General features: G+C 38.0%; 4 protein-coding genes across 13 annotated transcripts; 3 read left to right on the plus strand and 1 right to left on the minus strand.

Annotated features, from left to right (window-relative positions):
• Positions 1-1,687: 1,687 nt before the first annotated feature.
• On the plus strand, positions 1,688-7,484 carry LOC104241773 (uncharacterized). 5 transcript variants are annotated; one of them, XR_011406163.1, is made up of 10 exons: positions 1,688-1,890; positions 2,022-2,150; positions 2,339-2,378; positions 4,489-4,564; positions 4,648-4,848; positions 4,955-5,167; positions 5,289-5,708; positions 5,804-6,036; positions 6,156-6,474; positions 7,150-7,484. XR_011406163.1 is itself a non-coding variant. In XM_009796711.2 (7 exons), the coding sequence occupies exons 1-7, from the start codon at positions 1,848-1,850 to the stop codon at positions 5,664-5,666; spliced, it is 1,080 nt and encodes a 359-aa protein (XP_009795013.1). In that variant the 5' UTR covers positions 1,688-1,847; the 3' UTR covers positions 5,667-5,817. The 5 variants fall into 5 exon arrangements, 1 of the variants encoding a protein (XP_009795013.1); XR_714814.2 differs by having other exon boundaries at positions 5,804-5,858; positions 5,961-6,474; XR_714816.2 differs by having other exon boundaries at positions 5,804-5,858; positions 5,971-6,474.
• A 12,010-nt stretch (positions 7,485-19,494) lies between these two features.
• On the plus strand, positions 19,495-25,403 carry LOC104213913 (pentatricopeptide repeat-containing protein At5g62370-like). Of its 6 annotated transcripts, none has more exons than XM_070170980.1 (5): positions 19,495-22,686; positions 22,810-23,024; positions 23,115-23,424; positions 24,203-24,874; positions 25,179-25,403. In XM_070170980.1, exon 1 carries the CDS (start codon positions 20,995-20,997, stop codon positions 21,940-21,942), a length of 948 nt encoding a protein of 315 aa, XP_070027081.1. In that variant the 5' UTR covers positions 19,495-20,994; the 3' UTR covers positions 21,943-22,686; positions 22,810-23,024; positions 23,115-23,424; positions 24,203-24,874; positions 25,179-25,403. The 6 variants fall into 6 exon arrangements, with proteins under 6 accessions (XP_070027081.1, XP_070027084.1, XP_009761771.2 ...); XM_070170983.1 differs by lacking the exon at positions 25,179-25,403 and having other exon boundaries at positions 19,495-22,714; positions 22,810-22,855; positions 22,957-23,024; positions 24,203-25,170; XM_009763469.2 differs by lacking the exon at positions 25,179-25,403 and having other exon boundaries at positions 24,203-24,464; positions 24,546-25,170.
• Positions 19,609-20,976, plus strand: LOC138887919 (pentatricopeptide repeat-containing protein At5g62370-like). The gene is made up of 4 exons (XM_070169712.1): positions 19,609-20,217; positions 20,358-20,486; positions 20,584-20,634; positions 20,719-20,976. Exons 1-4 carry the CDS (start codon positions 19,609-19,611, stop codon positions 20,974-20,976), a joined length of 1,047 nt encoding a protein of 348 aa, XP_070025813.1.
• A 43,209-nt stretch (positions 25,404-68,612) lies between the features above and the next one.
• LOC138887920 (uncharacterized) lies at positions 68,613-69,497 on the minus strand. Its single transcript, XM_070169713.1, has 2 exons — positions 68,949-69,497; positions 68,613-68,894 (listed from the first exon to the last, which is right to left on the minus strand). The coding sequence occupies exons 1-2, from the start codon at positions 69,495-69,497 to the stop codon at positions 68,613-68,615; spliced, it is 831 nt and encodes a 276-aa protein (XP_070025814.1).
• Between the last annotated feature and the right edge of the window lie 2,440 nt (positions 69,498-71,937).

Raw genomic sequence — 71,937 nt, forward strand, 5'->3', positions numbered from 1 at the left:
CAACAACTTCAATTGTGGAAAATGGCACCTTCACTCAACCAAACATTGATTCAAGCACAAAACAATCAACTAATTTGTTGGAGGTCCAAAAAAAAATCTAATGATCCTAGAAGAGGTGGTGCAAATGCAGGGTTTAAGAGACTAAAGGCAGCAGGATACGGTCTGCTATTTGGTTCAAGTGGCACTGTAATACATAGGATAAATATTTCCACTTAATCACTGATAGAGTGGCACACAATCCTTCTGCACTCATCAGTTCTACCCCTACCAACATTGAGCTTAGGTTCAAACCCCATGTACTAAAGTGTAAGGGTCAAGCTGCAGTTACACAAAGGCAGCTGCAAGAACAAAGTTACAGAAGGGCAAACTCTGCTATAACCACTCCAGCCACACCAAAGACACAATCCACACTGCTATAACCACTCAAGCCACACCAAAGACACAATCCACACCAAGCAACTAAGCCACAACATGCATTAATTGAAGTGATCAACTGATATTTTGAAGACTTAATGATGGATGTTTTTGTTAACTGTCTATGGTAGACAATATTTTGTAAAGCTACTTCATTATGGATGTTTTTGTTAACTGCTTGTCTGCCTATAATGGACAATGATATTAGTAGTGGAAGTACTGTTGCAGTAATGGTGAATTATAATTTTTTGACTTGAATGTTCCGTTTGTCAATATATTTCATGAATTTTTTTTACATCAACACAAAATATGTAGCCTAAACCCAGGAAATGACAGAATAAACTATCAATCCTAAACACATAATATAAGAGCTAACATTAGAACAACTACAACCGCAATCAGCAACACTGAACTTTGACCTTTCTTGTCTTCTCTGACAATGGCATCGATCACTCTTTTTAATAAGACTCGCAAGAAGAGTCTTGTAGTGTTCTTACTCAATCGAAGGATCAACCCATCGGAAAAAGCCACAACCTTCACCAATCTCATATCTTCGACAACCTAGGAACCTTCTTCCAGGACTGGTGGGTGTTCGTGACATTCTAAGATCTGTAGCAACTCCACAGTAATACAAAGGTTCCTTCTTCGTTGCTGAAGGAGAAGACACGAGAGTATCTATTATTTCTTGCCGGAAAATAAGAAAAAGATAGACCTTGAAAAGAAAAGGAGATGACAGAAATGGATGGGCAATGAATAATCCTAGGAAAGAAATTCAATTTTTGATTTTTGAAGTTAATACGAGAAAGAAGAAGACATCAGATTTGGATAGAAATGAGCTTCTATCATGTTCAACAATGGAGAATGAGGTAGAAAGAAGAAGATGGCTGTTAAAATAGGCCACAATATTACCATTAGGCTTTTTTCAACTACCCTCACGCCCCTTACATGCGTGTGAATCATGCACTAAAGCCAAATATGACACATAGGATCAACATCCTGTCATAAGCTATATTATTCCGATTCGAACAAGTGTAAGTGTTTACTTGGCAAATTGATAAGTTTGGGGATCGAAATGACAAAGTGACACACGTATAGGTGTCATTTAGGCTATTGTGCCATTAAAGATTGAAAATGAAGTAAAATAAGAGAGGAAAAATGTTCATAGTTTAACATTCGAGGGGGGAGTATAACGTTTTACATTAAGATGGAGGACTAATTTTGTAAACAAAAAACACAAGCAGACCCACAATATTGGCCCCTCCAAGGGAGAAGCAACCTTTGTACTCTGTTGGCTCGAAGTTGTCATCAAAGCTTCGACGAAACCCTAATTTATAGCACCCACCCTATAAACGAAGAGAATTCACATCCAATTTATGTAAAAGTTCTTCAATTGATTCCATTTATCCCTGATATTTGCAGTTATTTTTCCAGCCATGGACGCTCAGAGAGCTTTGTTGGATGAACTAATGGGCTCAGGTGTGCTATATTCAACTAGTTGTTCCTATTTTATGCTTAATATTTTTTTATTTGCTATAAAAATTATAGTTTTTGCTATGTTTATACAGACGAGTACCAATTTTGATATTTTGTCGTTTTTGATTTTGTAGCTCGGAATTTAACTGAAGACGAGAGGAGAGGGTTCAAGGAAGTTAAATGGGACGACAGAGAAGTTTGTGCATTCTATATGGTTCGATTTTGCCCCCACGATCTCTTCGTGAATACTAAGAGCGATTTAGGTCAGTTCCAAAATCTTACTCTCCTCGATTTGATTGATGAATGCTAGTAACTGTTTTTGGATTTTTGCCAAAAGAATTGTTTCTTTTAATCATGAATATGATATCTGGGATAACTTTACTATCTGCGTTTTAGCTAGTGAATGGCGTCTTGAAACTACTCCTGATTGTTTTTGACTTGTTTTATATAGGAGCATGCACGAAAATTCACGACGCAAAGTTGAAGGAAAGGTAAGATTGAATCTTTCTTTGGTTCTCTGGGACTGACAATTTTTTTTTGGGGGCTGAAACTCTGAGATATATTTCACGCCTTCATGCAGAAAATAATGAAACTCTGAGATATATTTCACGCCTTCATGCAGAAAATAAGTTAGCTTTCCTTGGCACTTCCTTCAGCAACCAAATTTAAAAAAGAACTGATATACTGTTATCTGCCAACGCAACTTATGAGGTTTCTACCTCTAGTATTTCTATGCCAAGCACATGATGAATAGTTATTCGTAATAATCTTAACATAATAATTTGGGTCAAACAAGTTCATCAAGACACTAGGAATGACAAAAAGGTTGCTCCTTCTACCCCAATCTATATGGTACTATTATTTTTTGAAGAGTCAAATGGTCTTGGTTGATGCTAGTGAAACCCTGCTAGAATTCATAGTCTCTTTTGTATAGACACACTGTGTTATTTTTATTTTTTTGGTTATTTTCTGGGATGTAACCACAGCACTCTCTTAGCGCTGTTTTTTTATATCTATAATACCTTACCATTTCAAAAATAAAAATAAAATGGTCTTGGTTAACTACATCCTCTTTTCAAACATTTCAAATATCTTTTATCATAAAGGTTTGTGATTTTGATTACTTCTTATGTAGTTTCCAACTTTCCATATTTCAAAGAGAATTAGAGTGATTTCTGAATTCACAAATAAAATAAAGATTGTTCTACTCTAGTACCCCAAAACTTGTCATTGTTTTTAGGACGAAAAGAGTAGCTCTCTTAAACCTATTATCTTAACATGATGGAGGAAGAAAGAGAAGTTGAAAGCTTGAACTTCAATTGGTGGGTACTCCTAGCACCCTCGAACTTTTTGAAGATGAATTGGTTTCCAAATGTGTGATCAAACTTCTTGTGAATATGATGGTATATACTTTCTTGATTCAAAATAAATATATTAGAAGTTATGCTGATACTTTCTTTATAAGGATTGCAAGTTGTCGAAGGTCGGAGCTTAACTTGAATTAACCTGCAAATTATGTAAAGCAAACAAGATTTCAATCTTGTGGTAATTAACATAAGCAAGATTCAACTTCTTGTATCCCCTAGTTTCAGCTAAGTTCTTTCCATGGTAAGATCATATTATCAAAAGTTTTGAATTAACATTTCAGCAACCACAGTCGTTCAGTTATGTTGGAGTTATGGTAGTTGCATGACAGTAGCCATACTTGAGCTGGAAAGGGTGAAAAGGAATCCTTTAAAATATTTTCTTTGATTAGTAACCGAGAGCAGCAGTTGGAATTCTGTACATGTGTTGAAAAGCTTCCCCATAAAGCTTAAACACTTCCATGCTCATAAGTCAGTACACCTGAAAAGGTGTTTTAAAGCTGTAAAATCACGCAGAATGGTACCATGAAAAAGGTTAAAAAATGAATGTAAAACTGTGATAGGTTTATAGGAATTCTGTATGACTATTAATGAACAGCATCCTTTTGGTTCCAATGTCTTTATCTTTAAAAGGTAATTTTGTTTAGGTTCTAATGTAGTGTCAAGCTCAATGACTTCCATATTTGTTGCTCTGTATCGGCCAATCAGCGAATCCAATATTTTAGTTTATACTACAGCTTTTGTTCCAATGTCTTTTTATTTAAAAGGTAATTTTGTTTAGGTTCTAATGTAGTGTCAAGCTCAAGGCCTTCCATATTTGTTGCTCTGTATCAAGGCCACTCAGCGAATCCAATATTTTAGTTTATACTACAGCTTTGGTATTGATACATGTGCATGTTGACTGCGGAATTGTAGTGAAGTATGACCTTGACTTTTTTCTTTGATAGAAGTCAAGTTGGTAGATTTTGATCGCTCTCCTTTATGAGGAAGTACCAGCCTATACCTACTATGGTTAGGTTGTACTTCATAACAATTTCATCTCTTAAATCATTTACTGGTGTATTAGTCATTTCTGTTCGAATGAAGACCTTCTAGTGCTGAAGCTTGACTGGTTTTACCTACCTCTCCAGAAGTCGCTTATCTCACAGTTTTGTGCATGCAAGAAGATTGTGAATTAAGCGTTCTCATTTATGCACTACTATTTCATTGTTCTGAAAGTTCTTGTTTTCTTCTTCAGTTTTGAGAACTCTCCAAGACATGATTCTTATGTTCCCAAGTTTGAAGCAGAACTAGCCCATTACTGTGAGAAGTTGGTAGGTTTTTGACTGATGAGTTTCCGAGTTCTTTTCAACTTATTCTCTGAATAATATCCGATATACTTAATTTGTTATCATAGGTGATGGACTTGGATAGGAAAGTTAAGCGTGGTCGGGAACGCCTTGCTCAGGAGGTTGAAACTCCCGCACCTCCTCCAATATCAGCAGAAAAATCTGAGCAATTATCTGTTTTGGAGGAGAAGATTAAAATCTTGCTAGAACAGGTGGAGTCTCTTGGTGAAGCTGGGAAAGTTGATGAAGCTGAAGCTCTCATGAGAAAGGTTTGGCTGATATTCCTCTGCTACTAATTCATTCTTGTTTTGAATTTTGCAATATCATGATGGTAGAGTTTCATGTCAGTATCCGAACTTCTTGACATTCATGTAGGTGGAAATGCTAAACGTTGAAAAGACAGCCTTGACTCAGCAATCCCAGCATAACAGTGCACTAATGATTGCACAAGAGAAAAAGATGGCTTTGTGTGAGACATGTGGTTCCTTTCTTGTAGCAAATGATGCTGCAGAGAGGACTCAGTCTCATGTCACTGGCAAGCAGCATGTTGGCTATGGGATGGTTCGAGATTTCTTGTCCGAGTACAAGGTACTTCTCACTAGATTTTCATTTTCTCTTTTCCTCACGAAACCACATAGTGCAACTTATATGTTTTCTGCCTTTTGTTGCAAAAGATATTCTATGTAATGGACTGTAATATTGCTTCCAGGATGCTAAAGAGAAGGCAAGGGAAGAGGAAAGATTAGCCAGGGAGAAAGAAGCAGAAGAAAGGAAAAAGCTGAGGGAGAAAGAATATGACAGCAGACGACGAAGAAGTGACTCATCTGACAGGGACAAGTATAAAGATCGAGACAATGACAGGGAAGGGGATCGCTACCGTGGAAGAGATCGTGATCGTGACAGGTCCATTGACAGAAATGGCAGAGGAAGCCGTGATTTCGAAAGGGCGTCAGGTTGGAAACATGGGAATTCCAGAAATGGGAGAAACAGAAGCAGGGAGAGATACCGGGAACGTGATAGAAGCAGGTCACACTCTCCTATTAGACATGGTTCCAAGAGGTCCAGGAGTCCAGTTCGCAAGTATTAGAAGATTATAAACGTAGATGTCTGAACTTTGAAATTTGAAGAGGTAGACATTTTTATAACTCACCAATCTCATGAATGTATGCTTTTGAATCGTAAGTGCCATTGTCATCATGTGTGAAGCTGTTTTTGTTCTCACAGCTCTTTTGAGACTATATCATCTCCCTATCATCAATATAATTAGAGAAGGGTCGAGGTAGGTATAACTTCATTGCCGTAACTCTTTAATGATCTATTTTGGTTTAACGTATTCAGAGGTTTTGATCCCTGCTCATCTGGGGTCACCAATTCTATGAAGTTAAAAACAGATTCATTAGTTATGCATGGATACTGCTGCTAGAGGGAGATCCTTGCATGGTTATTCCTTAAATGAGGTAACAACTTTTATTAGTTGCGGATTGCCGAATGACTTGTTGGCCATCGTTGGTTTGGTTCCTTTATCTTTTGGTCATTCAGATGATAAAACAGAAGTTCTTTTCATTTGGTTATTCAGATGGCTCAGAGCAATTTAGTGCTAATTGTTATTGCATATTTGGCGTCATTGAGGTCATGAATATGAAAGACTCCATGTAACTTGTCTATCAAGTATCCTCAAGCTCAGATAGGTAACCTCTATCCTGACATACTTACCATCCCTCTACCTTCTTGTGTGGAGCTAAATTCATGCAGGCAGCATTTTGGACATAAGGCGGCTAATGAGTCTAATGCGCACTCGACAACTGATCATTGAATAGATAATATAGTTGAGAATATTAAACAAGTGCTTATTGTCCACTTGGATTAGTGCGTGCAGGCTTTGGCATCATGTATAGGTATCTATCACTTTCTTAAGACTTTTCCTCTTAAAGTATACACTATAGATTCCCTTCTGCAATTTATTCATTGCAAGAGGGTGCGAATTTTCAGCTCTGCCAAAGTTCTAGATTCTGCGGGGGAAATTATGGCAAATATAGCTATACTAGGTGGGCTAAGGCCCGTGCTCCCAGTATTATGATTGTAATGGTGGCCAGGCATTGAATAGCATTTTGCAAGCTCTCTCTTTAGGGGAGCAAAAGTTAAAAAATCCGACTTCCACTGTAATGAAGAACAGATGATATAGTATCCATAATGACTTTTCAGTATCTCCATTGGAGTCCTTCAACAAGAATTACTCAAATCTAGCATGAAGTTGAGCATCATGTTCCTCCACTCTGTAGAGAAAATGTATTAGCGAAATTTCTTGGAGTTTTGGCTAGAAAGCATTTTGTTGAAGGATTTCAGAGAAAAAATTGACTCGAAAATCTTCCCATGCAAATCCTAAGGTTTATTGTATTATTTTGTTCATTTTTATCTTGATTGTCAAAAAAGTTATTGACCAACAACTTTTTTATCATTAACATATAGTCATTACGGCTAGTAATTGAATTAATCACTGAATTTGTCAAACGTAATCTTGTAATGTTCTTGGTACTTTATTTACATGGTCTAAAGATTGCATTATCCTGCAGCAGACATAGAATCCCCTGAATGCTCCATCCACATGGGCAAAAGTTCCATCATTTTCACTCACAAGGATCGAAGTATGCATAGAAAGAAGGGGTGGGTGTTCGGGCAATTCGGATTGGATATGAAAATTTTGGTTTGGATTCTTGGTTTTCGGATTGAAGATGACAATCCAAATAAGCTCGGATTGGATTGGATTTTTTAAGTTCGATTTTTAGATTAATTGGTTTGGATATTTTGAATTTTTGGTTTTGAGCTTATAAGTGGAGATGTTTCTTCCTTTTACAAAAATGAATATCCAAATGAAGTACTAATGTTAAATTGCATGAAAAGTTCCTCATTCTCAGCGCATTCATCTAATTTAAGTAATAAAATTATTATCAAGAAAATACAACAGACATTAATACGACTGATAAAAAGTAGCAATAGTAAAATCATGTCCAAATAGATAGTATTCTTATAGTAACTTAGTAGTTAATATTGAATATGAGATAATATCTAATGGGTAGGGTATTGAATGTATTACTATTGGCATTTGGATAATGGACAAAATATAAAGTATAAAAATTTTGAATTTTCGGATATCCAAAAATCTAAAGTACCAAATCCAATTCCCAATTCGAAATTAAAAAATTTTAACAATTAAATTCAAAATCCAAAGAAATTAGATTTCGGGTTTGTCCAAACTATGTCCATCCCTAGCAGTAAAAGCCTGTTTGACCAAAGCTTCTTGGAGGCTAAAAAATATTTTTTTGGGTTAAAAAAGTACTTTTAAAAAAAATTGAGGTGTTTGGCCAAAACAGAAAAGTAGTTTTGAGTAGCACCAGGGGCGGCTCAAGCATATACGAGGCCTAAAGTCAAAGTTTAATATGAGGCTTAAATTTTTAAAAAAGAAAATTAAAAGATATGTTTTTATTCGAAGTCTATTCTTCTAACTTTTTGAAATATAAAGTTGTTTATAGTTTTTTTTATAATCGATTTTCTCTAATAATTGTTGCTCGATAGATAATATAACCAACTTATTTAGTCTTTCTTAAGATATTGTTGATCTTAGATAAGATTTTACAAAGCAATAGAAGTATAGAACTATTGGAAGCTTAAAAGTATTGTTGAACACTTAACTAGTGAAATTTTGGAGAAAAAAGGTGAATAATGAAATCTTGGAGAAAGAAGGTGAGTAAGAATATCAAAGAAAAGGACAAAAAATATGTAGGATTTTATGAAATATGAAGAGATTGGAGAAAAAAAAAATTAACTCGGACAAATTAAGAGATAGCAAATTTTAATGGAGTAAAAAGTGGAAATCTGAAGATTGGGAAAACTATTCATATACCAATTTTTAAGTAAGTCAAATTATTACTTTATTTATATATCTAAAAGGTTTTCTTTCTTTTATTAAAAGCTCTACTTTTGTGTTAAAAGTACTAAATATTACTTTTTAAATACTTATGAACCTATTATTTTTAAAAAGTATCCCCCCCCTCCCCCTCAAACTTGGGCCCTAAGGCACAAGCCTTACTAATCATAAGGTTGGAGCCGGCTCTGAGCAGTAATGGAAGTAGTTTTTCTACTTTTGAAGAAGAAGCTGCAAATTCTAACTTCTTCCAAAAAGTAAAAGTAGAAAATTAATTTATTCAAGACAAATTTATCCTTACTACGACCATACCTTTTTATAATAGCATCCTTATATAACAGTCATTCACAATAAAAATCAAGTTTTCCTCAGAATTGTTTTTCTAGTTCATATTTTATCCCTCAATAATAGTTTTTTTTACCTATAACAGCAACAACCATATTTATAGCAAAACACTCTTCATAAAATTACCTCTTTATAAAATCCATGTAGAATCTCTAAGATTACTAATAATAATTCTGAAAATCTACACACAATCTTTTCTATTGAATAAAGTTTCCATATTGCATAATATATATGATTTGAAGATCTGCAGATGATTTCCTTCAAGGGAAAACTATCAGATACTCTTTTGCTGAAAGTTTGGACACAAATCTTGCCAATTCAAAAGTTATATTGCTAATAAGATAATGAAATCTATGAAAGAAACTACAATTATAAAGTTCTTCTATCAATCTTGGAAGAATTTATTTTTATAGTAGCTTTAAAATATGTACTTTAGAGTTTAAAGCTTTATACGTGTAATTATGAATTTATTAATAATGTGTTGGTTTTTTTAATATTTAATTAGTGAAATATGCATATCTTTGAGATTTTTAATTTGAATAATTTTTTATCTTTTATGTATAATAATAATAAAAAATAGATATTGATTTTTGGATAATTTTTTCTATTTAACAACAAAAAAATATTTAAATGTCAAATGCTGTTATAGGTGTATAATTATAAGAATACAAAATACTAGAACAAACGATACTGTTATAGAAAGGTTTGATCGTATAAATTTATATTTCTCAAATTATCTCTCATTAATTTAATCTTTCCTTTTTTTTTATCTACAATCCCTTTATTCTCCTTTTCATTTTCACCGTATTTTATTCCTTCGCCTATTCCTCTTTGGAATAGTATCTATTATAAATAGGTCTCTTCTTTGTATGCAAGATATTAGATATTATTATTGTGTTGGATAATTATATTTTATATGATTAAATCTTTAATATTTATATTTATTTTAATTAAATAATAAATTTAAAATTTATTTCTCTATTTTAAATAATACTAATTCTAAAGCAAATTTTTATTGTCTTTTTTTTCTTCATAATTTGACACTCAAAAGTGCTTTTTGAAAATATTAGCCAATAAAATTTATTTTTCAAATATTGCAAAAATCACTTTTCAATGAATTGACCAAATATAAATTATTACTATTCAAAAGTATTTTTTTCAAAAAACACTTTTCAAATAAATAATTTTGACAGCCTTGCCAAACAGGCTCTAAATGTTTGAACGGAGAACGTTGAGGGCAGTGGATAATTTTCAAAGATTGTTCATTGCTTTTCCTTACACTGGTGAACTTACCGTGCATGCGGTTATAAAGGATCACTTTAAATTTATGGAATGATCTTTTACTAATATTCAAATGTTTAACAAAATTTAAAAATTACGTCATGAAGAGCTAACTTAAAACTTTCTAGTTCTTTCATATTATGTATTGTTTAAATGGATGAAGATAAGAAGAATAGTTTATTTATTTTTTAATTCGCATAAAGGATTCATAGTTTACTTTGTTGGTTGTTTGGTACAAGTGCAAAGGATGTAAAAGAAGCATGATTTTTCATCTTTATCTAATTTAAAAGTGATATAGAGAATTTAAGTGAATATATATATATATCCCAAAAAATGGTTTTCAAAGTCAAAGCAATAATTTTATATGACGGGCCACAAGCAACCGATTCAATCCGGAAGATATAAAATTTTGTTAATACAATGTGATAGAGAAGTGAAAAATAAATTCAATGACAGATAATATAATAAAAATAAAGCAGAGAAGAAAGAATTCTTATTGAATGATCCTTGATAGGATAATGAGCCGAACAGAGCTTGAAGGGCCGAATTATGGCTAACTTGGGAGCAAGATGCTATGAATTACAATGTATAGAATTGTAGAGAAGAAAATTAGATTTCCCTGATGGTGGTAAAAGTATGTCTATTTATAGGGCTAAATCTAAGTAACTAGTCTCCTTGAATTTTGGGTCCATTATGAGCACTTACTCAATCCATCCATTACTTTTGGAAGACTTGTAACAGCTGTGTAAATGCTGAAATTCCGTAACTGATGAGTTAATTCCATAACTGATGAGTTAATTCCATAACTGATGAGTTAATTCCGTAATTAATGAGTCAATCTCGTGCCTGTTGAGTCAATCCTGTGCCTGTCGAGTCAATCCCGTGCCTGTTGAGTCAATCTCGTAATTGATTGCCTTGTTCTGACCGTTACAATCATTTATTGTATTTATTAATAATTGATTTGTAACTGATGGTATAATGATGGTAAATCCCAAATAATCCGGGATTAATTTATTCCTTCATCATTTGTAATTATGAGATATTCTCCCGCGCCTGATCTGGGCTATTTCATGATGATCAGTTCCGGGGCTAACAGGCACGGTATGAGTATGTTCGGTCCCAGGGGTGTTTCACATATTATCTTTACGTGTCATTCTTCACTTTTCTTCAAACTTTACTGACACATGTCGCCATTTAATAGACCCACATGGCGAGTCTCATTTTTACTAATACAGATAGTCCCCCCACTTTCCGATTACTCACTATGATGTGACCAGGAAGTGGAAGATTTTATTCTTTTCATACTTGCCTCTGCCTCATTAAAAACCTTGCCAGAAAAACCCAATAGGGACAAAAACCGGACGAAGGAAAAAAGAGTGCAAAACTTAGATATTCGGATGATAACTCCGTCGCTTATGTTCCTTTCGTCAATAATCGGTTGGTTTACCCCTGTCTTGTTTCGGGGTTTGAAGACAAATCTTTGCCTTATGTTTGCAAAGTTTTATATATATATTTCGGCTTTATTTTCTGCCTATTTTAATGTTTGGGTTTTTGTTTCACCCTTTAACTTTGCATTAAAAATGCTTCAATGCTCCGTGACTTTTTTGAATAAGCACGAATTATAAAAGAGGGCCCTTTTATGAACGACACTTAATGAAGAAGACGTCTCAACTTCATAATGGTGTAAATATACAAAAGAGAGATAGGAATTTTCACATGTTTTTCTTTAACAATGTTTTGAAGAAAGTTTTTACATTTAACTTTCATAACAATTCACATGTGTTTGTGTATCGTCTATAACTCATTTTGCAACTATTTTTTCTTTTAATAGGTTCGATATAAGCTTGCACTCGTAACTGTTTTTCTTTTGCAACATTTTTTTTTGAATTAGTACAAGGAGATAACTATTTTTGTTTACAACAGTTTTAAATATAAGGATATGAAATTTTACCCATAACTATTTTTATTGATAACAGTTTTCAAATGATACAAGGGTAATGCTTTTTCATCCGTAATTGTTTTCAGTTACAACAGTTTTTGAGTAAGTACAAAGATGTGCATTTTTACCCGTAACTAATATTCTGCCTTTAACCTTTTTTGAAACATTCGTTTATATTTACAAATATGTTTTCAAAGGTTTTCAAGTCAGGCTTGTGTTTTTGGCTCGTGACTTTGCTCTTAACTTTCGATTTGTTGGGTAGACCTTAGGCTTGACGTGAATTTTGATTTTTCTAGTCTTCTTTGCCTTCCATATATATAGTCCCCAAGTGTTAGAGCTTTGAAGTATGAAATCTCGAGCATTTGATTATTCCTTCCACGTGGTCCATTTCCTGAAAAGGAAAAACATACGGGACTCGAAGGTATATATTTAGATGATGACTGCTTAACCCTTTTTTTTTACCAAAAGGGTTGTAACCTAGACCGGGATTAATACAGTGTTCCTCGTGTCTTTCAGGTCTAATATCATCATTTGGTATTTTAGAGAATTTATCCGAGTACTAATTTTTTTTGGCACTTTAGAAAATTATTTGAGTGCTCATACTTAGTCTTTTAGACTTAAAATATATATTTGGATGCATCGTTACATGTGCGATGTCTTAATGTTGCACCTTTGGGTGTGTAACTTTTATATAAAAGAGGGCTCTTTTATATACTTTAAACGCTATGAAGAGGACGTCTCCTTTTCATTCAGGTGTAAAATAAGATCGATTGATTCGAGTAGACTTTTAGTTTGAGGGAATATTAATCCCGGTAGAGAGTATTGACCCCATTAAAATTTATGGGAGTATTGACCCCGGTAAGACATTGAGTTTGAGGGAGTATTGATCCCAAATAAATATATATCTTAGTAGATTTGTCCTGAAGAGACATTTAATCTGATTGGATTTTGAATCTAAATTGGAGTATATGAACATACTTCCAAGTAGAGAGGGACACATGTCCGAAATAATATTTGAGATTTACGGAATAATCGATCCGAGTCATAATACAATTAGCCATTAAGAAAGGCTTAGATATTTAGCTTGAATGGTCGTTGTTGGACCGAATATAAATCGCGTGTTTGTTCAAAGTGAACTTTATTCTGGTGGCTTATTTGCATACATATCTTGACTTAGATGTAACACTCTCGTTTTTTATCGTGGGATTCTTGACTCTGACATGGAGTTCTTGATCCTTTTTGTGTATGTGTAGTATATGTATTTTTGAAGAACTCATTCAACACTGTTTGAAGTGTTTATGCTTGATATGAGTAATACAACTAACTGAGTTGAGCCGGTAAATAATGTCAGGTCAAATTGACTAATCTTCAAGTATGAGTAATCTCCCTAGTGTTTGAGTTTTGAGGTATGAGAACTCAAACACTGGGATCATAATTTGATAATCCGCGGTCTAATAGTCCCCGGTATGATAGTTAATTTCGATATTGATGGACTTTCAGATGGTCCAGTTCCAACATAGGGACGGTACCGAAGCTCTTTTTATCAAATATTTTGTACTCTGGCCGGGAACTACGGAGGTTCCAAAATGTTGTCGAGGACCATGCCATATCTTGATTTGAGCTATTCATATTGACTTTAATGAGTTTTTGATTTGAAGCCTTATTACCGGAGTAATTTTCACTGCTTTCTTTATAAATTTCTCGCATCATATATTTTGTTTGTTTGGTCCATGTGGCATATTAGCTTTTGGAGCCTTGAATATTCTCAAATATAATTCTCCTCCAACAAGGCAGGTAGTACGGGATGGGACACACTCAGAGTTATCGAGAGAATGCTTATCTTTGGGTAAAGTCCCATTCTGCAAGTAATATAAATGAATTTATTATGCCAATTCCAAATTAAATTAGTCAGGCTTACATCATTTTCATTCTAATTGATGATAGATCAGGAATCGCCTAAATAAGAGATGGCTCGATCCCGAGACTGTTTGATTCAGAAACGATATTTCTCAATAAGTACCCGAAGTTGCTTTCTAAGTCAGTGATATCAGCAGTAGATCTGAGACTAACACATCCGGCTCGATTTTCTGGGCTGCATAGTTTTCTTGGATTTGATCAATCGTTAAATCAATATTTTTGCTCCGAGTCCCCAAGCTAATTTTAGCCTTGTAGCATATGCTTCATACTCGGCTTTGTTCTTAGTAATAAAATAACTTTTATGAATTATTTAACTACTTTCCCTGATAGGCATTAAGCATTGCCCCTAACTCGGGAGGTTTAGTACTTGTGGACCTAATTGTGTAGAAAGTCCAGATCCCGAGAACTATCCCAGAAATAACATGTTCGGGTAATATGTTCGAGCTAAGATTAATCATGAAATCTGCTAAATTTGTGATTTTATAGTCATACGTGGCTGATAAACAATATCATATTCACATAGTTCGACTACTCATTTAGCTAGCCTTCCTGACAGTTCATGTTTATGCAAAATATTGCGTAATGAAAATATAGTGGCTAAGGGAATTGAATGACATTGAAATAAAGCCTTAGATTTAGGGCAACTACAATTAATGCCAACTTATCAAAATGTAGATATGTAGTTTCCGTATCTAAGAGCATTTTATAATAGATAGGAGAATGTGTACCTTTATCTTCTTGAATTAAAATTACATTTACCGAGACATCCGAGATAATTTGGTGTACCGACAATCATCTTTCTCCTCGGAATTTTGAAAGTAATGATGCGTTGTTGTTAGATAGCAAGTTCGAATGATTCGACTTTTCGAACTAAACCGATCTTTTGAAGATCTGTAACTTTATCTTTTATGATTTGACTCTAGTTTCTTCTTTTGCTTGGCCGGATTATACTACGTGTCAATATTGAGCATATAAACCTTTTCCTCCTGTGGTACACCTGCTATGTTAGCGTGGAGGCAAGCAAAGCAATTTTTGTTAGCATGTAAAAGTTTAATCACCTTACCTTTAAATTCGGTGTCGAGTCTCGACCAACGTAAACATTCCTATTTGGGAAGTCAATGATAATTTCTAGTTTTTCAGCATTTGACCACGTGGCTTCTGATGCCTTCAGTTCAATGATTGCTTCCAAAAATATTTGTATAATTGTCCAAGGTTATTAATGTACCTTCCTTCCTCGTGTCTATTCCATCCCGCAGCTATCTCTTCTTTTTCAGTTGTTAGGTGTGGTATTTTTGTAAGCAATCTCGTGGATGTTTTACCCATGTTCTTCCTAATCTTTATTCTTCTCCTGTAAAATTTTACAATTTAGCAAGGTAATTCCTTTCATGTTCGGGTAGAGCCGGATCTTTTCCAGCCTGTGATGAAAATCTCGTATCTCTTTGCTCGGACCTATTTTTTAGATTTTTGCATTTAGATTCGGATCACCCAAGAATCACATCCACTGGATCTTCGAACCTGTTTTTGACTTTCAATTGAATGAACGTGTCTTCCTCTATTCGAAGCTTTGTATTATATCGAATGTAAATTTTACTCCTCAGTTCCGGGAAGGTCCGACGTTATTCTTCTGACTCCTTCAATCATATCCTGAATCACCTCGGTTTGGTTTTCGAACCTGTTTTTGGACACTTATTAGTGTCGATTCAACTTACCATGTCTTCTTCAGTTTAAATTCCGGTGCTGTGACGGTTATGGATATCATTCTCGCAGGATAGATAGGAATTTTCGGAGGTGTTCTATCCGCTCGTTCTGTTCCTTGATCTGTTTCTGTAAGGTTAGAACTAAATTTTGCAAATTAAAATTACCTGGTGTATCTGAACCTCCTGTTCCGGAAGTGTTTCGTACAAATCCGTTATAATCAGTTATGGTACAGATAGTTGCGGTACCAGTATATCGATGTACATTCTCTATTTTTCTCTGCTTGTTACTTACATATCATTATCATGTCTATTCTTCCCTTTTTATTTTGCATGGTACGCCATCTCCAACTTAGTTGTCCTCAACTGTGTTGATTGGTAAATTTCGGTCATAATGAAGGTTTAAACTGAAAACAAGCGACTATTAACAAAATTGTTACTATCTTTGGATGAATAGCAAATTTGCTTGAATTCCCGGTAACAGAACCAAACTGTTTAACCCAAAAAATGGTTTTCAAGGTCAAAGCAATAATTTTATATGACGGGCCACAAGCAACCGATTCAATCCGAAAGATATAAAATTTTGTTAATACAACGTGATAGAGAAGTGGAAAATAAATTCAATGATAGATAATATAATAAAAATAAAGCAGAGAAGAAAAAATCCTTATTGAATGATCCTTGATAGGATAATGAGCCAAACAGAGCTTGAAGGGCCGAATTATGGCTAACTTGGGAGCAAGATGCTATGAATTACAATGTATATAATTGTAGAGAAGAAAATTAGATTTCCGTGATGGTGGTAAAAGTATGTCTATTTATAGAGCTAAATCTAAGTAACTAGTCTCCTTGAATTTTGGGTCCATTATGAGTATTTACTTAATCTATCCATTACTTTTGGAAGACTTGTAACATCTGTGTAAATGCTGAAATTCCGTAACTGATGAGTTAGTTCTTTAATTAATGAGTCAATCTCGTGCCTGTTGAGTCAATCTCGTAATTGATTGCCTTGTTCTGACCGTTACAATCATTTATTGCATTTATTAATAATTGATTTGTAATTGATGGTGTAATGATGGTAAATCCCATATAATCCTGGATTAATTTATTCCTTCCTCATTTGTAATTATGAGATATTCTCCCGCGCCTGATCTGGGCTATTTCATGGTGATCAGTTCCGGGGCTAACATGCACGATATGAGTATGTTCGGTCCCGAAGATGTTTCACATATCATCTTTCCATGTCATTCTTCACTTTTCTTCAAACTTTACTGACACATATCGCCATTTAATAGACCCACATGGCGAGTCTAATTTTTACTATAATATATATATATATATATTTCTCTTCTACTTTTCTTGTCTTTAGCTTCCCAATGGAAAATAATCCTTTAATTAGGTATCCTCCTCCTCCTCCTCCTCCTTCTTCTTCTTCTTTTTCACCTCAGCAAAAGATGATTTCAATTTATATATTTTTTTATGGTCTTAAATATTATTTTAAGCAAATTTCGATTTTTGTTATATCTCTTAATTTTAAGGTCTTGATTTTTGGGATTAGATTAATTCTTTATTAGCACATTAATTAATAGCAATTAAAATTTGTTCGCAAAGAATAGCTTTTAAGTAAATTCTTGATATTTCACTTGTCTATTCGAAACAATTTATTCATACTCTCATAAAAAGTCTTTCATCCCTTCAAGTGATAAGAGCAAGGAGAAAAAAATGTCAGCTTTACTGTGAAGTTATTTTGTTGACCAAAGGAACCAAAATGTTTTTAATAAATAAATAAAAAAGAACATTCTAAAGAAAGAAAGCCCATTGTTGTTTGGGTAAAAACTAAACAAATCAAAAACACATTATTTTTAAAAATTCTTAGAAATTTCACCAACAAAATATTTTCAAAAAGCTGTCGAAGTACTAATAAAAGTAATTGTGTCAAAATGGTATTTGAGAAAGATGTTAGTTTCAGATAATTCTTCATCCTTGTTCTTAGAATTTTCAAACATTTTCAAAAATCTTTTCAAACAGTAATGTATGAAACAAATATTATCGTGTATTTTTGATACTCATGTTAGTTTCCAAACACTGAGTATCTAGTTTCTTGCTCCTTGTTCTAATGTTACTTTTGGTGCTTCATTTTCTTCTCATTTTCCTGTCTTCCTTTTCCTTTTTTCTTTGTTTCCTTTCTTCTAGCTTTTCCTCACCCATCACTTACTCAACAAAAACTAAAAATCATTACTCTAAATATAGTAAAGATCCCTTTTCCTCCAAGAATCGGACCAACATTTTAAAAAATTCCTTATCTCATAAATCCATCTATACCTATCACATTTTTTTTGCCACCTTCTTCCCTAGAAGACACATAGAAGAAACAAAACAAAAGAAAAAAAGTAGAATATTAAACAATAGAGAGTAAAATATAATTCTCCACTTCAGTTCGATCAAAATTTTAAGTGAGCTTTCTTCTTGAACTCACTCATGATATTCTTGTTTTTAAGAAGCCATTTTTTTTATTTATTGTCCCCTCAAATAATCACTGAAGGTTCCTGCACAATGAGATAATTACAATATATATAGTAGTATTTTATTACACATACTTTTAGTAATTACTAACATTAAAAATTATTAATATTTCTCTAATTGTATATCCAATTATTTAAGTGTGTATATATATTTTCACTATAGGCAAGTTAATAATAATTTAATTCTATATATATATTTTACAAAAGTTAACTTCATTGAAGTGATAGTATGAATGTAAAATATTTTTTACTTCTGGAACATTAAGTTAAAACCTCAAATTTCAAGCGAAAATTTAAAAATTATTTCTCAAAGAACATCAACAAATAAACTACACATAATGATTGATAGATTTAACGAAAACAAAGAAATAAAGGCAACTTTATCACACTCAACATGAACTTTTTTATCCGACAAAATAATATTAAAATAAGAAAAGATTCATTTTTAGGGAATATAGTGCTTTCCAGTAAAACCATATCATACTTCAATATCCATGTTAACAGAAACTTAATCAATGCAAGTTTAAGGGAGGCTATATTATAGTATTAGAAATAAATGAGACTAACAATGGGTTAATGGTTAGAAAAACCTGTGTTGTTGCAGGGATATTTGAAGGTATAATGGCAACCTCTTCAAACATGAGCCGATGCAGTTTTTTGAGAGAATTGGAGAAATTGATTGCTTTCTTAATCCTTAGGGACGTTACATGCGTTTGGAAGCATACCAATTACCATAAATATTTTTTTAATAGTCACCTAAGATGTGACTTTTGGCGAATGATTAATCCGTTTTATTATTAGTATGTTACCCTCCAGCTAATGAATAAGTTTTAACACTACATTTATTTATGTAAAGATGAAGAGAGAAAAAGAAAGTGATAGAAAGAAAAAGTAAGAAAAAAAAGCATAAAAGGAGAAAAAATATCAATAGGCTCTTTGGCCATAGAGATGTACTATTTCCCCCCTCATATTTTTATATATATATATTCAACAATATCACCTAATATATCAGAATACTTTGGCTCTTTTCTTATAAATTCTAATTATTTCTTTTTTTTTTTTTGGTTCTTTTGTTTTTGTTTCTAGCATTGCATGTATAAATCGTGTCAATTGTTACAACATTTTAATTAAAAATTAAGATTTTCAAAATCAAATACATATCATAAAAACTACTATTTGTTTGAATTATAAAATACAATTAAAGGGTATAAAACAAGTCAGCAATAGTAATAATCTTATTCAATTTGAATAAATTTCTAAACTTCCAAAGCTGAGGTACAAATGTATATTAACAGAAATTAAATCGTTTGTTTTATGACGTTACCCGTATTATTAACCTAAAAAATGCGGAACCCGCCGTCTCTTTCCTCCCCACGTCGCCGGCGGTCTTTTCTCCGTTCCTGACCAACGCCATGAGCAAGCATAGACTTGGACTACACCATTGGCTGTGCTTCTCCTATCTCTCTAGAACAACAAAGAGACCTTTTACTGCTTGCCATTTACCTACTGAAGCAATATCATGTGCTGTTCCCATATCCTCCCCAATTAATAATCACAAGACCTTGTGTTTTTCACTTGCAAAGCAGTTAATACTTCGCGGATTATTTGTTTCAGCTCAGAAAGTGATTCAGAGAATCATCAAGCAATCCTCATCAGTCTCTGAAGCTATCTCAGCCGTTGAATTCTCCATTTCTCGCGGTATCGAGCCTGATGCAACTAGCTACAGTTTTCTCATTCGACAACTCGTGGCATCTGGTGAAACCCAAATGGCTGAGGATATTTATGTATACTGCATTTTGAAGAGAGGTATTGAACCGAAAGACCAGTCTTTATTGAATTCAATGGCCATTTGTTATTGTCATTTGGGTAAATTAGAGGAAGCAAAATTGCTTTTTGATAAACTATTGGATATGAAATTGAGGCCTTGTAGTAGCACGTGTAATGCGCTTATTGAGGGATTTTGTGGCCAACATAGCATCTTGGATTGGTTTGATGTTTTTGTAGTGGCTGTTGATGCTGGAGTATCACTAAGTTTTAGTTGTTACAATAGGTTAGTGGATGGCTTGTGTCGTCGGGGGTTCTTATGTTTAATGTAATGTGTGAGAGAGGGGTGTCACCCAATGTTCATTTGTTTAAGACATTGGTTCTTTCGTTGTGTAAGAGGGGTCGAGTTGAGGAAACTGAGTTGAGCATGGATATGGAGTCTTATGGTTTTGTTCTAGATAAAGTCATGTACACAACTCTCATTAACGGGTATTCGAAGAACAAGAAAATGAAAATGGCTATGAGGGTGTTTCTTAGAATGCTTAAGTTGGGATGTGCACCGGATAAGTATACTTACAACACGCTGATGCACAGTTTTTTTTAACTTGGGCATGTTGGACAAGGGTTGGGTGCTACATCAGCAGATGGCTGAATTTGGATTAGAACCTGATGCAGTAAGTTACCAAATCATGATTGGCAAGTATTGCAAGGATCATAAAGTTGATTGTGAGTTGATTCTGTTAAATAACATGATTCAGTGCAACGTTGCTCCCAGTGTGCACTCTTATACTGCTTTAATTGTTGCGCTTTATAAAGAGAATCGGTTAACAGAAGTAGATGTCTTGTACAATAAGATGTTGGATAATGGATTGGTTCCTGACCATGTTTTGTTTTTTACCTTGGTCAAGAATCATCCAAGAGGGTCAGAGATTACTCTAGCATGCACCTTTTTGCGTGCAATTGCCAAGAATGATTGTGGTAGTGACCTTTCTAACACCCCTAGCCCTACCAGTTGAAAAGTTACTACAGATATCATGTCTGATATTGATCATCTCTTGGGAGAAATTGTGGCAAGAAACTTACCTCTGGCCAATGTTGCTTTCAATATATACATGATTGCTTTATGTTTAGGAGGAAAACTTGATTCTGCTCTTCTTTGCATGGACAAGATGGCAAGCCTTTCTCTTCAGCCTTCACTGTCAGCTTATAACTCTATGGTCAAGTGCCTTTACCAAAACGGACTGCTTGAGGATGCCAAATCCTTTGTTGAAGTTATGCAAGATCAAGGTCAAGTTCCAAATCAAGCAACATTCTTGATTATGGTGAATGAATACTGCAAACAGGGTGACATACAATCAGCATTTGAAGTTCTGGACCAAATGGAAGAGAGTGGATTGAAGCCTAGTGTTGCGATATATGACTCTATCATTGGGTGTTTGGGTAGACAAAAGAGAATAGATGAGGCCCTTGAAGTTTTCCGGAGAATGCTCGAGGCTAGAATTTATCCTGATGAAACTATGTTTGTGACAATGATTAATGCTCTATCAATAAATGGACGAGCTATTCAGGCCCATGAGCTCTTCGACAAAATGTTGGAAGATGGAGTTCAACCAAGCCACTATGCTTATACTGCTCTTATACATGGGTTAGTTAAGAAAACCATGATTGAAAAGGGTTGTGTATACCTTGATCGAATGATAGAAGAGGGTTTCATGCCAAATACTGTTCTTTATACTTCTCCAATAAAACAATTTTTAAGGAAAAGAGAGTTTGAGTTTGCATTTAAGTTGGTTGATTTGATGGAAAGAAGTGAGATTGAGCGAGACCTGGTAACCTATATTAATTTGGTCAGTGGCGTATCTAGAAATATTAGGTCACTTCATGGGAAGTGGCTTGTTCCGCAGAAACAGTTTGAAAATCCAAGGAAATGTTGTTTCGTCTACTTCATCAGAGTGCTATGTTTTCTAGGGAAAAATGTTTGAAAATCTCAATTAGCTCTCAGGAACAAATTAAATTTCTTGCACTTAGGCTGATAAACAAAGTGAAGAACACTCCCCTATTTTGTACTTGTATAATGGCATACTTTCAGGGTTTTGCTGGGCAGAGAAGATGCAGGATGCATATAAGCACCTGGATATGATGCAAAGTGAGGGCGTCCAACCGAATCAAGTTACTTTTACTATTCTAATTGATGGGCATTTCCGAAGTGGCGAAATTGATCTTGCTGTTAGTCTCTTCAACAGAATGAATGCACAGAGTTGTTCTCCTGATAAAATTGTGTATAACACTTTAATAAGAGGTCTATGCAAGCATGAAAGGCTCATTGATGCTCTTTCGATCTCATACACAATGCTTAAAAAAGGATTTGCCCCTTCTAAGGCATCATATGAGAAGCTTCTCACTTCTCTTTGTGCTAATAACTGGAGTGTTCATGCACTGAAGATATGTGAAGATATGCTAGCCCATAAATATGTCCCTTGTGGCCATAATCTTAAATTGTTAATTTGTATGCTAGATGAAGAAAATAAGTCGCATGAAGCTCGTCTTATGAATGATTTGCTCCTTAACAAAAGAAGATTTATGATGTACACAAGCTAGAGGTTGGTTATGAAATCTCTCTGATATTGCTCGGCTTCATCCCCTTACTGGTCCGTGTGCATGAGCAGGATATGGACTTTTCTGTGGAGCTATACCTTGTAGCTTGAGTACCCTCAGAACTCCCTATGGTAAACTGTTTTAAGCCACTGGCTATGTGTATGTCTTAACTCTTATTTTTGTTTGATGTTTCTAAGTAGTCTGGTATTCTCTGGATTCTAACGTTGAGTCATTGATGACTTGGTGGTTCTCAGGTGTGCATAATCCTATTTGAAATGCATTCGTAGCAGAACTCGGGAGGTAATCTACCTGATAATGCTCCATAGCCAGCCACTCTACTAAGAGAATTGCATACCATGCCTTATTTAAATTCTTGGTACCTTCTTGTTCCAACTCAAAAGGAACTGTGCAGTTGTTCTTGGCATGGCCCATTTCATTCCTAACTGATTAAAGAAAAACTGGCGGACTTGTAAGTAACAGAACAGTGCATAAACAAGTACTTGTTGGTTTTACATTCTACAAGTGATCTGATGAATAAATGTGTGCCCCTTCTTTGTAGATTATCTTGAGTCAGAGAAGCTTCTTAGATACCAGCCCCACAAAACACAAACTTTGACTGATGCATTAGCTTACCATATCTGCTTCCACGGTTCAAAGTAGTCTGATTGGTATCTTTGAGAGGTATTGTATATCAAGATTTAACAGTGAAGGAGCCATTTCCTTGACCTTTCCAGATGAGCTTATCATCACTGCTGATGGAACCTTTGGAATGCGGAAAGCTGAAAAAATCAGAGATATTTCCCATCTCCCAATCAGTGAAGGTCCTCCTGAAGTTTATGTTCCAATTGTTTTCTCTGCTTTGTGCCAAGGTGAGAGTAGTATTCCGTGACAGATTGTAAAGTGAGGGGGATTGGTCTTTAAGAGGGGAGTAGTATTACCAATTACATCCTCTGTACATAAGTTTGACTTCAGTCCTTGGTAGTCGGTTGTGCTGTCTCAATACCAGTTCCCTTCTAGGCTGCCCCAATCCCTTCCTATGATTATTCACATCCTTGCTTCTATCCTGTACCTTCCACAAAATAGTTAAACCTGATCATCAAAAAAGTTGTCTTTGGATGTTCTGAGCAAAAGTCAAACTTTGTCTAAACATGGAGGAAAATTTTGTTTCGTACTGACTTTTTGGTCTTGTACTCATTCATTGTCAACAACTCTCCATATTAGAGGTCTACCTTTTATGCTATATAGGTGAGAAAGCCTTTCTAGTTCACTTTCTTTTCCTTCAATGTCGTTTCAACTTATCTAGTATGAAATTTTCTCCTGATATGCCCTGTATTGATGGAAATACCTCTTCTCTTTTGCCTCCAGCAGAGAGGATTGACTGCTTGTCAGCCTGTTTCTTTAAAGTTATCTTGTTTTTTTTTTTCCAGTCAGTGTCTTATTGGTTCCGAAAGAAGTGCTCTGGCAATTTTTAGTACAAATTCTCTACCGTTATTGACTATAACTACCAGAATATAGAGTTTTTGCATAAAAGTCTGCTTCAGAAGCCACTTCCATATAGAGCCTAGTTACAAATCATAATTCTGCGGATGCAATTTAGTTTATTATGTGTAAGTCCAACGTCTTCCTTATACATTCTTTTGTGTGTAGCTATTATGCAGGTATGAGCACAAGTCAGTGCTCCGATTCTTGGAGACTTTCGAAAACTATAGGGTGGAACGCTGCTTGCATTTATGCCGGGAGTATGGAATTGTAGATACAGCTTCTTTGTTGTTAGAAAGGGTTGGTGACATTGGAAGTGCCCTTTTGCTTGCTATATCTTCGCTTGCTGAAAAATTTATCCTGCTATTGAAAGTGAACACTGTGATGCAGCTCCCCAGGATTTCAAAGCTATTTTTTAAGCAAGAAAGAGGTTTTAGTTTCTTCTAATATTCTTCTTCTATAATGACGTTTGTCTTGTTGGTGTTCCTTCAACATCTTATTTTTATGGAAGGTCACTGACATGCTAGATATTTTGCGCACTTATATTGGACTGTGCCAGAGGTACAGCCACCCCTTTGGACACCAATGAAGCAGAGAGTCAGTGGTTTCAATTTCCTTCCTTTTTGATAGTAACTGTAGAAACGAAATCAAGTTCTTCAGTTCAACTGAAATCGGTAGAAGGGGGTGTGTACACTTATGAATGGTCTTGAAGAAGCAGCTTTGTTGTTGTGAAAAGACTTGGCGATGCAATCCTGTGCATGATGCTTGTCTCACACAAAACGATCTGCAGAGAGAGGTGTATCAATTTGTAGCAGATGTTTCATGTGCAATAATGACGAGGCAAGTAGCGCATATATCTTTTGCATTTTTTATTTTGTAGTTTAGCTTCTTTATTAGTGTAAATCTTGCTTTCCTTAACTGCGTTTGTTGGCAAAATGTGCAATTTCTAATTGCCAAAAAAGTGTAATTTCTGCACCGCAGTTCCCTACTTAAAAATCAAAATATGCCAATTGACGAGAGAACATCGCGGTTCAAATTGTTGGGCCTGTGCTAAGCACGGCTGGCTCATCTAGTTTTAAATTATTTCTGGCTAATGTTGACATTAGTGAAACTATTGACTATGGTTCATTATTGAACATTGCAGCGTTTCATTTTTTTATACAAGGATAGAAGTGGGACAAGCAGAATGTCTTAAAAATTGGGATTTGGCCCGTGCTCGCTGCTACTGTTTACCTTTCATTTTGGAATTCAAAACAACTAATAATTCCTCATTGGCATCTGGTGTTTGAATTTTCAATTTCACTAGCAGTTCCTCATTCGAGAAAAACCCAAATTTGTGGAAATCCTGAAGAAATACCCTTTAAATCAATTCGAGAGTATTATGGACTACCTAATTAATGTTTATGTAAGAAGATTTAACACGTTAAGTTGAGGTATGTAATTGACTTTCAAACTATTATTGTCAATCTGGTCCAACTCAACGAAATCATTAGTGATATGCAAGGAAGTCAGATTGAGAGATCTTGCAATACTCAAAGTCCATGTGTATTCACAACAAACATACTGCAAATTTAAGCTGACAAAGTTGATTTCTATTAATTTCATAATCTTTATCTGAATTGAAGTCAAATTCTGAATAAGATCCCATTGTACTAAACGAAGGAGGCTTCTTTTAGACGAATCCATCATTTTTTCCAATGAATTGTCATCTTTCCATTCTAATATGCAACAATTAATAAAATAAATAATTATTTATTCATAAAGGTTAGTATTATATATTTCAGCACGACGAAGAGCTAAGCGCCAAGGTCTTTAGTGCTTTTATATTATACTAGTTTCTCACCACGTGCGTTGCACGTATATTCCGTTGCACATGTATTCCCAAGTTATTTAGTACAAGACAACAATCAATGGCTCATATACTAACATTAAAAAAGGATTAAATATTTTACCTTTTTTTTGTAATTTTTTCAATACTTTCTTGTCTATTCTGTTGTTTTGCTTTATTTTGATTTGCACATATAGTAACTTTTATCTTCCCGTTATTGTGCCTTTCTTCCCTAAAATGCACACTTCATTTGGGTCTTGTACTATCTATCACTTTAATAAATTAGAAAATAAACTTCAAGCTAAATGGTTTGTCATGACAGACCTTTAAAAAGTATTGACCAGCGGAAGCAATGTAAGTAATGTTTCCCACAACATCAGGAGGAAAAGTAAGAGAGTAATCAGGAAAATGTTCAGTCATAAAGGAAATGTGGCACGGCGGACAATGGAGAATGACTTAGCAGAAGAATTTTACAAATATTGTTAAATTGGAATTCTATTGTCCTCATAGCATAAAATCTCCACCATTTAGGAAATTTATCTCAAGTGTAACATGAATACGACAACAAGCAGAGTCAGAGTCACTATGATCGATGAATATACATTTTTTTATGAAGGAGCATGTTTGATAAAGTAAATATTTTATTAACGTAACAAAAGACTATATAGTCGGATTATACAAGGTACCTAATCTCTTTTTCTAATTCCTAGAGTATATCCTTATCCGGGTTGGGACAGACACACCCCGAAGGATATAGACATCACCTGATCTTTGTGCAATTGGCTGCACTGGCCTCTACACTATTCAATGTTGAAACGTATTGTTGAAATATTAGCACACTACTGACATTTAGTAATCCCTAAGCTATTTTAGCATCTAGCTAGAAGTTTTTTTTGGAATTACAAAGACTTATTAGCATTTTTAGGAGATCCAACAGTGACTACAATCCAAGTTCTGAGTAAATTGAATATATAGGAGTGACAAGTAAAAAGTAAAACGTCCATGGAAAAAGGCAATCCTAAAAGGTACGATGCGATCGATCACCTTGAGCATAAGGCGCAAGTAAACAACTACTTTAGGAACATATGGAGGAAAATCCAAAGGGATTAGTTAATACATGCATCCGGACACCACCATCGGATTCATTACACATTATTTTTCCTTCTCTTCAATAATAGAGTAAATTTAACATATGGTCATATAAGTATGACTTTTTTATCAAAATTATATAACTTTGTTTTCTCACACGAAAATTATAAAACTTTTTTTTACCAAAGTTATATAACTTTGTTTTCTCACATAAAAATCATAAAACTTTCACTAACTCTCGCAAAATCATTATCTAGATTTTTTTATTTTTTATATTCAGTCTAGTAAGTAATAACCCAATTTAAATTTTATATATATATATATATATATATATATATAGAGAGAGAGACATGTAACATACATATTTATATATTTTTTGGCTAGCGAATGAAATTAATTTCAGCCAACCGATCAATTTTATATTTTTTCCTTAAAAAAGGAATGACCCAGTCCAACCTAACCCAGTACCCATACATATAAATTAAAATAATCCTAAAAGTGAACCTCTTTCCCCATAAAAAAACTTAGCTTGGAATGCATGAGATTCTCACAAAAATAATAATAAATATAATTAGAGAGCGCTAAAAACGAAAATAATATCAATTTGAATGGAAATCTTGAAAATAAAAATAAAAATAGAAGTATAGTGTTTTGGAAGATTCACTTTTAATATTAGTTTAATTTATATATGTGGCTATTGGATCGGGTGGATCAGGTCCGATTGGCTCATCCCTATTTTAATTAGATTATTATTTATAGATTGAAAATAAAAAATCGTGGAGTAAGAAAATACTACTAAAAAATTATATTTTTCGGCTATTATGTTTTTTGTGAGAGTTAGTAAAAATTTTATGATTTTTGTACGTGAAAAGTTGAAAACATAGTTATATGACTTTGATGAAAAAAAAGTAATAGTTATGTGACCATTTGTGAAATTTAATCTTCAACAGTATCGTTGCCCGGAAAATCTTCCAAAAGGGCATGCAACACATGTATATGTTTTATTGCGGTACACAATAATTTGCATACACAAAGGGTGTGTTTGGTATGAAGGAAAATATTTTCTAATTTTCTCATGTTTGGTTGGCTTAAATGTTTTGGAAAATATTTTCCTCATCAACTCATTTTCCTCCAATTGGAGGAAAATATTTTCCCTTTCAAGAGAAGAGAAAATATTTTCTAAAACTCCTTCTCAAGATAAGAAGTAGAAACTGTTATAAATATATTATATTATGGATGTTCATTTAGTACTCCGTTGTAAATAAGCTTCCTGAAGACGTTTATCCATATGTGACTCCGCCGTAAATATATTTATCTATTTAATACTCTATTGGAAATAAGCCTCCTGAAGAAGCTTATCACTTCAGTACCTGGTTATGGATAAATATTACCCCTGGTAGAAGATTATCCATATCGGGTACAATGAGCTTATCCTTTCAGTACTTCGTTATGAATAAATATTACCCCCAGTACAAGATTATCTATATCTGGTACAATGAGCTTATCCTTTTAGTACTCCGTTATGGATAAACATTACTCTCAGTAAAAGATTATCCATATCTGGTATAGTAGCAGCTTACATAGCAACTTGTAGTAGTAGCTTACACATGTAACGACCCGACCGGTCGCTTTGAGCTTTTGCACTTCGCTCGCCAGTTATCGGGTATGACTTGTCCCGTGTGATGTATTATGACTTATGTAAATCGTTGGTTTTGGTTTTCAAGAAAATCGGAATGAATTTGGAAGAACAGTTCTCAGTTGTAGCTTGAAGTGGAAGGGTTTGACCAAGATTTGACTTGCTTGTATATGATCTCGAATCGGAATTTTTATGATTTGGCTAGCTTCTTTGGGTAATTTAGGACTTAGGAGCATGATCGGTATGTATTTTGGAAGTCCGTGGAAGTTTTAGGCTTGAATTGGCGAAATTGAGATTTCAGCGTTTTCCGTTTGATAGGTGAGATTTTGATATAGAGGTCAGAATGAAATTTTGAGAGTTGCAGTAGTTTCATTGTGTCATTTGGGATGTGTGTGTAAAACTTCAGGTCATTCGGACGTGGTTTGGTTAGGTTTTTGATCAAAAGCGTATTTCGGAAGATTTTGAAAACTTAGGCTTGAATCTGATGTGTTTTGAGTGATTTGATGTTGTTTGAGGTGGTTTGATGATTGGAACAAGTTTAAATAAGGTTTTAGGATGTGTTGGTGCCTTTGGTTGAGGTCTCAGGGTCCTCGGGTGAGTTTCGGATGGTCAATCGGACCATTTTGTGCCATAAAAGAAGGCAGAAAGTTGCAGGTTCAGTGTTGCAAGAATATTGTTCTCCGTGATCGCGTAGAGTGACTCGCGATCGCATAGAAGGAATCGAGGAGGGCGTCCAGTGGATCTTCACCTTCGCGATTGGAGGCTCGCGATCGCATAGCATGGGAGAATTGTTCATCGCGAACGCGTGAGGGAAGTCGCGTTCGCATAGGGTCAATTGGACCTTGGTTTTGGCAGGTCGTTTGTGCATTGCGAACGCGGGGTTATGTCCGCGATCACGTAAGGTTATTTCATCTGGTCATCATGTTCGCGTGGTCCTTGTCGCGTTCACGTAGTGTAATTTTGGTAAGTTTAAGATTTGTTCTTCGCGATCGCGAGGGGAGTGCCGTGATCGCGATGAAGGAAATGCAGGGTTGGGCAGAATGTTTTTAAATCATCTTGTTCGCGAATGTGGGTCTATTTTCACCCATATCTGCTCATTTTGAGTGATATTTGAAGGAGATTGTCACACCTCCTTTTTCCGATCCCGCGAGGGTACAAGGAGTTTTTTTTCCAATTAAAGGACAATCGAAACGGGATTTATTTATTTATTTCAGAGTCGCCACTTGGGAGATTTAGGGTGTCCCAAGTCACCAATTTAATCCCGAATCGAGGAAAAGAATGACTCCATATTACAGTCTGCGTACCAGAAATCCGGATAAGGAATTCTGTTAACCCGGGAGAAGGTGTTAGGCATTCCCGAGTTCCGTGGTTCTAGCACGGTCGCTCAACTGTTATATTCGGCTTGATTATCTGATTTTATACAAATATGAACTTATGTGCAAATTTTATCTTTTTACCGCTTTCATAATTGTTATTATTATTTTTACAAGAATGTGAACATCGTTTAAAAACATGTCTTTGGATTGCGTCACATAAAATGCACCCGCGATCCGGAACGTATTTTTATTCAATGTTTTAGGATTTGGATTTGGGTCGCATAAATGCGCACCCATGTTTAAGAATGTATTATTATTAAATCGTGCCTAAAGCGATTAGCATATTATTATTTATGGGTAAGACTGTGGAATTCACTAAACAGTCCATCCCGAATTCTAAATACTCAATTAAATATTTATTGAGGGCCCCGCAATTAGTGCATTTTATTGGGCGAGGCTCATCTCATTTTATTTTTAAAAGGACAGTCCTAAAATGCCTACATTTTTTATTGAAATTTGTCTCTACAAAATAAAGGAGAAATATCTTAATTTATTTACATGTTATTACCTAGTTACATTATACTAGGCATGTTCTCAGTTTGTCAAATTAAAAAAAAAACATAGCAATTCTAATTTTAATCCTAGACCATTTATATGCTGAAATTAACCAATATTATTTAACTAAATAAATTTCTACCAACTTCCTACTAGATGGCCTATTCGTTTGATTTTTTATTCAACGGAATTACTACACCATTTATTTATTTTTAGGCAATAGATGTAGATAGTTCATTTGTTAAGCTATCGTCGAATGTTCCACTATATGTATTAAATATCTACATGATTCTGATTTTTTGCAAACTACATAATTTATACATACAAATAAAATTCAGAATATAATTAAATATAATTCAAAATTTCAACTCTTCATTTTTTCGTATTCATGCTTCATATTTCGGATTACAATAACCAGCGTGTCAGTTGTGTACCTGATATTGGAAGCAAAAGAAAATGAAGATGAGAATCAGCAGCAGCAGTAAAATCAGTACAACACAGCAACAATAGCCCAGCAACAGTAACAACCCAGTAACAGACCGGTGGAGTAGTAATCCAAAAAAAAACAAAAGCTTCCAGCTTTTATGAAACAACAATTAATTCTGATTTCAAATAACAAAAGAAAACAGAATATTTTTTTTAGTTTTTTTTTATATTTGAAAGCTTAAATATTTTTCGGAATTTTCTATCTCTTAAATGTTCAGCCCTTTTCTCTCTCTTATTTTCGGATTTGTTTCTCTCTCCCGTTTTTTTCCTGTCTGTGTATTTCTCTTGTCCCCCTCCTTGTGTTTCTGATTTCAAGACTTCTTATAACTCATCCCATAAATCTTTCCATTAATTAAAATCAACCCATTTTCTCTACCCAACCCATTATCTTCCCACTCATTCCCATTACATTAAATAAACATATCACACCACCCCATTTCATTTTGTCCCCCATGCTTCATTTAAAATAATGCAAGATTCCCCTTTAAATTAAATCTTGTCCCCCTTTTATATTAAATAATTATATCACAACCCACCCCATTTCATTTTGTCCCCCATGCTTCAAATAAACAATTAAAAAATGTACAATTCCTAAACTACCCCTTCCGACCTTACTGAAATTACCAAACTACCCCTGAACGTATTACAAATTTACCAAACTACCCATCAGCTATAACACATCAATTAATCAAACTTAACCAAAATATAGACAATATGATCAATTTCTAACAATGTTCAAACAACAATATGAACACGGATGAACATCATAACAACAATATCACATGAACATGATTTTAACAACATTTCAACAACAAATCACATGAACACAAATTGAACAACCAAGAACAACTAAAATTTGATTGAACAATATTTTTGGCAACAACAAACCTATTTTTCGGATTTAAACAACAACAACAATCAAACAAGTATATTTAGATTCCTAAATTCAATAATATTGAACTTAAAATCAACTCTAACAACATTACAACAAACAATTCTTATATTAAACTTTAAACAAGATTATGAGAACAATTCAAGAAATAATCATAAATGGTAAACAAGAAATCAAACTATACAAAATTCGGATTCAAGATCATCCAAACATGAACATGAATGAATCTATTTTAACACAACAAACATGACGGATTCAAACGATTAAATCAATATATTTCCTTCAACACAACTAATTTTTTTTTAGACAAATAACAAGATTTGTTGTTAGAAACAATTATGAACTTAAACTTGAACTTAACAATATTAACAATTTCTAAAAATACATAAACACATGAAACAAATTGAAGAAATAATCAATTAAATTTCAATTTGAATCTAACAAACATCAAACTAACAAATATTTATTCTAACAATAAAACAAACATGAAATAAACATGAAAAAAACCACTAATTAACTTTCCATTTGAAATAAACATGAAAAATTCACCAAATAATGAACAAACTAGAAAATTATTTCAACGAAGAACAAACCAAACAAGAATTGAATCATTTATCGATTTTGGATCCGAAAAATACCAAACAAAAATATGGACGATAAATGAGATTCAAAAACCAACTAACCGGAAATGAAACGACGAACAACGACCAACCAACGACGAACTCGAACAGTGATCGACGAAATCGACCAAAACTCAATCAGGTATGCGAACTCGACTGGACTGAAGCAGCTGCAATGGGGTTTGTTTGGATGACGAAGAAGAAAGCAGAAGAAGCTGGCCATGGCGAGCTGTAGCATCGCGTCACAACAGCATCAATAGCGGCATCGATGGAGCAGCAGTGACAGCTGCCATGGCGTCGTCTACGGGAAGAAGAAGCAGTGTGAAGCAGAAGCGTGCAGCCATGGTGATGAGGCAGAAGTGGTCGCGGGCATGGTGAGTTTTCCGGTGACTTAGGGTGAGCTAGGACGAAGAAGAAGCTGGCAGCAGCCATGGCGACGTGAAGCTGGCAGCAGTGACGCAACCATGGTAGTAACAACAGTGGAGAAGAAGAATAAGAAGCGGGCGACGTAGTAGGGGAAGCCATGGATGGGCTTTGAGCTCGCCACGGATGACGAAGCTCGATGGAGGAGGGCAGCTATGGAGTTGTTGGTGCGTGTGTGTGTGAGTGTGATGGGGTGGTCGTGGTGGAGGGTGGTCGACGTTGGTGAGGGCAGCCATTGATGGCTTGGGAAGGGAGCTTGAGGAAGAAGAAGGAAAATGAGGGGGGGGGGATAGTTTAGTGTTTAGGTTAGGGTTTTTGATTTTGTTTTTCTTTTTTTTTGTTTTTGTTTTATTTTTGAAGTGCAAGGTAATAAGGGTGTTGGGTTATGGACTGGGTCGACCCAGTTCGAAATGGACTGGGTCGTAGGGAAGATTGGGCCATATTTTGGGCCTATGGCTTGAAGTTGAAGAAGAGGCCTAATTCCGACTTTCTTTATATTTTCGCTCTCTTTTCTTCTTTTATTTTTCTAAAACCAAATTATAAAAATACTTAAACTATTATTAAGAACTAAATTAAGTTATAAAAGCGCAAATTAACTCCCAATAACAATTAACGCACAATTAAGTATTAATTAAGCATAAAATTGTATATTTGGACATTAAATGCTAAAAATGCAAACGATGCCTATTTTTGTAATTTTTTTATTTTTGTAAAACAAATTTAATTACTAAAAATTGTAGAATTAAATCCTATATGCAAAATGCGACATATTTTTGTATTTTTTATTAATTTAGCAAATAAACATGCACAGACAAATACAAATACTTATTCAAAATATCACAAAATTGCACACCAAAGAAAAATCATTTTATTTTTTGGATTTTTTGGGAGTAATTCTCATTTTGGGCAAAAATCACGTGCTTACAGAGATTGAGGAGGGATTCAAGGGGAAACGATTGGAGGTAAGAATTTCGGACTAAAAACTCGATTATATTGTGAATTCCACCTAGAAAATCATCAAAACTAAGCCTAAAATTGAAGAATTAGGGCTTGAGAAATTGGACTTTTGATTTGGGATTTGAGGACCATTTGGGGTCAGATTTGAGAACTTTTGATATGTATGAACTCCTGGGGAGATAAGGAATCTATTGATGTAAAAATTTCTGAGTTTCGAGAAGTGGGCCCGGGGCTCGGGTTTTGGTAATTTTGGGATTTGTGCCTGTTATTGATTGTTTTCGCTTGGGCTTTGTTCCCTTAGCATATTTTGATGTTCTCGTTATGATTTTGGATAGATTCGACACGCGTGGAGGCTGATTCGAGGGGCAAAGGTGTCGCGAGCTAGAGATTTAGCCGGTTCGAGGTGAGTAATGATTGTAAATAATATTCTGAGGGTTTGAAACCCCGAATTGCACATCGTAGTGCTATATTGAGGTGAGACACACGTTTGATGACGAGCGTGGGGTCGTGTACTATTGGGGATTGTGACTTGGTCCGTCCTGTTTGATGATTTTGCCGCGTATTTGACTGAAACTTATTTGTTATCATCATGATTTGGCCTGATTGCCATATTTGGGCTTCGTGCCAACTATTTGTATCCTTCAGGGATTTTTATTACTATTTCCTCATTGTTTTGACTTATTAATTGAACTCAGTCATGATATTTTCCACTGTTTTACTACTCAGCCATTTTTACTCATTTTTGAGACTTAAATGATATTTTAAATGATATTTTGGGCTGAGAAATACTGTTTTACTAATGCCCGAGGGGCTTGTGAGTATTTTTGACTGAGTAAGGCCGAGGGCCTAGTTGTGAGAAAACACTGATACTGATTTGAGGCCGAGGGCCTGAGATATGTACGCCACGAGGTGGCTTGTTGATATTATTTATGAGGCTGAAAGCCTGAGATATATACGTCATGAGGTGGCTTGATTGATATGAGGCCAAGGGCCTAGATTTGATGCCATGAGATGGCTTGATATTGCGCTTGGGCCGTAAGGGGCCCCTCCCAGAGTTTGTATACCCCAGTGAGCGCGGGTACCCATTGTGATGTGAGATATAGCCCGAGGGGCTGATGTTGTACTACGTGATAGCCCGAGGGGCTGGTATTGTTCTATGTGATTGCCCGAGGGGCTGGTACCGTTCTATGTGATTACCCGAGGGGCTGGTATTGTTCTAAGATATTACCCGAGGGCGGAGTTGTTGACATTGTGCTCGAGGGGCGAACCTTTATGTGTTTATCTTTCATTCTTACTTGTCATTTTACCTATTAAATTATGGTATTTGTGCCCGGGGGCGGATTTGTGCTTATCTGCACTAACTGTTTTGCATTTATTTGCGTAACTGTTGGAAAGTCATTTTCAAAGAAGTTTAAACTGAGCTAAGAGGTTTTAAGAGATTTTACAGCTTCACTGCTTTCTTACTGGTTTTTGAACTGCTTCTATACAACATCTCGATATGCTTTACGTGATTTTTTGCCTTCAGTCTTTATTTACATTGGTTACTCACTGAATTGGAGTACTCACTTTACTCCCTGCACCTTGTGTGCAGATTCAGGTATTTATACACCCGGTAGCAGGTTTGGGCTGATCGGAGGCACAATCATCGGAGTTTAGCAAGGTAGCTGCCGGTGTTCGCAGCTCTGCTTTTCTCTCTCTTTATCTCATTAGTCTGTATTTGTACACTTCAGACTTTCAGTTGTATTTATACCCTAGTAGATGCTCATGACTTGTGACACCCCGGTTAGGGTTGTGTCGGGTTGTATTTCTGCTACTTATTATTGTTAAATCATGTATAGACTGCTTTTATATTGTTTAACTGTTTTAAAAAGTGAAATGGGTTTAATTAGCTGGCCTTTTCTTCATGAGAGGCGCCATCACGACCAGGTTCGGGGTTAGGGTCGTGATAAGTTGGTATTAGAGCCAGGTTACATTGGTCTCACGAGTCATGAGCAGGTTTAGTAGAGTCTCGCGGATCGGTACGGAGACATCTGTATTTATCCTCGAGAGGTTGCAGAACCTTTAGGAAAACTTTACATTCTTGAATTCTTGTCATGCGTCCTTGATTCAGCTTGAAATGTAACTCTTTGAATTCCTTCCACGTGTTCGGATGCGCGCATGAGCACTCAGTATCAGATATGCCTTGATGGATTGTGATGCTCTGATCGAGGGGCGAGATATGATCTCTATGAGTTGATGTTGGGCCAGTCTGGAGGACTTGGGGGCCGGGTCTTTGCCTATGGCTTGAGCACCGAGGTGCCGATTGTGTGAGCAAGTATTTTTGAACTTACATGTTCGGTAATGTCCCTGTTAGTGGAAGTGACGACTGGGTGGCTATGTAATGAGTACGTTAGCACTGTGAGATGTATCCATATGATTTGGAAGCGATGAGAAGGGGCTGCTAGAGGATAGAAGAACTATTAGGTGCTTGGATTCCACCTTGATTCGAGGTATAGCCCCGAGTTATGGGTGTGTGAAGGATCTTTTCATGTTTCCCAGTTGGGAGTGAAGTAAATTTCATGTTGCGGTATGAGTTCAAACTCAGGAAGACTAAGTGACCGTGTACAGTTTATGACGGTGGAAGGTATACAAAAATGTTAGTTGGGGGCAAAGCAGGTGGGTCATCTCCTGCGAAGTGATTTGAGGTTGTGCGATCCTTATGTGTCTGTTAGAAGATCTCATGTACAAGTGAAATATAAGTGTTGAAATTTGAATTTTGGGTCGCTTAAGAGAGTGGGCTTAACTATTGCGAGAGTGAATGCGAGATTTGCAAAAGAGTTAAAATTCTTGATGATCTGTGTTTTTACAAGCTTATAAATGATTTGAGTTTAACCTCACTATGGTATTATGGCATCAATAGAGTATAAGAGTTATGCGTTATTGAGTGTATTTTGATCTATGGCTTTGAGCCAAGTGGGGGAGTCTGTTGTTGAGTAGTTGATTGCACGGCTAGGTGCTATATCGGTTCTAGTTTGAGGCGTTCGGGTGAATCAGTTATGGCCTACATAAATTGAGACCGAGGGTGTCTCGAGTAAAGGAAATTTTTTGACAAAGGTTATATTATGCTTCATAGGGTAAGAGAATCACGACATGTCTTGAGTCGTTATTGGTAAAAGATGCTCGGTGCATAGAGCAGGAAGTGGCTTGGTTGTTCTAGGATGAGGTTACACTCAACAGCGTCGGAGTGCTATTGAGGCACGTGTGGTTCTATTCGTTTGGTTAGGCTAATTGCAGTTTGAATAGAGTGAATGACTCTCGAGGATGGTTCTAATGTGTTCAAGATTCTACATGTAACAATTGGGTATCTTAAGGTTGTATATGTGGTAAGAAACTGAGTTTCCATTGGAAGATGTCAAGATTTGTGGTATTTTCTATGTTAATTATGGGATTCTATGTATCAATATCAAGAAGGTAAAGGTAAGGGATTTAGATTCACAAGAGATCTCTTCAGAGTAAAGCATTTTGAATGAGGTTCTTGTAGGGAAGTAAAGCATTTTGAACGAGGTTCTTGTGGGGATGTCTAAGAAAGTATTCAGTGGCTTATGAGCCTTAGACGGTATGGCTTTATGCTTGGGTCCCGAGTGGTAAGTCTGGGTTGAGGAATTGTGATGTTATGGCAAGAAGGAGTATCAAGTTGAAGGTAAATCAGGAGGAAACTCGGATAGATGGTACATCTTGGTAGTAAGCCGGATCGGTATGGTAAGGATATGATTAGTTCCCTGGGTATTTACGGGGTAATGAGTTTCTATAGGTATTTTGCGGCAATGCTCTTGGGTTTTGGTGGCATGCGTAGCTCGGTTGAGTTAGAAGGATTCAGTCCTGATAAGTTAGTGTTGTGCAAATGGAATGGGGAAGTTCTTGGCTAGTGGAATGCATAGTTGCTTGCGGTTTGGAAGATATATGAAGTTTTCATGGTTATCCTAGGATGGTATCGGTTATGCGGTATGTTGTAAATGATTGAGAATTGCGTGTGTAAGGTTGCGGTTCAGTTCTGAAAGGAAGGTCATAAAATTCTTAGACAACACGGGCAGTTTCAGATGACTGGGGGAATGATCTTCAGATGATTAAGGAAATGGCATTGTCAAATGGAGTGATTTGACGAGGGTATATGTTTCAGAAAAGGCAATGTGATTAGGTTGATGGTACTTCAGTAGTATTGCAACACTTTCTTGTTAGATCGACTGCAGATATTCGAGTTTGTTTGGTAGCACAGAGGAAAATTAGATTATCTCTCGTGGAATGATTGGGTATTAGAGGTGTGGTATGTATTGGATGGCGGAATTGGGATCGGGTACAGTGATTCATGTGCCATAGGGATTTGGAGACGGGAAGTTCTCATATTCAGGCTATGTGTGTTTGTGGGTCGTGTGTATCAGCATGGTATGGTGACTACCTGGGTTTGGATACCCGAGCGGATCTTTTGTTACTTGGGATGTTGGATTCTGGATGTGATATTGCGTTCAGACTGGTTGCCTCCGTGTTGTGTTATTCTGGACTATTGCGCTAAGGTGGCGTTGTTGGCTATGCTGGAAATGCCACGGATTGAGTGGCGATGTTTGACGGATTATGTCCTATTGGAGTGGTTCTATATCTCAAAGATTGATAAGTAGAGATTTTAACGATTTTCATGCTCCTTCTTGCCTATGCTTTGATTATAAATTGTTACAAAATAGTCCTAAAAGGCTCATAAGTTTTGCTTGATTGCAGGTTTGATCGACAAAGTGACGAAATGTCAAAGATCGACTCAAAAGGAGTAAAACCTGCTCAAGTATCAAAGGCAAAGTAAACTGAGGGCAAACAAGCCTAGTGCGAACCGCACAAAGTCGAATGCGGCCACACTAGGTGATTCAGAGAGATGGCAAAACCAGGATTCAGGCAACACGACCGTAGTACACATTGCGCGGTCTGCGGTGAAGGTTCTGCGGCCGCACTACCTTTTTGTGCGGTCCGCGGAAGAGAGATGGCAAAACCAGGCTTCAGGCAATGCGGCCGCAGTACACATTGCGCGGTCCGCGGTGAAGGTTCCGCGGCCGCACTACCTTTTTGTGCGGTCCGCGGAAGAGAGATTCAGAGAGATGGAAAATGCCAAAGTTCAAGCCATACGGTCCCGGTCATGATTGTGCGGACCGCGCCAGCTGCCTCCGCGGCTGCGGTCCATTCTACGTGGTCCACGGAGCCCAAGTTCAGAGAGCCCAGAATTAAAGTCCAAGAGCCTAGTGCGGCCGCGGTCCATTTTATGTGGTCCGTACTGACCCCACAGGGGTATTTTTGTCCAGTTTTTTTTAGCCTAGTATAAATAGAACATTTTACCATTTTTAGTTGATCAGATATATCTAGAACTGAGCTGCGCTCGTGGGAACCTCATTTGTAGCCATTTTTGGCATCTTAGCTTCAAATTAACGATAGATTCTTGTATTTTAATTTAGCATTTAATTAATATGCCTTGTTCTTTATCTATTTCTCTATTTTCTCCTTTAAGCATGAGTAGCTAAACCCATTAGCTAGGGTTGTGGCTCAACCCTAGTGTGTGTAATTGATGGGTGTTGCCATCTATTGTTAGATTGACTAGGGGTGTTTGTTATTTCGGTCAATTTCATGGTTTAATATATGAATTGGTGGTTGCAAACACTGGTTTGTGCTAAGTTGACTTGGCTCTTCTTGACAAAGAGAGCATAAGTCTCCAAAATTGACCCAACAAGGAATTGGGATGGACTCAAGAGAAGTGATAGTCCCAATTAAAGGGTTAAACCTTGAGAGAGTAATTACCCAACTTGAACCCTAGTTGCTTGAGCTAATTTGCCTTCCCATTTGGTCTCGAGAGAGCCAATTGGGCAAAATTACTCTCTCTACCGAGAGGTGTGAGAGTGGATAAAATTGTGCAATGATTATAACATATTTCCCCAATCATGTCAATCGAACCTTAGAAGCATTTACCCGTCAATTAGCCACCTAGGTGAAAGTCACTACCCTAGTGCCTTTCTACCCATTAGATTCAACTCTAGCAATTCTCTTATTAGCATAATTTAGTTCTAATTAGTAATTGATAATATTAGTTTGTTAAAAAAAATTCAAAATATGTTTAGAAGTAACATTTGGAACAATTACACAACTCTAGTCTAGATAGATACTCGACTCCATTCCTAGCTCGTTGTGGAAATCAATCCCGACCCTCATATCGGGTAAAAGCTATTGCGACCCTCTCTTCCTACTTTTTAGTAGTGTAGAGTTAGCAGCGATCACTTTTTGGCGCCGTTGCCAGGGAGCTAACGGTTTTGGCTATCTATTTAGTTAGTTTTGTGTATTGTTCTTCTTTCCTTCTTTGTTACTTACTTGTTTGTGTCATTACTCAGGTACCAACATGGCTTTATACAACGCTAATGATCCTCTTGGAAACGTGATAGTGGGGGAGGAGGTAGATGATCTTGAGCAAGATGAGGTTCCTCTTGCACCTCAAGGTCAACGGAGAGGCTGGAATGCCAATGCTAATCCAAATGACAATATTCCAGACCCTCACCCGGTTCCTCCAAGAGTGGCTCCCAGAGTATTACCGAACCAGGTCTACACAAGTGCTATTGTCCCACCCCGAATCTGGGCAGGCAACTTGCAGATAACCAATGTGATGTTGACCTTACTTGAGCAGCGTGGGTACTTTATGGGAGCTGCAAATCAAAATGCCTACAAACATCTCAAGGGGTTCGTAGATATATGTTGGGGGAGCAAACATACGAATGTATCCGAGGATGCATTGAGATTGAGACTTTTCCCGTTCTCACTTCGGGGAAAGGCATTGGATTGGCTCGAGAGACTCCCCAACCATTCCATCACAACTTTGGATGAGTTGGTGGATAAGTTTATTGCCAAATTCTTCTCGCCTAGTCATATGGCGGCACTTCGAGATGAAATATTAGATTTCAAGCAAGAGCTAACGGAACCTTTGCATGAGATTTGGGAGCGGTAGAGAATGATGGTGAAGGAGTGCCCAATTAATGATATGACCGAGGCGATGATCCAAAAAACCTTCTACCGAGGCATAAATACTACAAATCAATGCATTGTTAACCAATTGGTTGAGGGCAATTTTATGAAGCTTTCTTATGAGGCATGTGATGTACTTGATGAAATCGCGGACACTTCTTCAGCATGACAAAGTAGAGCAAATGTGTCTCAAGGTGACCCTACGATTATCCATTTGCACAAGGAATTGCATGATCACGGGCAAGCGATAGCTGAGCTTACTACTATGATGAATCAATTGGCTAAGGCATAGTTGCAACAAGTTCAGAATTCTCGCCAAGTGAATGCCATGGAAGGTGTTAGTATGCTTGTCAACAAGAGAAGGCAAAGGAGGCAACAAAATCAAGGAAATTCTGAGCAATTTGTTGATGAATATGATGTGTGTCAAAATGATGGTTATGATAACCAAAGTAAATAGGTACAATATATCAACAACTTTCAAGGCAATAGAGGCAACTCTTCAAACTAACAATGGCGACCCCAAGGAAATTGGGCAATCAACAACAAAGTAGTGGCAATTGGAACAACAACCAAAACAACAATTGGGGTAATCAGAACAACAACGAAGGCAATTGGAATGGAAATAACAACAACTGGGGCAACAACAACAATCAAGGTGGGTGGAACAACAATGGAAACCAAGGCATCCGGGGGCAAGGCTTTCAAAGGCCCCCAATGTACCAACAACCGAACAATCTACCCTCTTTCCCTTCTCAAGGTCCTAGTTCTTTCGGTAATAATATGGGTAGAATTGAAATGATGTTCGACCAGATGATGAAGAGAAATGCGAATTCTGATGCACAGTTAGCTTCTCACAACACCTCTATCCGAAACTTGGAGGTGCAATTAGGCCAAATCTCTCAAGCGTTGAATACTCGTCCCAAGGGTGCTCTACCAAGTGATACGGTAGTGAACTCGAAGTGTGGAAATAATAATCATGTGATGGCAGTTACAACAAGAAGTGGGAGAGGCGGTGATGTGAATGCCTCAAAGCAAAAGCAAGTTCATGAAGATGTTGAGTTGCGGGATAATGATGTACCTTTGATTGTTGAATACATGGTTGATGAAAATGTGAACAATGAAGTGAGGATTGATATTGAAGAAGTCGAGGTGGAAACCCAAAATGATGTGAACCCGTCGAGGGAACACATGATTGACATGCCTGAGCCGGTTGTGCCAAAAGCTAAGGCTCCTTTGCCAAGGCCATCTCCATCTTATCCTCAGAGGCTTGCGAAGCAGAAGAATGATAATCAGTTTAAAAAGTTCATTGACATGATGAAGAGCTTATCTATTAATGTGCCTCTGGTGGAGGCACTTGAACAAATACCGGGTTATGCAAAATTCATGAAAGACTTGGTTACAAAGAAGCGTTCTATAGATTGTGAAACTATAAAGATGACCCACCAAGTTAGTGCTATAGTGCATTCAATGGCCCCGAGGTTTGAAGATCCCGGTGCTTTCACCATTCCTTGCACCATTGGGAGTGCAGATTTTGCCAAAGCTCTTTGTGACTTGGGAGCTAGTATCAATTTGATGCTCTACTCGGTTTTCAAAACTTTGGGTACCTGGCAACCTAGGCCAACTTTAATGAGACTTCAAATGGTGGATCGATCGATGAAGCGACCTTTGGGCATTATTGATGATGTGCTTGTCCGGGTGGACAAATTCATATTGCCAGCCGACTTTGTAATTTTGGATTGTGAAGTGGACTACGAGGTTCCTATTATCTTGGACAGACCTTTCCTTGCAACAGGGAAGGCATTGGTTGATGTTGAAGCGGGTGAGCTCACTTTCCGAGTGGGAGATGAAAAGGTCATTTTCCACGTTTGCAAATCTATTAAGCAACCCAATAGCACCGAAGTGTGCTCATTTCAGACCTTGCCACAGTTGTGATTGTGGATAATACCAATGTTATGATCAATATGGAAGATCATCTTGAAGCAGTGCTCTTAAACATGGATGTCAATGATGATGCTAGTAGAGTGTAGTGCGTGAATGCCCTACATGGGATGGGCTCTTAGTCTTATGAGCCGAGGAAATTATCTTTGGATCTTGAAAATCAGAAAACTCTACCAACAAAGCCATCAATTGAGGAGCCACCAGTGTTGGAGTTGAAACCACTTCCTCCACACCTCAGGTATGAATTCTTAGGCTCAAATTCTACTTTACCAGTTATTTTTTCTTCTTGCCTTACTAACATGCAGGTTGAGGCCACTTTGGCGGTGCTTCAAAAGCAAAAAGGGCAATTGGATGGACTCTAGCTGACATTCGGGGAATAAACCCCGCATTTTGTATGCACAAAATCATCTTGGAGGAGGATGCAAAGCCTTCCTTGGAGCATCAAAGAAGATTAAATGAGGTGATGCAAGAAGTGGTGAAGAAAGAGGTTATCAAGTGGTTAGACGCCGGTGTGGTTTATCCTATTTCTGACAGTTCTTGGACTTCTCCGGTGCAATATGTGCCGAAGAAGGGTGGTATGACTGTGGTGACCAATTACAACAATAAACTCATTCCTACTCGCATGGTCACCGGGTGGAGAGTATGTATGGATTACCGGAAGCTAAACAAGGTGACCCGAAAAGATCATTTCCTATTGCCATTCCTTGACCAAATGCTAGATCGTCTTGCGGGGCGTACTTTCTATTGCTTTTTGGATGGTTACTCGGGGTACAATCAAATTTTAATTGCCCCAGAGGACCAAGAGAAGACAACTTTTACATGTCCTTATAGCACATTCGCTTTCTCTCGAATGCCGTTCGGATTGTGTAATGCTCCGGCGACCTTCCAACGTTGAATGATGGCTATTTTTACTGACATGGTGGAAGATATCTTGGAGGTTTTCATGGATGATTTCAACGTGGTTGGGGATTCTTTAGATGAGTGTCTGAAAAATTTGGATAGAGTATTGGCCCGGTGTGAAGACACCAACCTTGTTCTCAACTGGGAAAAGTGCCATTTCATGGTAGAAGAGGGTATAGTGTTGGGTCACAAAATCTCAAAGCGAGGAATTGAAGTGGATAAAGCCAAGATAGAGGTGATTTCGAGGCTTCCTCCCCCTACTTCTATCAAAGGGGTGAGGAGTTTCCTTGGGCACGCAGGTTTTTACCGGAGGTTCATAAAGGATTTTTTCTAAAGTGGTACACCCTTTGTGCAAGTTGCTAGAGAAAGATGCAAAGTTTTTGTTCGATGAGAGTTGTATGCAAGCATTCGAGCTTCTCAAGCTCAAGCTGACTTCTACCCCCATCATTACCACACCAAATTGGAGCTTGCCTTTCGAGCTCATGTGTGATGCTAGTGACATTGCGGTTGGGTCTGTTTTGGGCCAAAGGATCAACAAGATGTTTCATCCGGTGTACTACGCAAGCAAGACCATGAATGAGGCTCAAAGGAACTACACAGTCACCGAGAAAGAGTTGTTAGCTATTGTATTTGCTATGGAAAAATTCCGACCTTACCTTATGGGGGCCAAAGTTATAGTGAACACTGATCATGCCGCCCTTAGGTATTTGATGACCAAGAAAGACTCCAAGGCAAGATTGATGAGATGGGTGTTACTTCTTCAAGAGTTTGATCTAGAAATTGTTGACCAGAAAGGTAGTGAGAATCAAGTGGCGGACCACTTGTCCCGTTTGGAGGAGGAGGGGAGGCCTTGTAACTTCCTTGAGATAAATGATTCATTTCCCGACGAGCAACTCCTTGCGGTGTCAGTGAATGGAATGCCATGGTTTGCCGATGTTGCCAATTATCTCGTTATTGGAATAATCCCGTGTAAGCTCTCTTCTAACCAAAGGAAGAAGCTCAAGCGGGATAGTTTAGATTTCTATTGGGATGAGCCATACTTGTTCAAGATTTGTAAGGATGGTGTGATTCGTAGATGTGTTCCGGAGGAATAACAATTGAGTATCTTAGAGGCTTGCCATTCTTCACCCTATGGTGGCCATCATGGTGGGGTGAGGACCGCCTCAAAAATTCTTAGTTGTGGATTCTATTGGCCGACCTTGTTCAAAGATGCGGGCAATTTTGTCAAGAGATTTGACGAATGCCAAAGAGCGGGCAGAATTTCAAAAAGGGATGAGATGCCTCTCTATACGATTCTAGAAGTGGATATCTTTGATGTTTGGGGCATCAATTTCATGAGTCCATTTGTTAGCTCTTGTGGGAACACTTACATTCTCGTGGCGGTTGATTATGTCTCGAAATGGGTTGAAGCCGTGGCTTTGCCTAACAATGAAGCCCGCATTTCTTAAAAAGAGCATCTTCACAAGGTTTGGCACTCCTCATGCGATTATCAGTGATAGGGGGTCTCACTTTTGCAACAAGTCTTTCGACACGTTGCTTTCCAAGTACGGTGTCAATCATAAGGTTTCTACCCCCTATCATCCTCAAGATAGTGGTCAAGTGGAAGTCTCCAACAGAGAAATTAAGAGCATCTTGTCAAAAATTGTCAATGCTAATAGGACCGATTGGTCGAAAAAGTTGGATGACGCTCTATGGGCTTATCAGACGGCTTACAAAACTCCGATTGGTATGTCTCCGTATCGGTTGGTGTTTGGAAAAGCTTGTCATCTTCTGGTTGAGTTATAGCACAAGGCCATGTGGGCTTTGAGGAAGTTGAATTTGGAATGGGATGTTGCTGCAAATCTTCGTGTTGAACAACTCAATGAGCTCGATGAGTTTAGATTCCATGCCTACTCAAGTTCATCCTTATATAAGGACAAAATGAAGTACCTTCATGACAAATATGCTCGGGGTAAGGAGTTCAAGGTTGGAGATATGGTTCTCTTATTCAATTCCCAGTTACGTCTGTTTCTGGGTAAGCTCAAGTCAAAGTGGAGTGGGCCATTTGAAGTTGTGTTCGTGACCCCATTTGGTGCTCTTGATCTAAGCAACAAAAATGGTGAAGTTATCAAAGTTAATGGACACCCGGTCAAGCATTATCTTGGGAAATTGGATGACAGCCACGTGGTGGCACTTCTTCATCTAAAGTGATGTGCGGGTAACATGCGTCGTGCCACGACGTTAAATCAGGCGCTTCTTGGGAGGCAACCTATGTCTTTTTCTTCTTGTTTTATTTGATTTTCTTTGTAGTTTAGGTTTGATTTTTGGACTAATTGGTTGTGAGATGTTGCAGGGATTGTGTTGATGCAGTGCAAAACATGAGGAAAAAAATTGAATAGTCTCTAAAGTTGCTAGTGCGACCGCATTGCACTTTGTGCGGTATGCACTGGTGAAGGCCAAGTGAGGTACTCTCTGAAGTTTTCCACCGCGGCCGCATTCCATTTAGTGCGGACCGCGATGGACCTCCGCGGCCGCGGTCTATTTTGTGCGGACCGCAGAGGTTGCCTTCTCAGACTTCTTCTGAACAAACCCAGCGCAGCCCACGGTCTGTTTTGTGTGGCCGCGCTGGTAGATGAGGCTGGGTCCCACGTGCTTTTCTATAAATAGACCTCAGGGGTCACCAGTTACCCTTTTTGAAAAATTGACTCTCAGAGACCTAAAATTTACTATTCATCATCTCTTTTCACAAAATCCTTGTTTAGATTGATTATGTGCATTCCAACGTCACATCTGGTAACATTTCATTCATTTTTCTTTGTGTAATTTTATAATTTCATGTTATTTTCATGTTCATTAGCATGTAGCTTCTTCTTCTTCTTCCTGTAATTCTTAAATTTCTAGGTTAGTTTAATTTAACTATTAATCTTTGTGTGCTTTGTGAGTGTAATGAAATGGGTAATTGAGTAGGGACATTAATTAGGCAAAAACTTGAACTAATTGCAAGATTTGAGAACCCTAACTCAGTGCCTTGACTTGGCACCCTCCGCGGACCGCGATCATCCCTCTGTGGTCTGCGGTGCTTTGATGCAGTCTGCAGTAACACTTTGTGCGGACCAGGAAATTGACCTCTTGCCCAGCGCGACCGCATTGCATTTTGTGCGGTCTGCGCGGGCCCACCACGGCCGTGGTGCTACTTTGTACGGGCCGTGATGGTTAGATTCGGAGAAGTGGTTTTATAGACTTTGCGTCAGTGCGGACCGCGATTGCTTTTTAGCGGTCTGTGGTGCCCCCAGGGCGGCCATACTACTTTTTGTGTGGCCCGCGCTGCACTATTTCTGCAACATTTTCTGCAACTTGTGGCTTATGTTCTGCAATTCATTTTCCACATCTGTTTCACTATCCGTGCTGATACTAACAAAGCTAGATGTTTGTGCTTGCAGATAATGGTCAAACAAAGAGGCAAAGGCTCGAAACAACCCGACCGAGGTGATTCCTCTCGGGGAGGGAAGCAATGGTTGGTAAAACTCACTCCCCAGGCTAGAAAAAACATAAAGAACATGAGGAAAGCAATCAAAGCTGCTGATAGAGCCATTGACATCTCGGGGAGTGAGTACGAGCCCTCCCAGGAGATCTCTTCGGATTTAATCCCACTATACATCCCGTATCTGGAGAGGGCCATACATAGAGACACTCCTCCCTCTTCCCCTGATGCCCAAGCTTCAGTCAACATTTCTTCTGGGTCATCTGAGGGCTCAGCAGCAGGTAGTGGGGAAGAATACTTTACCTCTCCTACAACTTCAATATCTAGAGAGGGTGCTAGAGGTGATGAGGGATATGAGGAGGTACCTGGGGGTGGTGTGCCTCAGGTTGGGGGTGTTGACCGGACTAGAAATCCCGCAGTCTGGGAGGATAGATTTGTCAGCCAGGTGGCATTCCACCAGTTTAGGGAATGGTGGCCACTACGGAAGTTGATTCTTGAGAGGAGTTTTATTGATAGAGACCTGCTGCCCCTACACCCCAATGTGCATAGACAATTTTGAGCTCGAGTGGGTTGGGAGCATTTTCGGGATGATTGTGTGAAGGCGAATGAGCACATGGTCAAGGAGTTCTATAGCAATGTGGCCCACTTCTTGATGGGCACTAAAGTGACCAAAGTGCGAAACAAAAATGTGGTATTTACCGGGAAGACACTAAATGAATACCTGGGGTTCAATGAAGAAGATGAGTTCCTTTACAATGAAAAGTTGGCAATGGGTGAGGAGGTTCGTCCGTGGTTAGCTTCATACCTGGCAATCCCGGGTACTGTTCTAGAGTGGTTGACAGTAGGGGCCAAAATCCTTCGGAGGACCTTTAACTTTGAGGCTAGGGGTGGTTGACTTTTGTGTGCAGTCGGCTTGACCCCAATACCCATGATCAGACTATTCCACTTGTCCGGGCTATTCTTGTTGCATCTATTATGGCAGGATACCCTATCAACGTGGGCAATGTGATGTCCCGCGTCATTTCTTCAGTGGGGGTTGAGCATGACCGGAACTACCCTTTTCCCAACACCCTCACTATGTACTTCCGGGACCTGGAGGTGGAGAAGAGACCTTTTGACATCAAGTTCAAACCTGTCGCTCCGTTTTTGTGGTATAGTTTGAAGGGGTCAGACAACCCCAAGGACAAGAATTACAAGCCGCCTGCCCCTTCCCCAATTGGCCAGTCTGAAGAGCCGGGTGCGGTAGAGCCCTCCACTGAGCCTATCTCCACTGAGCCTGCCTACACTGTTGCTGACATGCCTCCCAGACCTTCCACTATTGCTGGTCCCTCTACTTCAGCTGGCTCGGGGTTTCCATCTTCCCGAGCCTATCCTATCACTGCCCACCAGCTGAGCCAGACACTTTATAGCTTGAACAACTGGATGTTAGTTGCGTCATCCAATTTGTCCACCTTGACTTCTACCATTACGGCTCAGTCGGCACCGCAACCAGCACAGATTCCACAGTCCATTGAGGATACATTGAAGAAGATCCTGGAGAACCAGGAAAAGATCATCAATACTCTGGGTGCCTTGGCTAAGGAAGTGGATTCACATGGCAAGGCCTTGAAGGAGATTGCCAGGGAGCATAAGAAGCTGCGCAAAACACGAGCTTCCAAGGAGTCTGTGAAGGAGCTTAGAGCGGATGTGGACAAACTGAAGGCAGACCAACTGCCTTTAGATTTGCTATTTGAGGATCCAGCTCCAGCAGCAGTACCAGCAACAGAGCCACATCAGGAGCAGACATAGAGGCTTCCAAAGAAGAAGAGGAATCTCCCTAGTGCATATGAGGCGATCATCCAGTTGGCGGACCCACCGTAGGCTTCCTCTAGTCAGCCACAGGATGTTCCTGATATTCAGCCCATCCAGGTCCAGGCCCCAGTTCCAGCAGCTGAGCAGCAGGATACCGGGAACCAGTCTGAGGTTCTCGCGCATACAAAGGACCCGGGGACCACTGATGATCCTATGTAGACGGACACGGCTTAGGGAGTCCTCATATCTTTACCTTATACTTTTTGGTGCTTATTTGTTTAGTTGGCATTGGGGACAATGCCAGCTCTTATTTGAGGGGGTGCGCCCTACATTTTATTTTTGGATGATTGTATATATATACTGATTTAGTTTATGCCTTTTTGATTTTCTATTGGTCTGTATATAACTTTACATTTAGCTACTTTTATCGCATTTTTTATCTTCCCTTTGGTCTGTATATAAAGTTACATTATTGTATATATTCATCCCCCGTTGTATATTCAAATCCCCTATTGTACATATTCATTCTATTTTCTATATTCGTAAAAATTGTTCGATTTTAGCTTCTTAGATAGGCTCGTAGCTTTTTGTTTTGTTTTTGGCGCTTTCAATAAGCCTTTGGGTTTTTTAATGCCACGGTTCTTTCCAAAGGTGGAGTATTGTGTGAACCGGGTGGCTCTTCCCGATGATGGATGGCGTGACAACCTTCTTAAGGGTTTGAGTTCGTTTTTATTTTTTATTTTTGGTAGCTTGTAGTTAAGGGTACCTCAAGCAAAGCTTCACTTGGATCTAACACATTTGCCTTTGATCCCATGGTCAAGACAAGTTGTTGTGTTTAGGATGGTGAAAGTTGTGACCTTGAGACTCTTATGTTGACCAAACAATCATCATGTGGTCTTTCGGGACTATTGTGTGCTCAATCATGTCTAAGGTTGTTGTGGGCCCCCGACTCTATGTCTTTAGCAATCCTTGAGCTTGTGTGGAGAGAAATCGAATTGTGAGTCCAAGTCCCGAGCCAATGGTCTAGAACTTGCCCTGAATATCTGTTGAGGCGAAATCTTGAGTGAAATTTGACTTGAGAAGTGATTATAGGTTCTCCTTGATCCAAATGATAGTTGAACAATTCCATATCCCACCAATGATATAATCCTTAGTTAACACTTTTGAGCTTTAAACCTTTTTCTTTCAAGAACCAATACTATAAGCCTATACCCGTTCTAAAAATACCCTCTCTTGGCACCCGATCTTTCCTTGAGCAATGGAAAAAGTCTAAGTTTGGGGGAGAGACGAGAAAGGGAACAAAGTGGTAAAAGGTACAAAAGCAAAAAAAAGGAAGGCAATGAAAAATAAAAGAAAAGAAAAAAAGACAAAAAGAAAGGCCAATGTGAAAAAGAATGAAAAGGAATTCAAGAAAAACAAAAGAGAAAAAGGTGTGGAAAAAGTTGAAAAAGGAGAAACGCTTTGAAGTGCATAAGAGAGAGTGACATTATGTCTCTCTAACCCCTTAAAAAGAAGTGAGATACTCAAAGAGTCAAGAGAATTGTGCCAAATGAATCAAAAAAAGTGCTTAAGGGAGATGAAACCCATTTAGACCAAAAACTTTTCCCACCCTGAACCAAAAACCTTCACATTGACTCCTCAAAAGCCCTATATGATCTTGAGTTGAATGACACTTACATTAGTGGATACTTACATGAGGGGCATGCATATGGTACTTATATCCAGACTTGTGACCTTTCCTTGAGAGAGATGAGTGAATTCCCATTAACCTCGGTTTGTGTGCTAATACTCTAAAATGTGAGGTTTGCTTAGGGAGAGTTGAGGATGTGTGAGTTTGGGTTCTACAATGACCAAAGTAATTGAGAGAGTTCTTTGATATAATGAGTCAACTCTTGATGCTCTTGTGTCACACTTGATCCATAATTTTTCAAAGTTTAAATGTTGTTAATGATTCATTCATATTGAGGGCAGTTGTTAGTCCCAATTGATGCTTGTTGAGGTTACTTTAGGATAGCTGGAAATACTTGAATTTTCCCTTAAGGGGTGAGTCTTATTTTGTTTGCTTGAGGACAAGCAAAGACTTAAGTTTGGGGGAGTTGATAAGTAGGGATTTTAACGAGTTTCATGCTCCTTCTTGCCTATGCTTTGATTATAAATTGTTACAAAATAGTCCCAAAAGGCTCATAAGTAGTTCTTGATTGCAGGTTTGATCGACAAAGTGACGAAATGTCAAAGATCGGCTCAAAAGGAGTGAAACCTGCTCAAGTATCAAAGACAAAGTAAACTGAGGGCAAACAAGCCTAGTGCGGACCGCACAAAGCCGAATGCGGTCGCACTAGATGATTCAGAGAGATGGCAAAACCAGGCTTTAGGCAATGCAGCCGCAATACACATTGCGCGGTCTGCGGTGAAGGTTCCGCGGCCGCACTACCTTTTTGTACGGTCCACGGAAGAGAGATTCAGAGAGATGGCAAAACCAGTCTTCAGGAAACACGACCGCAGTACACATTGTGCGGTCCGCGGTGAAGGTTCCGCAGCCACACTACCTTTTTGTGCGGTCCACAGAAGAGAGATTCAGAGAGATGGAAAATGCCAAAGTTCAAGCCATGCGGTCCGTGGTAATGATTGTGCGGACCGCGCCAGCTGCCTCTGCGGCCGCAGTCCATTCTACGCTTTCCGTGGAGCCCAATTTTAGAGAGCCCAGAATTGAAGTCCAAGAGCCTAGTGCGGCCACGGTCCATTTTATGCGGCCCGCACTGACCCCGCAGTGGTATTTTTGTCCAGTTTCTTTTTTCCTAGTATAAATAGAACATTTTACCATTTTTAGATAATTAGATATATCTAGAACTGAGCTGCGCTCGTGGGAACCTCATATGTAGCCATTTTTGGCATCTTAGCTTCAAATTAACGATAGATTCTTATATTTTAATTTAGCATTTAATTAATATGCCTTGTTCTTCATCTATTTCTCTATTTTCTCCTTCAAGCATGAGTAGCTAAACCCATTAGCTAGGGTTGTGGCTTAACCCTAGTGTGGGTAATTGATGGGTGTTGCCATCTATTATTAGATTGACTATGAGTGTTTGTTATTTGGGTCAATTTTATGGTTTAATCTATGAATTGGTGGTTGCAAACATTGTTTTGTGCTAAGTTGACTTGGCTCTTCTTGAAAAAGAGAGTCTAAGTCTCCAAAATTGACCCAACAAGGAATTGGGATGGACTCAAGAGAATTGATAGTCCCAATAAAGGGTTAAACCTCGAGAGAGTAATTACCCAACTTGAACCCTAGTTGCTTGAGCTAATTTGCCTACCCATTTGGTCTCTCTCTCTACCAAGAGTGTGAGAGTGGGTAAAATTGTGCAACAGTTATAGCATATTTCCCCAATCATGTTAATCGAACCTTAGAAGCATTTACCCGTCAATTAGCCACCTAGGTGAAAGTCACTACCCTAGTGCCTTTCTACCCATTAGATTCAACTCTAGCAATTCTCTTATTAGCATAATTTAGTTCTAATTAGTAATTGATAATATTGGTTTGTTAAAGAATATTCAAAAGATGTTTGGAAGTGACATTTGGAATAATAACACAACTCTAGTCTAGATAGATACTCGGCTCTATTCCTAGCTCCCTATGGAAATCGATCCCGACCCTCATATCGGGTAAAAGCTATTGCGACCCTCTCTTCCTACTTTTTAGTAGTGTGGAGTTGGCAGCAATCAAAGACCCAACGGACGGTTGGGAATGAGTGTCTTTTTTATTTGGGCTCTCGTGATGGGTGTCAGTGCAGAGGCTCCTCATATGGATTCAGTTCCGGTGGTGAGGGACTTTTCTAATGTGTTCCTTGCGGCCGGGCATCTCGCCAGGCAAGGTTTTCGATTTCGGTATTGATTTGGTGTCGGGAACCGTATCGTATGGCACCGACAGAGTTAAAAGGGTTGAAGGAGCATCTTTAGGGTTTCCTTGATAAAGGGGTTTCGTTGGCAGGCCAATGTGGATGTGTGTTCTAACTTGAGTCGACTCAGTTGGCTTCGGATTATATTGTTGAGGGATGTGTTGATCTGATTGTTATTGTGTTTATTAGTAATCTGGGGAGATCTATGAGTTACCCTTCTGTGTTGCGAGGTGTTATGAGTTGTTGGTTATATGCACGTATGGTGCGGCTCTATTGGGGTTTCATAGTGGCAGTCGAGCGGGAAGAGTAATCGGGTGTTACTCGATGAATGGCATATCGATTATGTCCTATCGAGTTTGCGTGGTATATGTTATTTGTTTCACCGTGGGTGTAATGATTTTCTTTGGTTCCAGACATCAAATTGTGTGTGGTTGTCGATTTCGAGTATAGTGACTTGAGGTGTTTCATGTGGAGCAGTGTTTGGATATGATCACGCATTGCAGTGAAGCTATGCGGAGATATGACCTTGCGAGTTAGATTCGTGTGTTCTATTTCTATGATGTGAGATGGGTTCTCAGCCTTGTATTGTGATGGTACTGGTGAGCTTGAGGGATAACTCTTTCATTAGATTCATTTTCATGATTTGAGTATGTTCGGACCGTTGCTTATTGGTGCGCGTATTATGCAAGTTGTGGCTTAGGCCTGTATTGATGTGTCATGTCACCAAAGTAGTGTGTTGGATTAGAGGAGATCATTGGGATCATTAATGAATACGAACGGATTCGGTTTCAGCATGTTGGAAGGATAATATCGAGGTTCGGCTCGGAAAATGCTATGGTAATTGCAGGGAGAAGTGGCTTCATGAATGGTTGATCGGAGAAATGGTTATGGATTACTGCGTGTTTTAGTCATCATTGGAAGCATATAAAAGTGTTGGAATGAAACTTTAGTTGATAAGAGATTTTCTACCGGTATTCGGGTGTTGTGTGCAACTGCTGGGAATGGAAGTTATCGCTACATGTGTTTGCGTTACGTGTTATATCATATAATTGCACCTGAGGTAGCAGGCATGGGTTATTAAAGATGGTTCGGGCCTATTCAGAGTATAGATGTGAGGTTTTGATCGTATTGATGGTTTCAGAAGTGGAAATGTGGTTCTATGGTTTATGGGCTAGATTGGATTGTGTAATTTTATTTACAAGGTGTTATCGGACCTATGTGAGATCGGGAGATGTGGGATCACCCCCGGATATGTTCATGGTGAGGTTATTCAGCAAATAGTTGACTTTTGGAACAACTCTAGGCACGTTTGAGGACGAACGTATGTTTAAGTGGGGGAAGATGTAACGACCTGACCGGTTGCTTTGAGCTTTTGCACTTCGCTTGCCAGTTCTCGGGCATGACTTGACCCGTGTGATGTATTATGACTTATGTAAATTGTTGGTTTTGGTTTTCAGGGAAATCAGAATGAATTTGGAAGAATAGTTCTCAGTTGTAGCTTGAAGTTGGAAGGGTTTGACCAAGATTTGACTTGCTTGTATATGATCTCGGATGAGAATTTTTATGATTTGGCTAGCTTCTTTGGGTAATTTGGGACTTAGGAGCGTGATCAGTATGCATTTTGGAAGTCCGTGGAAGGTTTAGGCTTGAATTGGCGAAATTGAGATTTCGGCGTTTTCCGGTTGATAGGTGAGATTTTGATATAGAGGTCGAAATGAAATTCCGAGAGTTGCAGTAGTTTTGTTGTGTCATTTGGGATGTGTGTGTAAAATTTCAGGTCATTCGGACGTGGTTTGGTTGGGTTTTTTATCAAAAGCGTATTTCGGAAGATTTGGGAAACTTAGGCTTGAATCTGATGTGTTTTGGGTGATTTGATGTTGTTTGAGGTGTTTTGATGATTGGTACAAGTTTGAATAAGGTTTTAGGGTGTGTTGGTGCCTTTGGTTGAGGTCCCGGGGGCCTCAGGTGAGCTTCGGATGGTCAATCGGACCATTTTGTGCCTTAAAAGATAGCAGAAAGTTGCAGGTTCAGTGTTGTAGGAATATTGCTCTTCGCGATCGCGTAGAGTGTCTCGCGATCGCATAGAAGGAATCGAGGAGGGAGTCCAGTTGCTCTTTGCGTTCGCGATTGGAGGCTCGCGATCGCATAGCATGGGAGAATTGTTCATCGCGAACGCGTGAGGGAAGTCGCGTTCGCGTAGGGTCAATTAGACCTGGGTTTTGGCAGGTCGTTTGTGCATTGCAAACACGGGGTTATGTCCGCAATCCCGTAAGGTTATTTCATCTGGTCATCGCATCCGCGTGGTCCTCGTCGCATTCGCGTACTGTAATTTTGGGAAGTTTAAGATTTGTTCTTCGCGATTGCGAGGGGAGTACCGCGATCGCGATGAAGGAAATGCATGCCTGGGCAGAATGTTTTTAAATCGTCTTGTTCGCGAATGTGGGTCTATTTTAACCCATATTTGCTCATTTTGAGAGATATTTGAAGGAGATTGAAGAGGGATTCAAGGGGAAACGATTGGAGGTAAGAATTTCGGACTAAAAACTCGATTATATTGTGAATTCTACCTAGAAAATCATCAAAACTAAGCCTAAAATTGAAGAATTAGGGCTTGAGAAATTGGACTTTTGATTTGGGATTTGAAGGACCATTTGGGGTCGGATTTGAGAACTTTTGATATGTATGAACTCGTGGGGAGATAAGGAATCTATTGATGTGAAATTTTCTGAGTTTTGAGAAGTGGTCCCGGGGCTAGGGTTTTGGTAATTTCGGGATTTGTGCCCGTTATTGATTGTTTTCGCTTGAGCTTTGTTCCCTTAACATATTTTGATGTTCTCGTTCTAATTTTGGATAGATTCAACGCGCGTGGAGGCCGATTCGAGGGGCAAAGGCGTCGCGAGCTAGAGATTTAGCCGGTTCGAGGTGAATAATGATTGTAAATGATGTTCTGAGGGTTTGAAACCTCGGATTGCACATCGTAGTGTTATATTGAGGTGAGGCACACGTTTGATGACGAGCGTGGGGTCATGTACTATTGGGGATTGTAACTTGGTCTATCCCGATTGATGATTTTACCGCGTATTTGACTGAAACTTATTTGTTATCATCTTGATTTGGGCTGATTGCCATATTTGGGCTTCGTGCCAACTATTTGTATCCTTCAGGGATTTTTATTACTATTTCTTCACTGTTTTGACTTATTAATTGAACTCAATCATGTTATTTTCCACTGTTTTACTACTCAACCATTTTTACTCAGTTTTGAGACTTAAATGATATTTTAAATGATGTTTTGGGCTAAGAAATACTGTTTTACTAATGCCCGAGGGGCTTGTGAGTATTTTTGACTAAGTAAGGCCGAGGGCCTAGTTGTGAGGAAACACTGATACTGATTTGAGGCCGAGGGCCTGAGATATGTACGCCACGAGTTGGCTTGTTGATATTATTTGTGAGCCTGAAAGCCTGAGATATATACGTCACGAGGTGGCTTGATTGATATGAGGCCGATGACCTAGATTTGATACCATGAGATGGTTTGATATTGCGCTTGGGCCATAAGGGGCCCCTCCCGGAGTTTGTACACCCCAGTGAGCGCGTGTACCTATTGTGATGTGAGATATAGCCCGAGGGGCTGATGTTGTACTATGTGATAGCCCGAAGGGCTGGTATTGTTCTGAGATATTGCCCGAGGGGCGGAGTTGTTGACATTGTGCCCGATGGGCGAACCTTTATGTGTTTATCTTTCATTCTTACTTGTCATTTTACCTGTTAAATTATGGTATTTGTGCCCGAGGGGCGGATTTCTATGCTTATCTGCACGAACTGTTTTGCATTCATTTGTGTAACTGTTGGAAAGTCATTTTCAAAGAAGTTTAAACTGAGCTAAGAGGTTTTAAGAGATTTTACAGCTTCACTACGTTCTTACTGGTTTTTGAACTGCTTCTATACAGCATCTCGATATGCTTTACGTGATTTCTTGCCTTCAGTATTTATTTACATTGGTTACTCACTGAGTTGGAGTACTTACTTTACTCCCTGCACCTTGTGTGTAGATTCAGGTATTTATACACCCGGTAGCGGGTTTTGGCTGATCGGAGTCAGAGTCATCGGAGTTTAGCAAGGTAGCTGCCGGCGTTCGCAGCTTGCTTTTCTCTCTCTTTATCTTATTAGTTTGTATTTGTACACTTCAGACTTTCAGTTGTATTTATACCCTAGTAGATACTCGTGACTTGTGACACCCCGGTTAGGGCTGTGTCGGGTTGTATTTCTGCTACATATTATCGTTAAATCATGTATAGATTGCTTTTATATTGTTTAACTATTTTAAAAAGTGAAATGGGTTTAATTGGCTAGTCTTGTCTTCACGAGAGGCGTCATCGCGACCGGGTTCGGGGTTAGGGTCGTGACAATACAACAACTTCCTTTCTTCTATAAATAGAAGAGATTTCAGTTCATTATGTACATTAGTTTGAATTCGAATAATATATCAATTTCCCTCTATACTTGTCTTTAATTTACAGTCTTTATTTTATAACACATTATCAACACGAGACTCCGCCATCTCGAGCAAATATTTTGAAAGTATCTGAGGTAAGAACTTTCTTTTCCTAAATAATGTCAAATCTTTCTAAACTTGAATTTGTAACCTTGGATATATCGGGCAAAAGCTACATGTCCTGGGTGCTTGATGCTGAAATTCATCTTGATGCGATGGGTCTGGCAGACACCATCAAAGACAAAAATCAGGCATCAAACCAAGACCGTGCCAAAGCAATGATATTCCTACGCCATCACCTTGATGAGGGCCTGAAAATGGAATATCTTACTGTTAAAGATCCAGTCATACTGTGGAATAATTTAAAAGATAGATATGACCACTTGAAGATGATCGTTCTTCCACAGGCACGATATGATTGGACTCATCTAAGGCTACAAGATTTTAAATCTATCAGTGAGTATAATTCTGCTATGTTCAGAATTATTTCCCAATTGAAATTATGTGGTGATAATATTACTGATCATGATATGTTGGAGAAAACTTTCACCACTTTTCATGCCTCGAATATGCTCCTGCAGCAGCAATATCGAGAGATGGGATTTAAAAAGTATTCTGAACTTATCTCACATCTTCTTATAGCAGAGCAACATAATGGGCTATTAATGAAAAATCATGAAAGCCGACCTATTGGTTCTTGTCCATTCCCTGAAGTGAATGAGACGAACTTCCACCAAGCTAAACGTGGAAGAGGTCGTGGCCCCAGTCGTGGTCATGGCCGTGGTCGGGGAAGAAACCCCAATCATGGTAATAATAATGCACCAAAGAACCCCCCTCACCACCAGCAATGGAAAAGGAAGGAACAAAAGCATGAAGCGGTGCAAGCACCAAATGCAGAAAATGCATGCTACAGATGTGGAGGAAAAGGGCACTGGTCACGTACCTGTCGTACGCCAAAGCACCTGGTTGAGCTTTATCAAGCCTCCCTGAAGAAGACAGAGAAAAATGCTGAAACAAATTTTATTTCTGAAGATAATTTAGACTTCATGCATTTGGATGTAGCTGATTACTTTGCACTCCTAGAAGGAGAAACAAGTCATGTAATCGGTAGTGAATCTGTAGAAATGTAAATATTTTAATTTTTGTTGTTTGTAATAGATAGTATGGTTATGTAATTGTTATACATAAATAAAAGTTATGCTTTGATAATAATGTTTACTATAATATATTTTATTTATGTTATTTTGAAGAATATGTATAATCCTCAAATTATGTTTGGATCAAAGACAAATCATGAAGATATTTGTGTTATTGATAGTGGAATAACTCATTCCATATTCAAGGATCAGAAATACTTTTCTTATTTGCATAAGGAAAAAAGCAAATGTTTCAACAATTTCTGATAATATAAGTTTGATTGAAGGCTCCGGAAGAGCCATTATATTTCTGTCTAAGGGAACAAAACTTATTATAGATAATGTATTGTTCTCCTCCAAGTCCCAAAGAAACTTGTTGAGTTTTATAGATATCCGCCGAAATGGGTATCATGTTGAAATAATAGATGAAATGAACGTGGAATATCTTTGTATTACAAAGAATATTTTTGGCCAGAAATGCATTGTAGAAAAGTTACCAATTTTATCTTTTGGCTTATACTATTAAAAAATTAGTACAGTTGAAGCACACTCTATCGTAAACCAGAAGTTTACGGATTCAAATACTTTTGTGCTTTGGCATAGCCGTTTGGACCATCCTGGATCAATAATGATGAGACGAATTACTGAAAATTCGAGTGGGCATCCATTAAAGAACCTGAAGATTCTTACAAATGACGAATTTTCTTGTGATGCTTGTTATTAAGGCAAAATGATCACTAGACCATCACCAATGAAGGTTGGCATTGAATCCCCTGCCTTTTTAGAGTGTATACATGGGGATATATGTGGACCTATTCACTCACCAAGTGGGTTGTTTAGTTATTTTCTGGTCCTAATAGATGCATCTTTAAGATGGTCTCATGTATGCCTACTATCATCTCGCAACCTAGCGTTTGCAAAGCTATTAGCCCAAATAATTCGATTAAGGGCACAATTCTCAGATTATCCTATAAAGGCTATTCGCCTTGATAATGATGGAGAATTCTCATCTCAAGCTTTTGATGATTATTGTCTATCAGTTGGGATAAAAGTTGAACATCCTGTAGCTTATGTTCATACTCAAAATGGCCTTGCAGATTCATTTATTAAACGCCTGCAATTGATAGCAAGACAACTACTTATGAAAATAAAATTGCTCACTACTGTTTGGGGCCATGCTATCTTGCATGCAGCATCACTTATCCATCTCAGACCGACACATTATAATAAATATTCTCTGTCATAACTAGTTTTTGGTCATGAACCAAATATTGTCCATCTATGAATTTTCGGATGTGCTGTATATGTGCCAGTAGCACCACCACAACACAGTAATATGGGACCACAGAGAAGGATAGGAATATATGTTGGGTTTGAATCACCCTCTATTATTCGCTATCTCGAACCATTGACAGGATATTTATTTACTACTCGATTTGCAGATTGTCAATTTGAAGAAACAAATTTCCCACAATTAGGAGGAGAGAAAAAGGAAATCAAAAGAGAAATTGTGTGGAAAGTTTCATTATTATCTCACTTTGATCCACGTACCCCTATATGTAATCAAGAGGTCTAGAAGATCATCCATTTACAGAATATAACAAATCAAATGACAGACGCATTTACTGATTTAAAAAGGATAACTAAGTCACATTTCCCTGCAGAGAATGTGCGTATCCAAATTGATGCCCCAATAGGACCATCTACTAGCATGTGAGCTAGTGAACCTAAAGCACGCCTGAAGCGTGGTAGGCCTTTAGGTTCTAAGAATCGAAATCCTCGAAAAAGAAAATTGACAAATGATCAAAATGATACTATGAAGGGATCTCCTGAATAGAACCAAGATCTGATTAGTTGTGCGATTCCTGAAGAAATTAATGAACCCGAAGCTCATGTGAGTGAGGAACTTTAATAAGTTCGACCGGTGATGGGATTTATTTAAATCGATCTGAAATAGTGGTGGATAATATATTTGCATATAATGCTGCACTTAATTTTATGCAAGATTGTGAGGATCTTGAACCTCGATCTGTCGAAGAATATCGACAAAGATTTGATTAGCCAAAATGGCAAGAGGCAATTCAATCGGAATTGAAGTCACTTGCTAAAAGAGAGGTATTTGGACCAGTAGTCCAAACACTTGCTGGTATAAAACCAGTTGGTCATAAATGGGGTTTTGTGTGAAAAAGGAATGATAAAAATGAAGTTGAAAGATACAAAGCTAGCCTTGTTGCACAAGGATTCTCACAACGACCTGGAGTCGATTTTGATCAAAAACATATTCACCTGTTATGGATGCCATAACATTTCGATATCTCATCAGTTTAGCACTACATGAAAATCTTGAAATACATCTAATGGATGTAGTTACAACTTATCTGTACGGTTCACTTGATAATGAAATTTGAAGGATTTAGAATGCCAGAAGCAAAATCTCAGGAAATGTATTCAATCAGATTACAAAGATCTTTGTACGGATTAAAGCAATCTGGGCGCATATTGTATAATCGCCTTAGTGAATATTTGCTGAAAAAAGGTTACATAAATGATGTTATTTGTCCATGTATTTTTATAAAAAAAAATGGCATCAAAATTTGTTATACTTGCTGTTTATGTTGATGACATAAATCTTGTTTGAACTCCAGAAGAGCTCCAAAAGGCAATTGAATATCTTAAGAAAGAATTTGAGATGAAAGATCTTGGAAAGGCAAAACTTTGTCTTGGTCTGCAAATTGAACATTTAGCAGACGTGATTTTTATCCATCAATCTGCCTATACAGAAAGAGTCTTAAAACGCTTTTACATGGACAAAGCGCACCCATTGAGTACACCAATGGTTGTTCGATCACTTGAATTGAATAAAGATTTGTTCCGACCTCCAGAAGAGGACGAGGAACTCCTTTGTCCCGAAGTACCCTATCTCAGTGCAATTGGTGCACTAATGTATCTTGCTAATGCTACAAGGCCTGCCATAGAATTTATGTTAATTTACTAGCAAGATACAGTTCTTCTCCTACACGAAGACATTGGAACGGGATTAAGAATATATTTCTATATTTAAAGGGAACTCTTGATATGGGTTTGTTTTATGTTAACAAAGATAGTACAAATCTTGTTGGTTATGCAGATGCAGGTTATTTATCTGATCCCCATAAAGCTCGATCTCAAACCAGGTATGTGTTTACATATGGAGGTATTGTCATATCATGTCGCTCCACAAAATAATCTATTGTTGCTACTTCTTCAAATCATGCTGAGATAATAGCTATTTATGAAGCAAGTAGGGAATGCGTATGGTTGAGATCAATAATTCATTTTTGTTAGTTTGTATGAGTCCACCAAATTGTAGAATACTTGGTCCTCTATGAGATAATACTGAGAATGCTAATACGACTGTAAGTAAAGGAGGCAAGGTATTTTTACGTGGAAAAATTCCACACAAGGGGATCAAAAAACCACGACTTACACTTATAGGCTTTTAACTTCACTAACTTGCAATATCAGTATTACAAGCCACTTTGCAATAACCCTATTACAAAGAATTCAACTAACTCGTGATGCTCTCACCACAAGCCACTTTATAACTCTCCTAGTTAAAAAGGCTTTAAACTTATGACTAATCCTAGTCACAACATAAACTCGGAAGTTTACGGATTTTTGGTTTTTCCTAATACAAAGCTTCTAAGAAAGCAAAATAGGAAATACAATGAAGAACAAATAACAAGATTACAACTCAACTACAGATATACATAAGCTCATTGTGAAACTGATCCTTAGTGGAGTTGTCTTCTTGTTCATGACACACCAGTGACTTCAATGCCGGATAAACACTATTATACTTGAGAGAATATCACTGAATGCACAAGTGAAAAATGTTGTGCCTTGCACTAGGTTGTTATATCACAAAAGACATCATAATGGATAGTGATGTCAATTTTTGGTACACACTTCTTCCCAATGAGAAGTGACTGCTGCATTGTCTGCACAGTCACTTCTGTGCAGTTGCATTCCAGCTATATAGTTGATTTGTACTTCTGTTAGAGAACACTAAGGGACCAGGTCCTAGTTGTGTTCCTCTTTTGAAACAGTTGCGAGATAGTCACTTTTTGTTGTTACGTTCCAGCTGTACCATTGACTTGTACTTCTGTAAGAGAACCCTAAGGGACCAGGTCCCTGTTGTCTTCCTCTTTATAATGATTACGGATAGTCACTGACTTGTACTTCTATCGAAGAACCCTAAGGGACCAGGTCACCAGGTCCCTGTTGTGTTCCTTCATGTGGTTGTTCATTCATTTGCTGATTTTCAGACTGGACATTATTCAGTTTGAAATGTGTACCATGTGAGTCAGGTTCTCTATCTGGTTCTTTACAACAAGTTTGTTAGATTATCAAAACATAAGAAACATAAGGCAAAGACATTGAAAACCCATCAATTTCCCCCTTTTTGATGATGACAAACTTAGGCATGGATAGTATTTGTTTAGAGCAGAAATAACCAGATAAGATACCAGAGACTACACAAAGTTCCCCCTTAATCTTAGAGCTCTCCTGAAAATCTATTTTCCCCTTAATCTCAGATCTCTTTTTCTTTTTGATTCCCCCTTAATCTCATAGCTCTCTTGAAATCTTATATTCTTCCCCCTTTTGGCATCATTAAAAAGAGCACAAGTAGGTAATTAGCATAAAGAAGTCTAACACAGCTAGCTCATGCCACATATATGCACACAACATGACAGAAAAGAGAAGCCAGAGGAATACAGCATTGTACAAGCAAAAAGGGAAGCTGTTTTATTAATGTTTACACTAGACTGAGCAAGACATGAACAATAAAGGTGAATTCCAGCATGCCATAAAAAACAAACAAAAATAAAACAGCAGCCACAAAATATTAGAGCAGAAATAGTTGGACACTAAGAGGATCCTAGGACACAAGAAAAAGGAGGCTTGGAAGAAGAGACAACAATGGTTTTGAGAACCAGGTCCAGTCGAGCATTTGCGGACAGTTGTTCTTCAAGTAATTGTGCCCGAAGTTTATCATTTTCCTTTGTCAGTCGGGCAACTTCTTCATTAATAGAATCAGGTCCTTTAACTGCTTGACTGAGCTGAGTTTCCAGTATGGCATTTCGAGCCCTCAACCTTTGATCTCTTCAAAAGCTACATTTTGAGCGTTGATCAGCTGAGAAATGGTCGAGATGCTTCCACCAACTCTTTCTACACATTCACATTCTTCTAAAGTGGTCTTAGAGAAAGTTTTCTTGCGTGTGCCCACTCTGGAATTCCCCAAGGGGACCTTGTCGAATCTGAATACCTGAGTGAGGAGAAAGCCACATTGTAGCCCATGATTCCCACCTTTAAAGTTTGCCACCTTTTGCATATGATCTATCATGATTGCTGGCAGATGGATTGGGACAAACTCATCAAGCGCTTCCATTAAGACCATACCCGATTTTGTAGCAATAGACCGCCTCTCAGAACGAGGTAAGAGCACCTTATTGACTAGTTCAAAGAGAAGTTGATACTCAGGAAGCAATATTTTCTTATGCACCTGTTCCCCCTGCTGAATAGCTTGCTCCTTCATGATGGCTCTCCTAAAGTTTACACCACAGACACCCTTGACTGAGGACATCCCTTCACATGGAATTCTGAGAACCTTTCCCAATGTTGAAGCGTCGAGTACAATGTCTACTCCATTTACTAGCGCACAAATGTGATCCCCCTCAACAATGAAGAGATATGCGTAAAAGGTCTGTACCGCATCTTCGTACACCAGAGGCATGCTTCCTTCAAACAAGTGTTCCCATTGTTGAAATTCCACAATCTCCAGAATTTGTCTCATACCGGCCATCTCCGAAATTGCTGGGTCAAATGTATGACCCCACAAGACTTTCTGAGTTCTTAATCTCTGCTTCTAAAGACCACTATCACTAGGCATGACCCTCAGAGCACTAGGTTCTTGAATAGTTTCCCATTTACATTTGCCAGATCCTTCAACAAACTTTTGAGCTTTCATAGATTGTTGCACTACGGAACCAAGTTCCTTTGGAGCGTTTTTGTCAATCCCACTTACTGGAGCACTCTTGTCAGTAACAAATTCCCCTTGATTCATCAACCTCTTTTTCCTTGTCTTGACACTCCTCCTACTTTTCTGCAGTGTAGACTCAAAACCCTCTTTCTGTTGTGACCTGATAGTGGGTGACTTGGAGGAGGATTCTAAGAGCTTAGGATGATTAAGAGGTGCAGAAGTGGGTTTGCCTGGAAGAGGATCAGGTTCTTCAGTAGGTTTTTCTGGGAACATCTTATGAGCCAAATACTCGAGGAGTACTATGGTTCTTACATCGCCTAGGAATGGAGTTTCTTCCCCCTGATACTTAGACGAGAGATATGCTCCTTCATTCATCAGACTCTCAACAGCGAGAGCCATGATATTATGCGCTGCTTCCTTTTCTGGTGACTCTTTGCGAGTCATTAAGTCCAAAATAGAGGAGTTCAGATACTGATCAGGATCATCCTTAGGGACCTCTAACACTTGAGAGGTGAAACCCTTTGAGTATTCTTTAATGAGATCAGAGGAGTGACGAGACATAGAGTTCTCAGTATATGGGAGAAAATAGGGTTTGTCAGAAAAGGAAAGACTATAGGAAAAGGGGAGGAGCAAGGTGTGGGTAAAGTAGTAGAAGGAGTGAAATAGTGAAGCTCTGGAAATGATTTCAAGGGTTATAAGGAAGGAGTGGTGTTAATAGTGGGAGAAAGAGGCGATTATTCGATTGCCATTATAGGAGTATTTGGAATATGAGTAGAGTGAGAGAGAGAGATGAAGAGAGGATCACAGCTACACAGAAGAGATGAAGGTTCATGATTTGCTGTGAGGGAGAAAGAAAGTTTTATTGAAAGAAGGGCTAATGATGAGAGGAGAGAGAAATGAGTTCTAAATAGTTCTGAAAATGGCGGTAGGTTTGTGGAAAAACGTTACCGTACAGAGGGAATGAAGGGATTTGAAAGACAAGACATGACATGTAGACTTTGAAAAGTCGGATGATGTGGCAGTTGAATTAATTTTGTTAATAATTTTTGAGAAGGCATGCGAAACAAGCACATTACTACTATCCTGGGGTACAAGAACGTGATGCCAGAACAATTTTTTTGAAAAAGGTTTTAACAACTCCTCTTTCGCAGTTCATAATTGTACCTTTAGCTTCTATGGTCGTCATGCGTGTTTACCTGCAACGGTATCGGTGTGAGTTAGGCTTGGACAGAAAACACTTTAGCTAATTTTACCTGAAGGTGTTTTTCATAACCATCTGATGGAGAATCAGGTTCTTCATTAGATTTCAATAACTCCAGCTTCACCTTGTTTCTTCCAAAATGTTCTCTCGTCAAGGCTTTGGTGAGGATATCTGGAATTTGGTCTACTTATGCTGCATGACTTTCCACAGATCAACCCTTTCTCTACATTGATCCTCAGAAGACAGTGCTTCACCCCGATGTGATTGGTCCTCTTATCTTGAACTGGATAGAGAAGGTATATCATTAGAAGATACCCCAAAATCTTCCAGTTGCTTCTTAACCCATAGGGTTTTAGCACATCAGGATGCTGCCACTACACATTCTGCTTCTGTTGTTGACGAAGCTATTGAGTTTTGCTTCCTTGTGTCCTAGGAGATGAATTATGATCATGACAAGTGAGCCATTCCAGAAGTGCTTTTCCTGTCCACAAGATAACCTGCATCGTTAACGTCAGCATACCTAACAATATAAGAACTGTTACCTGAGGGGTAATGCAGGACCAGGTCTTGAATTCTTTCAAGGTATCTCAAACTTCTTTTGGCGGCCCTCATGTAGGATTCCTGAGGACTTGACTTTGGATTATATTCTAGAGTGGAGATAAAAAAGGGACCAAAATTTTTTTTTTTAAAATTTTCAATACTTGTCTAACTCAAAAAAAAGGAGTAATTAGGTTATCATATAGATGAGAACTTTTGTGTTTCTAGTTTGGGACTGACGCTTGATTGGTAGGGGAACTTGGGAGGTTAACTTGATTTCCCTACACTCTTTGTTCTGTTAATTTTGGAGCACCATGAAATGCATCTCCACTCTTTCTTCAGCTTCAGTGGTAGTAAGTAAGGTACCAGGTTCCTTATGAGAAGTGGAAGATGATGTTGCATTGTCTTTCACCTATCTCCTTCATCTTACTCATCATCTCAGCCTCCCTATTTGAAACCTCAGATATTTTCCAAGGACCAGAGATGATTCATTATATTATATTGATCATCACTGTTTCTTCCTTAGTTAGAGGAAGGTGTCTTGTTGAATACCCTATGAGCACTTCCTTCCACTTAATATGCCCTTTGTTGTAGACTTTGTGACCTTTGCTTTGTGGAGAGTATCCCAAAAGGATTCCTTCATTGCCTTTAAATTAAACTTCCCAAGCTGGTCCTTCCTTTTGTCGAGAACATGGCATTCTCAGTCAAGAAGGTTCTCAGATGAGTTGTCTTTGGTTTTCTTCCATTTGGCAGCTCATAGTGGGTTTTGATTCAGGAGGGACCTGATCATACACTTGTTCACCAAGTAGAAAGCAGTATTTACTGCTTTTGCCTAGACACTCTTGGATATTCCATTATCGATGAGCATTGTCCATGCCATGTCTTCCAATTCTGTTCTTTCTTTCAGTAATACCATTTTGTTGTGGAGTCCTTGGTGTTGAGAAGTTGTGTGTGACTCCATTTTTGTTACAAGCTCATCAAATTTTTGGCGTTGTCCCATTCTGTTCCATGGTCAGATCTGATGCATACTACCTTCAATTTTACCTTCACTTGGATCTTCTTGACAGAGGCCCTTAACATTTTAAAAGTCTCATCCTTTGTTCTAAGAACCGGTGCCCCGGTGAATCTTATATTTGACAGACCACGAACTAGGTCCTTCTCAAGCATCTTATATCACCAACTTGTAAGGATTCAAAATCAGCAACGTAGATGTTCTTGTTTCCTTTTTGGCCACAAAGACCACCTTGCTAGTCACCAGATTGGTAGTTGTGCACTCTTTTGACAAGAACTCTACTTTGTTCCCTTCAACACAGATTTGAGAGACACTCAAAAGACTGTACTTCAGGACATCCACATAGTACACGTTCTTAATTGAGTGACAGAGAGATTTTCCAACTTTTCCAGCACTGAGAATATGCCCTTTCCTTTATCAATGGATACATTCCTTTCCTGCAGGGCTTTTAGTGAGAAGAAATCTATGGTGCTTCCAGTCACGTGCTTTGGTCATCCACTATCCTTGGTTCATTGCAGTCCGCTTCCTCTCACTATTCCCTGCACATGCAAATTATGGGTTAGATTTAGCAACCCAAACTAGTTTGGATCCCTTGTTATGATAAAAGGGATGTATAAGGGCTTTTCTAGTCCATGCAAGCAATATTCGTTTCTTGCGACCGGTACGTGGTCCCTTATTAGTAGTCACCTTGTCAGTAAACACTTTGTTTTTCTGAACAGATTGAACCCTAGCCTGACAATTTTCTTTGAAGTTCCCATTGTTCCCACAGTAGGTACACAACCAGTTATCAGGAACAGTGACGTACTTGCTGTGAGGGTTGTAGGGAGTTTTCTCCTTTTGGAACCCAATTCCCTGTCTATTTCCACTGTTATTCAAATACATGGCAGTCACAGCATCTGAGGACCAGGTCCATTTCAGAGATTTCTCAAGATCAATTTTGACTTTCTCCAATTCAGCTTGAAGATGCCGATTTTTCTCAAGTTCGCCACATAGACTAGTTTTCACATTATTTAATTCATGTTCAAGCTTGATGTGTCTCACTAGTTACTTCCTTCCCTTTACCAAAACTCCCAGTCCTATGTTCTCTATTGATTCCCTCAATGGTTTCCTCTACGTCAGTGATTATCACTAAGAAATCATCCCTCTCTTGCTCAGTAGCAGAAATTTTTTCTTCTAGGGTGTGTTTCTCCTTGTTGAGACCTTCTATTGTTTCCTTCAATTCAACTACCACAACCATCAGGTCATATCTCTCATTTTCTACACTAGTTATCTTTTCATTTAGAGCTTCCTTTTCTTTTTCAAGATTAGCTATGGTCTCATTTAGGTCCACTACACAGACCACCAGATCATCTCTAGATTGTTCGGCTTCTCCTAGTTCTAAGTCAGGATCTCCTTATCATTATCAAGGCTATAATAAGCATCAATTAAAACATTGGCTAATGACCTCAACTTCTTAGAAGAGTAGGATTTCAGATTTCTCTGAACATCAATAAAATTTACCTTATCGTCTTCATCTTCTTCATCCTTATCAGACTGAGCCATCAGCGCGAACAATGAGTCATACTTCGTTGCTTCAGTTTCTACTGCCATCATGAAACTATTTTCTGCATTTGGTTCCCTTTCTGATTCACTGGAGGAGTCTCCCCAAGTAGCAAGAGCCTACTTCACAATGTTGTCATCAACGCTTTTTTGATTGAATCGTTTGTCTGGAACCAGGTTCCTTTTTGTTGCTTTGTCAGGATTTTGTTTGTATTGCTCCTGTTTCCCGAGTGGGCAATCTTTGATGAAATGCCCTGGCTTTCTGCACCTGTGACAAAGATCGTTGTTCCTTGCTTTACTTGAACTGTCCCTCCTTGGTATACCACCATTTTTTTGAACCATCTTTTGAAATCTTTTAGTAAGGTAGGCCATGTCACTATCTTCATCACTTGAATCACTGCTTTCAGCTTTGAGCACCAGGTTCTTTTCCTTCTTCGGCTCTCTCCTTTCACTGTCTTTCTTTCTTTTCATCTCGTATGTCTTCAGATTACCAATCAACTTATCCATGGTTAGAGTTTGTAGGTCTTTAGCTTTAGTGATAGCATTTACCTTACTTTCCCATGAACCAGGTAGAACACTGAGGATTTTTCTTACAAGTTTATTTCTGGGAATAACATCTCCAAGTAAATGAAGCTCATTTATGATGGAGGTGAATTTGGTGTGCATATCCTGTGTAGACTCATCATCATTCATCCTGAAGAGCTCATACTTTGTGGTGAGCATGTCAGTCTTGGATTGTTTAACCTGAGTAGTTCCTTCATATGCAGTTTGCAACACTTTCCATATTTCTTTGGCAGTATTACAAGCTGAGACTCTGTTGTACTCATCGGGTCCTATACCACATATCAAGATTTTCTAAGCGCGATAGTTCTTTTCCACAGCTTTTCTGTCAATATCACTATACTCCTTTCTGTTTTTCGGCACCATTGGTCCAGTTTCTTCAAGCTTCTTCATAGGGACATGTGGACCATCACAGATGATGTCCCACAGTTCTGAATCTTTGGCCATTATAAAATCATACATGCGTGTCTTCCACCAGCCATAGTACTGACCATTGAATCTGGGAGGTCTGTAGGTTGATTGTCCTTCCTCAAAGTTGGGTGGAGCAGCCATTAAGATCTTTTCTAGTTGTTAACCTTTTAGAAAGAACCTGCTCCGATACCAATTGTTAGTTTGTATGAGTCCACCAAACTGTAGAGTACCTGGTCCTCTATGAGATAATGCTGAGAATGCTAATACGACTGTAAGTAAAGGAGGCAAAGAATTTTTACGTGGAAAAATCCCACACAAGGGGATCAAAAAATCACAATCTACACTTGTGGGCTTTTAACTTCACTAACTTGCAATCTCACTATTACAAGACACTTTGTAATAACCCTATTACAAATACTTCAACTAACTTGTGATGCTCTCACCACAAGCCACTTTATAACTCTCCTAGTTACAAAGGCTTTAAACTTATGACTAATCCTAGTCACAACATAAACTCAGAAGTTTATGGATTTTTGTTTTTTCCTACCACAAAGCTTCTAAGAAAGCAAAATAAGAAATACAATAAAGAACAAATAACAAGATTACAACTCAACTACGGATATACATAAGCTCATTGTGAAACTGATCCTTAGTGGAGTTGTCTTCTTGTTCTTGACACACTAGTGACTTCAATGCCGGATGAACACTATTATGCTTGAGAGAATATCACTGAATGCACAAGTGAAAAATGTTGTGCCTTGCACCAGGTTGTTATATCACAAAAGACATCCCAATGGATAGTGATGTCAATTCTTGGTACACGTTTCTTCCCAATGAGAAGTGACTGTTGCACTATCTGCACAGTCACTTATGTGTAGTTGCGTTCCAGCTGTATAGTTGACTAGTACTTTTGTCAGAGAATACTAAGGGACCAGGTCCTAGTTGTGTTCCTTTTTTGTAACAGTTGCGAGATAGTCACATTCTGCTGTTATGTTCCAGCTGTACTGTTGACTTGTACTTTTGTAAGAGAACCCTAAGGGACCAGGTCCCTGTTGTGTTCCTCTTTATAATGATTGCGGACAGTCACTGACTTGTATTTCTGTCGGAGAACCCTAAGGGACCAGCTCACCAGGTCCCTGTTGTGTTCCTCCCTGTGGTTGTTCATTCATTTGTTGATTTTCAGACCAGACATTATTCAGTTTGAAATGTGTACCATGTGAGTCAGGTTCTCTATCTGGTTCTTCATAACAAGTTTGTTAGATCATCAAAACATAAGAAGCATAAGGCAAAGACATTGAAAACCCATCAATTTTATTTGAGAAAAATGTGGTTTGGAATGTGAGAAAAGACCCACAATTTTATACGAAGATAATGCTGCATGCATGGCCCAATTGAAGGGAGGATTTATAAAAGGAGATAGAACAAAGCACATTTCACCAAAATTATTCTACGCACACAACCTTCAGAAAAATAGTGACATTGATGTGCAACAAATCCGTTCAAGTGATAATCCAACAGATTTATTCACTAAATCTTTGCCAACTTCATCTTTTGAGAAGATGGTATACAAGATTGGAATGCGGAGACTCAAATATTTGAGACAAGGTTTTCATCAGGGGGAGTAAAATACGCGATGCACTCTTTTTCCTTTACTAAGGTTTTTTCACATGGGGTTTTCCTTATAAGGTTTTTAATAAGGCACCTAGCAATGCGTATTACTAAATATATGTACTCTTTTTCCCTCACTAGGATTTTTTTCCACGTGATTTTTCCTAGTAAGGTTTTAATGAGGCACGTTATCTTTTAATGAACATCCAAAGGGGAGTGTTATAAATATATTATATTTTGGATGTTCATTTAGTACTCCGATGTAAATAAGCTTCCTAAAGAAGCTTATCCATATGGGACTTCGCCATAAATATGTTTATCTATTTAATACTCTATTGAAAATAAGCCTCCTGAAGAAGTTTATCACTTCGGTACACGGTTATGGATAAACATTACCCCCGGTAGAAGATTATCTATACCAAGTACAATGAGCTTATCCTTTCAGTACTCTGTTATGGATAAATATTACCCCCACTAGAAGATTATCTATATCCGGTACAATGAGCTTAACCTTTCAGTACTCCGTTATGGATAACATTACTCTCAGTAGAAGATTATCCATATCTGGTATAGTAGCAGTTTG

This window comes from Nicotiana sylvestris, chromosome 3 (assembly GCF_000393655.2).
Source record: "Nicotiana sylvestris chromosome 3, ASM39365v2, whole genome shotgun sequence".
NCBI lineage: Eukaryota > Viridiplantae > Streptophyta > Magnoliopsida > Solanales > Solanaceae > Nicotiana > Nicotiana sylvestris.

Bases quoted from the DNA above. Each gene is read 5' to 3' on its own strand.
- LOC138887919 (XM_070169712.1), top strand. From the start codon at position 19,609: ATGAGCAAGCATAGACTTGGACTACACCATTGGCTGTGCTTCTCCTAT. The intron at 20,218-20,357 runs GTATCACTAAGT...TCGTTGTGTAAG, and splicing joins TAGTGGCTGTTGATGCTGGA to AGGGGTCGAGTTGAGGAAAC. The intron at 20,487-20,583 runs GTGTTTCTTAGA...ATGTTGGACAAG, and splicing joins AAATGAAAATGGCTATGAGG to GGTTGGGTGCTACATCAGCA.
- LOC104213913 (XM_070170980.1), top strand. From the start codon at position 20,995: ATGTCTGATATTGATCATCTCTTGGGAGAAATTGTGGCAAGAAACTTA.
- LOC138887920 (XM_070169713.1), bottom strand. From the start codon at position 69,497: ATGCTCACCACAAAGTATGAGCTCTTCAGGATGAATGATGATGAGTCT. The intron at 68,895-68,948 runs GTTCCAGACAAA...ATTGTGAAGTAG, and splicing joins AAGCAACAAAAAGGAACCTG to GCTCTTGCTACTTGGGGAGA.
- LOC104241773 (XM_009796711.2), top strand. From the start codon at position 1,848: ATGGACGCTCAGAGAGCTTTGTTGGATGAACTAATGGGCTCAG. The intron at 1,891-2,021 runs GTGTGCTATATT...TTGATTTTGTAG, and splicing joins GGATGAACTAATGGGCTCAG to CTCGGAATTTAACTGAAGAC. The intron at 2,151-2,338 runs GTCAGTTCCAAA...TGTTTTATATAG, and splicing joins GAATACTAAGAGCGATTTAG to GAGCATGCACGAAAATTCAC.